The sequence below is a fragment of the Hevea brasiliensis genome, chromosome 9 (assembly GCF_030052815.1).
Source record: "Hevea brasiliensis isolate MT/VB/25A 57/8 chromosome 9, ASM3005281v1, whole genome shotgun sequence".
In the NCBI taxonomy this organism is placed as follows: Eukaryota; Viridiplantae; Streptophyta; class Magnoliopsida; order Malpighiales; family Euphorbiaceae; genus Hevea; species Hevea brasiliensis.
In genome coordinates, this window is record NC_079501.1 from 85,163,279 (window position 1) to 85,235,367 (window position 72,089).

The 72,089-nt window shown below is 33.3% G+C and overlaps 2 protein-coding genes and 1 pseudogene across 3 annotated transcripts in view; 2 read left to right on the forward strand and 1 right to left on the reverse strand.

Annotated features, from left to right (window-relative positions):
• Nucleotides 1-33,041: 33,041 nt before the first annotated feature.
• On the reverse strand, nucleotides 33,042-33,549 carry LOC110658927 (uncharacterized; annotated as a pseudogene).
• Nucleotides 33,550-44,915: 11,366 nt separating this feature from the next.
• LOC110658944 (tyrosine--tRNA ligase 1, cytoplasmic) lies at nucleotides 44,916-49,824 on the forward strand. The gene is made up of 10 exons (XM_021816743.2): nucleotides 44,916-45,134; nucleotides 45,224-45,371; nucleotides 45,684-45,973; nucleotides 46,075-46,171; nucleotides 47,030-47,135; nucleotides 47,242-47,324; nucleotides 47,465-47,610; nucleotides 47,948-48,053; nucleotides 49,157-49,216; nucleotides 49,631-49,824. The coding sequence occupies exons 1-10, from the start codon at nucleotides 45,028-45,030 to the stop codon at nucleotides 49,649-49,651; spliced, it is 1,164 nt and encodes a 387-aa protein (XP_021672435.2). The 5' UTR covers nucleotides 44,916-45,027; the 3' UTR covers nucleotides 49,652-49,824.
• Nucleotides 49,825-67,999: 18,175 nt separating this feature from the next.
• The window catches only part of LOC110658946 (2-oxoglutarate and iron-dependent oxygenase domain-containing protein CP2), a 10,452-nt gene continuing 6,362 nt past the window's right edge, over nucleotides 68,000-72,089 (forward strand). For both annotated transcript variants that reach the window (XM_021816744.2, XM_021816745.2), the window contains exon 1: nucleotides 68,000-68,532. In XM_021816744.2, the coding sequence (XP_021672436.1) occupies nucleotides 68,221-68,532 (312 nt within the window). In that variant the 5' untranslated portion in view covers nucleotides 68,000-68,220. The remainder of the gene's footprint in view (nucleotides 68,533-72,089) is intronic.

Below are 72,089 nucleotides of genomic sequence, written 5' to 3' on the forward strand. Positions count from 1 at the left end.
GAGTAACTACCACCATCCAATATCCTTGCAAGCATACTTGATCGCAACAGTTGACAGACCTAACTGTCTGATTGGCTACGAAATTTGTAACTTGTCATCAACCTTGAACATATAGGATATGTTCTAGATTCAAATGTTCCTGGTCCCTTACCTCCAGAGGCCACACAAGAGGAACATGAAACTTTGGACAAGTGGAAGGAGCATGATATGAGAGCTAAGTGTTACATGCTTGCTTCCATGAGTAATGAGTTACAGAAGCAACATGAGAACATGCAGAGTGCGAGTGAGATCCTCCTTCACCTACAAGAGTTGTATGGTGAGCATAGCAGGAATGCTAGGTATGAGATATCTAGACAGCTATTCCGTATGAGGATGTCTGAGGGACAGAATGTTGGGGATCATGTCCACAAGATGATTCGGCTGATTGAGCAGTTGGAACATCTTGACTTCAACATGGATTTCCAACTACAAACGGATTTGATCCTTCAGTCCCTTCCTGAGTCTTTTGGGAATTTTGTGACAAATTTCCATATGACTAAACAGGAATGCACCTTAGCTGAATTACTCAACATGCTGGTTATTGCCCAAAAGAATATGCCAGGCAATAAAGGAAAAGAGGTAGCTTTGATTGCATCTTCTTCTACTGGAAAGTCCAACAAGAAGAAGCGTAATAAGAAAAAGAAATCTCAGATTCCTGGTCCTTCCAAGAAAATAGCTAAACAGAAAAGGAAGATTAAAGCTGATAAAGGCATAGGAAAGTGTTTCCATTGCCAGTAAGAAAGTGTTTCCACTGGCCAGAGTATAGTAATCTAAATGAATGCAATGCCATGGTGAAAACCAACTCAAGTTCAAAATATATTTGGCACTTAAGGTTATGTCATGTTGCAGAAGATAGGATTGCAAAATTGGAGAAAATGGGGATTCTATCCTCATTGGGCTCTGAGCCTACTCCAACTTGTGAATCTTGCCTTCAAGGCAAAATGACTAGAACACCCTTTGTTGGACAAGGGCTAAGAGCTGAAAATATTTTGGAACTAATACATAGTGATGTATGTGGTCCGTTTAAAGAAATGGTTAGAGGGGGCTTTCATTATTTTATTACCTTTACTGATGATAAATCAAGGTTTGGGTATTTGTATTTGATGAAATACAAACATGAATCCTTTGAAAAGTTTAAGGAATTTAAATCTGAAGTAGAAAATCAAACAGAAAGTATTAAAGCTCTTCGATCGATCGTGGAGGTGAATATTTGAGTAATCGAATTTGATGAATACTTGAGAGAGCATGGCATTGTTTCTCACCGACTCTCCAGAACGCCATACGGTGAATGGTGTATCCGAAAGGAGAAATCGTACTTATTGGATATGATACGTAGTATGATGAGCTATACCGATATTCCAATCTCCTTTGGGGATTTGCATTAGAATCACTTTGTATATTCGAATAGGATTCCATCAAAATCGCTTTCTTCCACACCTTATGAGATATGGCATGGAAGAAAACCAAGTCTTAAGCATGTTAAGATTTGGGGTTGTCCAAATTATATCAAAAAGTCAACACTGATAAATTGGAGACCAGATCAGAAAAAGGTCGATTTGTTGGATATCCAAAAGATAGTTTTGGATATTATTTTTATTTGCCTACTTCACAAAAGGTTGTGATAAGTAGAGATGCCACATTCTTGAACAACAGTTTGTTCAAGAAGGAGGCAAAGGAAGGCAAATAGAGTTAGAAATGGAGAATTCTGACCAACCAACATATCAGATGGATATAGATCCATCTAGTCAACCTATACCCATTGATGAAACATCTACAGCTGTTCCTCGTAGAACAACTGTGGTATCTCACCCACCTGTGAGATATGGTTTTCTTCATGAAGAAGAACAAGAGTTGTCTACTCATGAAGAAGTAGATCATGGAGATGATCCACTTACCTATGAAGAAGCTATATCAGATATAGACTCTTCAAAATGGATTGATGCTATGAAATCTGAGATTGATTCCATGTATAAGAATCAAGTTTGGGATCTTGTTGACCCACCTGAAGGTATTGTACCTATAGGGAACAAATGGGTTTTCAAGAAGAAAATTGGTTCTGATGGAAAGGTAGAGACCTATAAGGCAAGGCTAGTAGCGAAAGGGTTTCGCCAAAGGCAAGGAATAGACTATGATGAGACTTTCTACGCTGCCATGCTTAAATCAATTAGGATTTTATTAGCAATAGCTGCATACTATGATTATGAGATTTGGCGATGGATGTCAAAATGGCTTTTCTCAATGGATACATTGAAGAAAACATTTTCATGGAACAACCTAGGGGATTTGAATCCCAAGATGGTTCCAAGGTATGCAAGCTAAAGCGATCCATTTATGGGTTGAAACAAGCTTCGAGGAGTTGGAACATCCGTTTTGATGAAGCCATTAAATCTTTTGGTTTTATCAAAAATGAGGATGAGCCATGTGTATATAAGAAGGTTAGTGACAGTGCTATCACTTTCCTTGTCTTATATGCGGATGACATACTGTTGATGGGTAATGACACAGGTATGTTGACGACTATAAAGGTATGGTTGTCAAATACATTCTCCATGAAAGACTTAGGGGAGGCAACCTATATTCTTGGGATTCGCATCTATAGAGATAGAGCGAAAAGAATAATTGGTTTATCCCAAAGTCTATACTTGGAAAAGGTGTTAAAGAGGTTTAACATGCTTGATTCCAAGAGAGGATTGTTACTAGTGAGACATGGTATCCACCTTTCTAAAGAGATGTCTCCAAAGACACCAAGAAAGAGATAAGATGGCTGTGATTCCATATGCTTCGGCTATTGGAAGTTTAATGTATGCAATGTTGTGTACTAGGCCTGATATCGCATATGTCGTTAGTTTGACTAGCGGTATCAATCCAATCCAGTTTGGAACATCGATAGTCACAAGAATATCCTTAAGTACTTGAGAAGAACTAAGGTTTTATTATTGTTTTATTGAGGTGGATACTTGCAATTGGATGGTTATACTGATTCTGATTTCCAATCAGATATATTTGATAGAAAGTCTAACTCTTTATATGTGTTCATTTTTAATGGAGATGCAATACTGGAAGAGTTCCAAATAGAGCACGATCGCAGATTCCACCATCGAGGTCGAGTATATTGTCGCATCGATGCCGCAAAGGAAGTCGCTTGGATAAAGAAGTTCGTGATGTAACTTACGAGTTCCTTCTATTGAGTCGCAGTTCCACTACACTGTGACAATAATGGAGCAGTCATACAGGCTAAGGAACTAAGGTCTCACCCAAAATCCAAACACATAGAAAGGCACTACCACATTATCAGAGAAATAGTTGGGCGAGGCGATATAGCCATGCAGAAAAATAACATCAGCTAAAAAATTCAGCTGATCCATTCAGTATGATTTTGTCACTAGTTCAGTTAGACCGACTTCTTGAGAAGATATGTCTAAGGTATTGTAATGAAGGGCTCTAGTGCTAGTGGGAGATTGTTAGTAGTATGCCCTAGAGCATATCATTTAGTATGTATCTTGTACATATTTTTAATAATAAAAGGCATTTCCACTTTTCCGTTTACATAATATATTTATGTGTAATAGAAAAGGTCCATTGATATTTTGTTAGAAATATTATTCTTAAGTTGTTAAGAATATGAGTGACAATATTTCTAGCACAAAGTATCATAAATAGGTTCACAATCGAGGATACTTCATAATAAGGACATGACTTATCCAGAAAGATTGTATTCATGTTTGTTCCCAAGTTATTTATATGAGATATAAATAAGATGGAATGGTGAGTCTCATGCCATATAACAAACTTGATAGGCACTTATAAATGATAAGTAGGTCAACTAGTGACACTTATGACAAGCACATGGAGTTTACTCTTGTCAATGTTTTGTCATAAATCATATCAGTGCATATAATCTTTAGACTGAGATAGCACAGCTTATCTTGTATATAGGTAGTTTGAGTTTGATATCGCTTTCATACTTGTACTATGTATGGGTATATGGGCATGTGTTGGCTCCTCGCTAGTTATATATGGAGGTAGGTGTTGATCAAGATGGAATCTGTTCTCTAAGTAAATAGAGATAAAATCCTATGTTCATTTAATTATTCTTGATGTTTCAAGTTCCTGCCAGACAGATAGATTTATTTAAAAGAGTTTCGATGAGAAAATCTTTTTAATCAAGAACTGGAATTAAAAGAGAACATAATATTCATAGCAAATGGAGTTTGACATAAACCATGACTCACTTGAGTTGGGATTTTGTAATGTAGAGATTCTAGTGCATGGTAACATATGATTATAGGTTCATTTAAGGTAAACCTTATTACTAATTGGGTGGCCATGGCATGCTATGCTAGGTGTTAACCATGGTCTATGAGGTTCATAAAATGATTTAGAGAAATCATTTATGGTAAGAAAGAGTTCTGATGATATTAAGAGTTCATATCATGTCTCATTGCCAATTAGTGATGAGCCTAGTAAGTCACACACATACACAAGTTATCACCTATTTAAATATGATTTAATTAATTAATTAAAGAGTTTAATTGATTAATTAAATAGATTTGGTTTGCAATAAAATTGCAAAGTCCCTAGCATGACTTGAAACCAAATCTAGATTATTGGATGTATAATATAAGTTAAATTTATATTTAAAGTGTTTAAATATGAATTTAATTGATGAGAAATTAATTAATAGAGATTAATTAATTAATTTATATTTGATATAAATTAATTAGAAGAAGAAAATAATTATTTTGGGTTAAGAACTCAAAATTAAGACACAGGGGCATTTTGGTCATTTCACGGTTACAGACAAGTGGCACCATGAGATGGTGACACATGGCATAACACATAAGCTTGACAAATGTTTTTAATCATGTAAGATGATTAAAATCAAGATTAAATATAGGTTTGACACTTGGCACAATGTGATTGGGTCACTTAAACCTAGAGCTAATCAAAAGGTGACATGTGGCTAGGGTTTAATGTGTTAACCTAGCTATTTAAGTGGGGTTATGAAAAGAAAACATAACCAGCAGCCTCTCCTCTCATATGTCACGCCACTTTGAGCCTCTCCAGCTATTTCTCTTTATCTCTCATCAATTCAAAGAGATTAGCCATCAATCTCTTGAATTAAGAACACTAGAAATTGTTTCTAGTGTCCTGTTTGAATCTCTAATCTCTTAAAAGGCATAACTTGAATTTCTAATTAATAGAAAAGTCTTTAGAAGATGTTCAAGGGCTGTCATAGTTGTTCTTGGTGTGGAAAAGCTAGAGGGACAACATCCGTGTCCTCAAGACGATCTCAAAGGCGCAGACACGCTGCAGCACATCAAGAGGTTAGTGTAATCGTTCTTGATTTAATCTAGGGTTCTAAAATTAATCTGATTAATTTTAAAATCTTAAATGGCAAATACAGATCCAAAAACATATTAAAAGAGTTTTAATATGTTGTTTATCATTGAAATCAAATAGATAAAAATAAATCTTGCATGGTGCATGTGACCCTAGGTGAAAATTTTTGAATTCAATGGTATAATCTTGTGTTTTTCACGCTTCCGCTCCTTCATGATCCACCTAGATTCCAACAATATGCAAGAAAGTCCAACATGGCAATTTTGATCCCCCTTGTGCTCACAATGCTCCAACACCAATGCTTGCAGCTCCCTAGCTCTGGCTCTGGTGATGGGTCCTCTAAATAATGGCATAGGCACTGGTGCTTCTTCATCAATTTTTTTCATTACTTAAAAGTAACAAACTTCAAGTTCCATGGCTGCCAAAAATCAAGAGTTCTTTCTTTCAAATTTTCTTTTCGTCATGCAAATTTTCACTTGATTTAGCATGATATTCATGCTTAAAGAGGAAATTAAAAGTTTAAAGCACTAACCTTTTTGGGTGTCTTGCTAAACTTCAATTTTCTTGCTTCTTTTTGGTATCTATAGCTTCCTTAGGGTGTGGGGAGTATTTTTTTGTGAAAAGAGGTTAATGTTTTATGGGGAGAAAGCTTGGGAAATCAAGCTTTGAGGAAGAAGAAAATGGAGGGAGAGAGAGCTTCCATGGTGTCTGCTCAAAGAGAGAGAAGAGGAAGATGAAGAAGACTTGTAGTTGGTGAATTTTTGTCTCTTGTGTCTTATATATATTCTATAATTATTGTACTTTATTTTTTTTTAAATGCCATAAGTCTATTTCCTTTATTTTCTTTTCTTTCCTTTTCTTTTCTTTTCTTTTCTTCTTCTTTCTCTTCTCATTTTCCAAGTTCAAATTCATAAATTTAATTTATGTTAATTATTTTATTTCCTAATTTTAATTTGACATTTAGGTCAAAATTCACATCTAGGGGTGAAATGACCAAAATGCCATTCACGTGCTCATCGGGTTATTTTTATTATTTTATGCCAATTAATAAATTCTCTAAATTTTATTTTATTTCTCAAAAATTTTTTATATTTTTTTATATTTATTTCATTAATTTATGCCTCCTCACTATAGTTTAAGTGTAGTTCCAGACATCCTGACTATCCGAACAGACATTAGTCGTCGAAACAGTAAAATGTACGGACTACCTACGGTGAGGGCGTTACAATAACTGAATAATTATTAACAAGTCAAAAGTTGATAGTTTGAAATGTGAACTTTATATAGATTGATCAAGGAAGAAAAATCTCCAAATATTATTCATTGACTAAGAAAGGACATATGATATAGCATGCATAGAATTTCTTTGATGGGTGCTAGATAAGAAAGGAGTTCATTTTAAATATATAAATGTTTATAAAAATATGTATGAAGAGGTAGTTACAAGTATAAGAATAATGAGAAATGATATAAAAACAGTGGATTTACACTTAGGATAAGCTTTCGTACTTGTTTACCTTAGTTATGAATGAGCCAACTAGTTATATTCAAAATATGATGTCTCGTAGTGCATATTATTTGCATATGATGTTTCTTAATGAATTAAACTAGTAAAGAAGTTATTCAAAATTGAAGTTGTGGAGAAAGACTTTTAAGAATTAGAAATTTAGGCTAAGTGGACGTAAGACTAAATACATGTATTGCAAATTTTGCTCTTGTAGAAGGAGTGGATATGAGGTTCAATTGGATAAAGTTTTAGTGCCAAAATACAACTAATTTAAGTATATATGTTCTATCATCTAAAAGAACGGAGTAATAAATAAGGATGTAATTCATAGGATATCAAAAACATAATGGATAAAATGGAGGAGAGGAGTGTGATGAGTGTTATGCCACTATAAAATCCCTGAGAAAGTGAAGAAATATGATCAAACCAGCTATATTGTATGAAAGTGAATGTTAACATACACCACTACACCAAATTTGCTATATTGAGACTTATAATTTCGTCTCAAATATTCATTTATTTATCTCTATATCTTTTTAGAGACAGATAAACATTTGTTACATTTACTACTGTTTCTAATGTATTGTTTCTAAAAATAACGTATAGGGGCAAAAAATTTATCCCTCTATATATTTTTACAATCTATATTATTTATCCCTGCAGCTATTTTTAAAGAATTTTTTTTGGTTTCTAAAGTTTTAGAATCAAATAAATTTATTTATAATAATATTTTTAATAGTAGATTATTGTCTTCATTTATTAATTTCTTAATATCACTATCATTAACTATTAAAGTATTATTTACAATTAAAATAATTTAATTAGGAAAAATAATCACTGGAGGAGCCATTGAAGGCCCCATTTAATTAAGGGTAATGCTACATGACTCAACTATACATGTCCTACCTCTCTTTATATATACACATATATATAGGGCATCTTTGGTTTAACTGTTGGATACAACTGATAGCTGTTACTTTTAGCTGTTAGCTGATAGTTGGTAGCTGATAATAGTTGATTGATGTTAAGTGTTTGTTAAAACTATGTTTAACTGTTGTTGTTCATATGTAAAATGACTAATAAAGGAATATATCATATAATTATTTTATTGTTGAAATAAATATAATATCATAAATTTATTATATTATATTATTTATTTTATTATTAAATTAAATATTTAATTATTAATTTAATATATTATATCATTTATTATATTATTAAAATAAATATATAATTATTGATTTATTATATTATATCATTTATTTTATTATTGAAATAAAAAATAATTAAATTTTTTAAAAAATAATTAAATAACTTTAAAAGTATAGTTATAAAATAACAAAGTAATTTTATTGTTGGTAAAGGAAAAACTTATAATTAATTTTAAGTTCTTGAATATTAAAAATGTATTTTTTTATAATAAATAAATATTTTATATTTTATGTTATTAATAAAAAAATATTTTAACAAAGTTATAATTCGTTAATTAAAATGTTAAAATTATAAATAAAAGATAAAAGTATTAATAATATTAATTTTTGAGTTAAATAAAAAAGGATAATATAGTCTAAATAAAAAATAAAACCAAATCAGTTATCAGTAGATGAGAAACAGCTCTAAAAATAGAACTGATACAAATTGCAGCTGATGGATAACTGTATAGAACTGATATAAATTGCAGCTGATGGATATCATATCAATTACCCATCAGTTATCCGTTTTACATTTTTAAGTTTACCAAATACTCTAGTTTACCTAAAACTAGTAGTACCCTAAAATCAGTTATTAACTGCACTCAACAAATAAACCAAACACTCCCATGATCTAACACTAAAACTTTAAACCCTAAAATTTCAAAACCTTAAAAACTTATATTAATTTTAAAAATCTAAACCCTAAAGTTTAATATTCTAAATACAAAACCCTAATATTCTAAACATTACCCTAAAAACTTAAATCCCAAATTCTAAGTTAATTCTAAAACCTAAACAATCTAAACGCGAATTTAAAAAAAAAAAATTAAGTGGAACGGAGTTAAAACATATATAGTTAGGCTATTTAGCATTTTCCTTTATTAATATTAAAATGTAGAAGGCTTCCTTTTATAATGAAAGCCACGCCTAACCCTGCTCCTTGAAAAACGATGTGGGATTTTTTTTATTCTTATGTTGTTATCTTTTGAATTTATAATTGGAATTTTTAATTTATATAGATAATTTAAAATTACTGAAATATTTATAATTAAGTAGTATAAGTATTTTCATCTAAGTTTTGAAAATTTTTTTAACACCACAAAAAAACAGTTGTTTCAGAGATGGAATTTGCGATGGAAATAAATCCGTTAGCAAAAATTTCTTTAAGCGACAAACGTTCAACAGATTAATGACGAGTATCAATTTAAGGGAGTAGTGACGGATATTAAACTAATTAGCGACGGGTTATTAACGAAATTTGTGACGGACAATAGTTCCGTTAGAAATCCGTCAGAAAGTTTGGATTTTAAGACTTAAATCCCTAATGTTGACAGCCACATTTTATCTTCTTTCTTTCAAAACGACTCTTCCTCTCTCTTTCTCAACAGTGAGGAGTTGCTCCCTCTTTCCGTTTGTGACAATCCACCACCGTCGTTGCCATCGCAGGTCACCATTATCGATTGTGCACAAAGCCCAACTGTCGTTCTCAATTTCCTGCTTCTGGTTTCAGCGCTCAACACGTAAGTAATTTGATTTTAATTTTGATTTGATTTTAGTTTTAGATTAGACCAGTCTGATTGTGAATTGGATTAAAATTGAATTTATATAGTTTGTATAGGCATTGGAAATTTATAGTTTGTAAATGGCAAAACATCTCTGCAACAATATCTTCCTGCCATTTTCTGCTCGGGGATTCTGATGAGTCTGAGATCCCTATGTTTGAATTCACATTATCTGAGTTCTGTGTGTTATGATTTTGTTTTCCTTTTTAAAATGAGGACCTTTTATATAGCTGAAGCCACGTCTATGCAAATATTCCTTTTTCTGTACTATTTAATAGACTTTTCATTCAGGCCTCTCTGTTAGGGTTTTGAGAATCTCCCCCTTTGGCTTGGTGTCTTATCATATCAATCAATAGAGGAGCTAAAATGTTTAATTTGAGGGCTATAAAATTTTACTTCTATATAATAAAAATTTTACAACTAATAATTTTTTTAAATTTTTATTTTATTTAAAATACATTAATTTATGTATTTGAAATCAACTTTTCATTTGAATTTATGGTAAAATTACAAATTTTTTTTAATATAATGTCAATTCAAATATATTATTTTTTAAAGTCTGCATATATATCCAAATGGAATCCAAAATTTCTGTATGATGAAGCATAAAAAATGCAATTAAAGCAAGTGATGGATTATTGTGGTTACAAAAATATGCTCATTGTGTTAGCCAACAAAGATAATGTTTCAAAAGATTTTCATGGGGGCATTCAGATGGAGAGGTAAGGTACCTATTGTTGATATTTCCAACTTTAGGAGATCCGGAACTTGGAAAGAATTGACTCAGACCTTGAGGATTGCCTGTTCATAGTATCTGATGATCCATTTATTAAATCGCAAAGCTTATGATATGTCACACCCTACTCCTCGTAAGATGAAACATGCTCCCGTAGTACACTTAATGAATTACCGTACTTCACCTACCGGTAACTCATTAAATATACTACAAGGGATTTTAAAACAATTTTCGTTCATTTTTAAATTGGTGGGTAAAATTTTTTTTTAGATATTAAAAACCTTTATTTAAAGTCCAAACATAAATTAAATTTTTAAATATTTAAAATCTCCGTAATTTTTACAAAAATTTCGGTAGAGTGCCGTCTGTATTTTGAGAAAACAGTTCTTCAAAACCTGAAAATAAAGACACTCCCAATATATTTCTCAATCACGACTCCATTAATCAATTTTATTTCACAAATCAATACAAGCAACTCAACACACAGTTTAAATTAAATCAAACATTGAAACCTCTCATTAAGGTAATAAAATTAATATTTACATTCATGGGATCATAAAAAATTTAGTAGTGCAAAACTTTATAAATACATAAAATCTCAAGATAACCTTATAATAATTTGTATTTTATTACAATCCAAAAAATATATTACAAAAGAGTAGGTATAACTGCTCAAAATAAATTTCATACATATAATTATAGAATTACATCAAAATCTAAAGTACAAGGGTATACCTATGATATACTCGAAGATAGTCTCACTATGCCTTTCAGTAATCTTGCTCAGCTGTTTTATATTTTCTTTTACCTGCGACAGCATACAAAGCTATCGCTGAGTGGTGAACTCAGTAGTGCACAAACTAATAATTTAAAACTTAATACAAGTTATAATTGACAATTCATAACAAATAAAAATTTAAAATTTCTAAATTCTTCAAATTTCATAACATTCAGAAATCAATATTTTCATTCATGCAAATTATTCATTTGAATAACATTTTGATCAAATAGTAACTATTTATCTACATTTCTTTTAAATCCCGAAACAATACGAAAATATTTTGAATCATTGACAAATTATTTATTTCAACCACAATTTATCAAACTATGCATAATTTAAAGGGCGTTGCCAACAATTCACATAATTGAACCTATGACCCAAAATTCAAATAGATGTCGTGTTGTACACCACGACATTTCACACTCTCCCAATAACCGAGGCTAAAAGGGAGGAACAAAGACTAGCTAGTATATATGAGTACTCATTCAAACTCTTCCCCAACTGGCAAGTCAGAGAAGAAGGAACTCGCCCTATCTAGTGGAGGAGATATCTCACTAGACAAGCTAATGAGAATTCACAACATATTTTGCCATGTCAACTGTGGTTTCAAATCATATTCAAAACAATTTCTATTTATAAAGTGTTTACAAATCATCAACATATTTAATCATCATAAATTCATGCTCAAGGTTGGCAACACATCAAACTTAAAATTTACAATCCTCAAGACTATGCAATAAATCCATAAATGTATAAGAAAATCTACATTTAATTTATACAATTTCATTCAACAAATTAAAATCCTCAACACAACAAAATTATAAATCATAAAATAAACTTGTTCTAATCAATTTAGAAGTAAAAAGTAACAAAATAGTTAGTTGTGCACAAACTTTATACGAGTCGCCTCTTGGCCTTGACTCGATGTCTCGGGTTCCTTCCCGGTATTCTTTTCCACTGAAACACACAGTTTCACAGTGTTTCAGTATCACCATTTATCATAACTTCAAAAATAAATTCAAATCTACTTATATCTAGCTTTAATATGCTAAACTTAACGTTCTTTAAAATTTGTGTTTCGGGATTATTATTCATGACACTATTCAAGTCAATTTATTGACTTTCTAAGGCTTAATAGGTATGGGAATTCCAACTTCACCCACATACCACATTTTGGTTACTAAATTTGTTGGTTTTCGTTGTTTACTCAAAATCTAAGTCTTTTAGGCAAATTTGCAAATTTTCAGTTTTGGTACCTTATGTTGCACTATTCCATTAGTCATGTTATTGTTAGAATTTGGCTAAGTTTTCTTCATAGAAATTGTTCCTTATTATCTTAACTTTATTCTCCCTTTTGAATCACTCCAATTGGAGTTTTTTAGCTCATGTTATAGCCATTTGAACATGGCTGGTCGGATTGGACTAACCCATATTTTCTGGGCAAATTCTGGTTTTGGCAGTTTTAGGTCACCAAATTTGGATGGCCAAATGACTTGGTTAAGGGCATAATTTGGGTTTGTTTTCTTCATAAAAGTTTTAGGTCTATATCTCAACATTTCACTGGTAAAATTTCAGGTTATTTAGACCTACCTAGCCCAAGTTATGGCCAAATGAACAAACACTGTTCATTTGGTCATTTTTGTACAGGTCAGATTGCCAATTTTGGATTTGGTCAATTTGTTCACTAGGTTTTGGTCACTTTTTGGGTATGATTCCTAAATTAAAAATGTTCCATTTTGTGTCTATTTTCATTCCCAATTGGCCTAAGACCTATTGGACTTGTAAATTTTCAGGTTTGGTCCCTGAAAGGGACCTTGGTCCTACTGCCTGCAGAATGACCATTTTCAATCCGAATTTAAACTCACTTCTAACACTTCCAACACATCTCAATTGGTCACAAATGACCATTTTTCATCTCAAACAATGTCAAACATACCATTTGACCAATTCTCACATTTTTGTCTCCGAAACCCTAGATGCCAAAACCCTAGTTCATGCCATTTGTTGCATTTAACTAATTAAACACCTATACACATGCTTGCTTAACTCATTCAAGCTTACCTACTCTACTAATTCAATCACAACACATATATACACCCATCAACCCTAGCTGGCTGAAATTTCTATTTGGTCCCTCAACCATGTTTTCTTTTCATGCTAAGTTAAAATTTAAGTTAATTAGACTAAATATAATCACTAGACTATAAATTCCAAGTTTAGATGACTAACCTCAATCTTTGATATCCAATTCTTCAATTCTCTTCTTTTTTCCTTTTCTTTGCTTCTTCAATCTTCTTTCCAAGGCTCAAACACAACTTTTAACTAAGGATTCTACAATTTCTATGGCTAAATTTAGGGTTTCTTCAAGCTCAAAATGAGCTTTAATGGAGGTGAAGTGAGGGAGAGAGGAGTGGGGCGGCACACTTGAGTTAAGGAAGAAGAAAATGATTTTTCTTTTCTTTTTTTAGGTATTTTATGTCTTTTAAAATTGCTTTTGACTAGGTCAATTTAGGTAGGAAAATTAAAATTATTTTTGACATCATGATGATGTCATAAAGGTGATGTAATAAACTTTTTCAATTTTCTTTTTCTTTTACATTTATTTTTCTATTAGTTCTTTAATTTAATCCTTGATCCCAAAATTTTCTTTTCTCTGATTTTATTGGACAGTAAGGTCAGGAGTCAGCTCTAAGGGTGAATTGACCAAATTGCCCCTCACTGGTTCGATCCGGTTTGCTAGTAATTTGATATTTCTTCCAGATCTTTGACCTAATTATTTGACCTACTTAATAATTCTTTTTTGTGATTTTCTCTTTTCCACTGTGTTCGCAATGGTCCTAAGGACCGCGGCGTCACATTTTCCTATTCGAAATTTGAGTTACGATTGACCTCGCAGTCATTTCCCGAGAAGGTCACCAATCGCTGTGACTCTCGGCTTATTTAACCTTTTATGTTCTGTTTTTCTTATTTTTACTTTTCTATCTGGTAATCACTATTTATTTTCAATCAGGGCTTTTCTAGGTATCTTAAACATAGTTCTAATCCTCTTAATTGTCCGGACCGATACCGATCACCGGAACAGTAACATATACCAGGCTATGCAAATAGGGGTGTTACAATTCTTCCCCCCTTAAAATAATTTCGTCCTCAAAATTTTATCTGGTATCAGTTTCTGAACAGTTGTGGGTGCTATCTCCTCATGTCCTATTCATGCTCCTAAGTAGCTTCCTGGCCTGAATGATGGTTCCTTAGCACTTTAACCAATACTATTTACTCATCGATTGCTCACCTCGTGTGCCAAGTTTCTTATGAGCTTCTGTCATAAGTTAGATTCAAATTCATTTCAATTTTAGAGGTAAGCAAATCTGTGTGCTAGTGGATCCACTCTTTTTAGGACCTCGTATGATCCTATGGATGAGAACTTAGTTTTACTCTTTTATTATCAAATCTCTTGATCATTTGATGCAACCTTCAGTTTAGTTTAGAATATTTTAGTCTTTTCTTGCTGTTGTTTTAGCAATTATTTTCCTTTGTAGTCTTTTTTTTTTTTAAATGACCTTGTTGGTCATATATGAACTGCTTATCTCTTTCTTAGCCATAGGTCCATAACCATTATCTTACCATCTCCATTTATGACCAAGGCCTATGTGCCATTTTGCACTATCTTGTTTGCTTTTGTTTAACTTATTTCCTTCTTGATAAAATAGTTCGGGATATCGTTACGCGTCTTAAGTAGGTTGTTTGCCCTGGTGGCAATTCCTTATCTAGTGTTTTTCTCATTTCTTACTATTCTTTTTGTTTTTTTTTTTCACAGCTTAACTTTAATTATTTTATTCCTCAATCTTATCTTTTTCCTTAACTTGACAGTCAAGTCATGATTTAGCACCTCTTATCATCCCTAATAAATTCACTATACTTCAATATTACTTTGATTTGGTCTTTTGACCATTCTAGTCAACACTTTAACTAATATTCATAACATTTCTTTATTACATTCGCACTAACTATTCTAATTTTTACTTCCACAACTCTTTTATCTATCAATATTCTATAGCTTATTTTTCGCTGGTTTGCGATCATTACCCTTTTTTTTTTCAACCATAAACAATTCTTTAATCTTAAGAAGGGAGTCTACCGGACTCTCCTGTTTCCCATGCTATTCAAAAGTTTTGCTTGAATTCTAATCTAATCCTTATGATCTGCACAATAAAATTGTGCTCTTCCTAAAGAATACCTGGCCAACTAGTTCCTATCGAATTACTGTTATCAGTAGAATATCATTTCTTAACTGTTTTATAAGTTATAATTGTCATCCATAGCATCATGTCTCTTCTAGGGGAACAAAATTATATTTTGTGTCTTATTGCTACACAAATAGAATATTGTTCCTTACTAAACTTTGAGCAAAAGATCCATTGCAATACCAAAACAACTATAAACCCTATATCAGAGATTGAATGACTTAGCCCTATAGGTGTTATTTTTAAATTTTTACCATGCTAAAATCTCTAGTCCCATAACAATTCTTGATGTACTGTAATTCATGCTAGGGTAACGGAGTCTTTAACTCTCACTACCTTGCAATCATGATCTTTTGATATTCTAATTATAGAGTTTTAAATCCCGAATTAGGATTTTCAAACTCAGTTCTAGTAATAAAACTCTATTCTGGTATATTTGTACCAGAGCGAAAATCATTTATAACTATTCTTATCCTTATGTACTATTGGGTAGTACATAGCTCTACACAATAAATCTCAAGTCAATACTATAATCTGCAACTTACAGCACAAACATCAAGAATATTGCATAGTTACTACGATACATCCCAATAGATCAAACTTTCCTATGTCTTATTTCTTTCAAATCCACTTATGTCTTAAACTTATTTTGATTATGGTACTTACTGACATCTATCAACAGTAATACCTTTACTTCCATCTAGGGCAGATATATTGCTATAACTTACTTTTTGGTCCTCTTGCCTTACCTAATTAGGCTTACTAATTAACTTTATAATTTATCGTAGTCTAGGAGATGTCTCTCACTAAAAACTTTTTCAAAATTAATTCCAATCACGCTTATTATCACAATTCTTATCCTAAAAGACTAATTACTAACACATTAAAATTTATCTCCATGCAAGGGAATAGCAGTAGAACATATAATTTTAGCATTAGCATATAAACAAGTAGAGCCGAAATCAAATAGTACATAATTATTCCTTTCACAAGTTAAGAACATATCGGCAACTACATCTGAAGTCTCTGCTTCTTCCCCTCGATGCATGGCGTTCCCTCTTTCTAATGTATTCCTCTGCTCGGGTTGGTCCATTGTGCGAGGATTACCCGACGTGCCCCTACTAACTATTAATGAGCCTCTAAAATTAGAATCTTGAACTGATTCCTCTGGTGTAGTATGTGGCATAAATCGACATGCGCTAGTATAATCTCAAGCGAAATGTCCAATTCCACCACAATTGAAGCAGGCTCTAGTGACCCTATGGCAAATACCCCCGTGTAATTTTCCACAAACGTCACAGAGACGGATAGGGTAGGAACTTCTGGTTCTTTGACGAAAGGTTTTTGATTGCTTCTACCCTGAAAATCCACCTCTGTCATACTTGGGAGCTCGGGGTCCCTCAAAATCTTTTCTCTTTCCCAAATTACTACTCAAACTTTGACCGATGGGTTTTCCACTTTTCTCTTTTTCATGCTGCTCTTGAGGGGGTTGGGTTTGTACTTGGGCTGGTCGATGTGATTATCACCATTTCTTTGAAAGAACATGGCCATCTGCTGGGCCGTTTGTGCAGTAATTTGTATAGGAGGGACTGGTGTAGTTGGACCTCCAATGCTCTGCGAAACTGGGGCCTCTCCTTGTACGTTAGCTGTATTAGACTGCTCTACCATTTTATCCCCCTTGTCCACATCTATTCACGGAATTTTTTTGTTTTCTATTTTCTGTACAACCAACACAAGGAGATTTCTCCTCGTTAGTTCATATTTATGATGTAAATGTACTATATGTATCAAACATTCGAGCAATTGTACTTATCGAAAAACATTTCAAATTCACAGTTCAAAATTTACTTTAAAACCTTTGCTCTGATACCACTAAAACATGTCACACCCTACTCCTCGTAAGATGTAACATGCTCCCGTAGTACACCTAATGAATTACCGTACTTCACCTACTGGTAACTCATTAAATATACTACAAGGAATTTTAAAATAATTTTCGTTCATTTTTAAATTGGTGGGTAAAATTTTTTTCAGATATTAAAAACCTTTATTTAAAGTCCAAACATAAATTAAATTTTTAGATATTTAAAATCTCCGCAATTTTTACAAAAATTTTGGCAGAGTGCCGTCAGTATTTTGAGAAAATAGTTCTTCAAAACTTGAAAATAAGACACTCCCAATATATTTCTCAATCACAACTCCATTAATTAATTTCATTTCACAAATCAACACAAGCAACTCAACACACAATTTAAATTAAATCAAACATTGAAACCTCTCATTAAGGTAATAAAATTAATATTTACATTCATGGGATCATAAAAAATTTAGTAGTGCAAAACTTTATAAATACATAAAATCTCAAGATAACCTTATAATAATTTGTATTTCATTACAATCCAAAAAATATATTACAAAAGAGTTGGTACAACTGCTCAAAGTAAATTTCATACATATAATTACAGAATTACATCAAAATCTAAAGTACAAGGGTATACCTATGATATACCCGAAAATAGTCTCACTATGCCTTTCAGTAATCTTGCTCAGCTGCTTTATATTTTCTTTTACCTGCGACAGCATACAAAGCTATCGCTGGTGGTGAACTCAATGGTGCACAAACTAATAATTTAAAACTTAATACAAGTTATACTTGACAATTCATAACAAATAAAAATTTAAAATTTCTAAATTCTTCAAATTTCATAACATTCAGAAATCAATATTTTCATTCATGCAAATTATTCATTTGAATAACATTTTGATCAAATAGTAACTATTTATCTACATTTCTTTTAAATCTTGAAACAATACGAAAATATTTTGAATCATTGACAAATTATTTATTTTAACCACAATTTATCAAACTATGCATAATTTAAAGGGCGTTGCCAACAATTCACACAGTTGAATCCATGACCCAAAATTTAAATAGATGCCGTATTGTACACCATGACATTTCACACTCTCCCAATAACCGAGGCTAAAAGGGAGGAACAAAGACTAGCTAGTATATATGAGTACTCATTCAAACTCTTCCCCAACTGGCAAGCTAGAGAGGAAGGAACTCGCCCCATCTAGTGGAGGAGATATCTCACTAGACAAGCTAATGAGAATTCACAACATATTTTGCCATGTCAACTGTGTTTTCAAATCATATTCAAAACAATTTCTATTTATAAAGTGTTTACAAATCATCAACATATTTAATCATCATAAATTCATGCTCAAGGTTGGCAACACATCAAACTTAAAATTTACAATCCTCAAGACCATGCAATAAATCCTTAAATGCATAAGAAAATCTACATTTAATTTATACAATTTCATTCAATAAATTAAAATCCTCAACACAACAAAATTATAAATCATAAAATAAACTTGTTCAAATCAATTTAGAAGTGAAAAGTAACAAAATAGTTAGTTGTGCACAAACCTTATACGAGTTGCCTCTTAGCCTTGACTAGATGTCTCGGGTTCCTTCCCGGTATTCTTTTCCACTGAAACACACAGTTTCACAGTGTTTCAGTATCATTATTTATCATAACTCCAAAAATAAATTCAAATCTACTTATACCTAGTTTTAATATGCTAAACTTGACGTTCTTTAAAATTTGTGTTTCGGGGTTACTATTCATGATACTATTCAAGTCAATTTATTGACTTTCTAAGGCTTAATAGGTATGGGAATTCCAACTTCACCCACATACCACATTTTGGTTACTAAATTTGTTGGTTTTCGTTGTTTACTCAAAATCTAAGTCTTTTAGGCAAATTTGCAAATTTTCAGTGTTGGTGCCTTATGTTGCACTATTCCATTGGTCATGTTGCTGTTAGAATTTAGCTAAGTTTTCTTCATAGAAATTGTTCCTTATTGTCTTAACTTTATTCTCCTTTTTGAATCACTCTAATTGGAGTTTTGTAGCTCAAGTTATAGCCATTTGAACATGGCTGGCTGGATTGGCCTAACCCAGATTTTTTAGGCAAATTCTGGTTCTGGTAGTTTTAGGTCACCAATTTTAGGTGGCCAAATGACTTGGTTAAGGGCATAATTTGGGTTTGTTTTCTTCAAGAAAGTTTTAGGTCTATATCTCAACTTTCCACCAGTAAAATTTCAGGTCATTTAGAAAGCCTAGCCCAAGTTATGGCCAAATGAACAGATACTGTTCATTTGGTCATTTTTGTATAGGTCAGATTGCCAATTTCGGATTTTGTCAATTTGTTCACTAGGTTTTGGTCACTTTTTGGGCATGATTCCTAAATGAAAAATGTTTCATTTTGTGTCTATTTTCATTCCCAATTGGCCTAACACCTATTGGACTTGTAAATTTTCAGTTTTGGTCCCTGAAAGGGACCTTGGTCCTACTGCTTGCAGAATAATCATTTTCAATCCGAATTTAAACTCACTTCTAACACTTCCAACACATCTCAATTGGTCACAAATGACCATTTTTCATCTCAAACAAGGTCAAACACACCATTTGACCAATTCTCACATTTTTGTCTCCAAAACCCTATGTAACACCCTCCCGGTAACAACTCCGTACATTCTGCTGTTCCGGTGACCGGTGTCGGTCCGGACAGCTAGAACGTCCGGAAAAATAATTAAACTTAAGTGAGGAACCATAATTAACTCAAATATTAATAAGAAACATTTAGTAAAAATTTTAGAAATAAAATACAACCAAGTCAAACGAGCCGGTGCCCAAGCGATGGGTAACCGGAGGGAAGTTGCGGTTCTCGCAACTAGGAGCCCTAAACCCGGGGGAAAAATTATAAATTAATTTTTGGGACTCCAGAGAAGGGTCATTGAGGTTCCTATGGCATTAGAATGCCAAGAAAATACCTAGAAAAATTTTTCAATCGGTACAGACAATTTTGACCCGTTAAGCCAAACGGAGGGCATTTTGGTCATTTCGCCTTCAGAGGTGATTTTTGGCCGACTTGTCCAGTCGAGTAAATAAATATTGTGACATAAAATATGAATTAATGTTGATGAAAAATTAATTTGAAGTGAGTAGTGATGAAAAGAAAGGAAAAATAAAAAAAAGGCTCATTTATGACATTTTGATGATGTCATTTACAAGCTATAGCCAATTACAATTAAACAAACCATTAACCAACAAATAAAAGAGATAAATAAGACCAAATAAAGACCAAAGGAAACAAAAAACGTGAGCAGCCTTCTTCCTCCCCAAAAATCAGCCATTTCCTTTGCCTTGCCCAACCTCCATTGACAACTTCAAGCAAGCTCACTTTCTTACTTTGTTTCACCACAAAACCCTAACCTCTCTTCATTAAAATTTTACCCCACACCTTAAACAAGCTTTTGGCAGCCTAGAAAGTGAAGGAAAGTGAAGATTTAACTTGGGAAAATTCTGCCCCATTCAAGGTTAGTGCACATATATACTTAAATCTCCTTTATTCCATGTTAAAGCCTTAAAGTGAGCAAGAATTTGTAACTTAAATGAATGAAATTTATATTTATGCATGCCTTGAATTTCGGCAGCCCTAAGGAAGGAACAATAATGGAGTGTTTTGATGGTTTTAATGGACTTAGAATGAATTGGAGATTATGTTTAAGCTATATATCTACATAGATAGTGAATTAGTAGCTAACTAAGGTAAATTGTATAAATCATGACTTTGAACTAGGGTTTTGGGAGTAAAATGTGAACTTGGTTTATGCAATTGTTAAAGAATATTCTAATGGTCAATTAGTGACCATTTGAGGAGATTTGACCATAATATGGACTAAAAAATAGCATGGTAAAGTGAATGACTATGCTGCCTAGGGACAGCAGCAATGGACTGAAATTTCAGTCCAATTACACAGCCATAACTTTGGCTGTGTTAGTCCAATTGGTGTTTGGCCAATTGGACATGAAACTAGGCTTATAATGGCACATTTTTACTGAAGAAACCATGCCCAAAAGACCAAAGCAAGAGGACCAAAACTTGGCCCCAATCCAGATACCCTGCAACTGATTCTGCAGAATGACCAAATGAACAGTAAGCCATAACTCACTGTAGATTTGGTCAATTGACCTGTAATTTTTACAGCAACAAGTTAAGACATAGACAAACAACTTTCATGAAGGAACCTACCCCAAATTATGGCCAGAACCTAACCCAAATGGCAGTGGCAGTCACTGTTCATGTTACTGTAGATATGGTAATTTCTGCAGAATGCAAATCCGGCCAGCTGTGGTTTTTGGACCATATCTGGAGCTACATCACTCCAAATGGAGTGATTCAAAAAAGGAAATTCAACTAGACAAAATAAGGAACAACTTTCATGTTTGTCATTTCTTCAAATTCCCACTGCAACAGGGCCCAATGGAACAGTAAATTTGGGTCTCCAAAACTGAAATTTCTGCCCTCTTAGATTTAAGTTGAGAAATGGAAATGGCAATCAATTCCAACAAGTTTTAAATACAAAATGTGGTATGTTTGGGGTGTTAAAACTAATACACCTATTTTCTATCCAAAAGTCAACATTTTTGTTGACCAATGAGGTGAATAGTAACACCAAAACTTGAAATTTACAAATTGAAGAATTTAAAAGTTTTAAATGCCCTAGTATACCTAACAAGATTGGTTTGGATAGTTTGGCTTGCCAATAGGGTTCAGTTAGCAGTACTGCACATGGCAATTTGCCATTCTGTGATTTCATGGCTTTTAGCCAATCTGACTTTGTATTGAGACTTGGCCTTGTGCCTGAGATTATTTACAGCTTGGTAGCTGTTCTGTTGCACACCGGGAGATGCATATGTGACCGATGGTGTGACGGCCCGAGGTACTAGATACCCAGTGCCAGTTTACCAGTTATCCAGTCCAGTCGTCTAGTGTAGGTTACTTGGGCAACCAAATGAATAAAAGTGAACAAAGTTAATGAAATAATGGATATACCAATACCAAACAAAGAAAGCATACACACTCTATACATACTTACTTTCTGCTATTTGCTTTTGTTATATTATTGCACCACTAAGCATTATTGCTTAGCGCGTTGCTTTTGCCACGCGTAGGTACTGGAGATACAGATCGTGAGCCCAGTAGACCACGCATCGGTGAGTCCATCCTGCAGATTACGCACGATGTCCGTGTCACCTCAACTTGCAGTGCATTGGTAGGACACTAGGTGTCATTTTGATATTTTGTAGCTAATTTTACTTTCTCATATGTATTTGAACTTATGTAATGTATTCTGACGTTCATGTAAATAATGAAAGTTATGACTATGAATGCAAAATTTGAGCATTTATTTATTGTTTGTATATGAGAAATGGATGTTTGAGAAATGAAAAGGCTATTGAGAACTGAAATTGAGAAATATTGTTGAGATTTTGGATATTGGAGTTTGAGATGATTGAATATAAATATTGGAAGTGTTTTTAACAGGTTCCGAAGAACTGTTTTCTCCATTTTTAGCCGGTACTCCGCCGGATTTTCTTTAAAATTTTCGGAACCTCAAATAAATAATAATTTTGATTAATGGCTTAAATAAAGTATATTTCACAAATTATATTCAAAAGCATGATATAAAATAATTAAGGTATATTAGAGTGTGCCGGTACACCGTGTGGTATTACTTACTCGCATATCTGCATACGGTAAGGGGTGTCACATTTAGTGGTATCGAGCACGGTTTAGGCGTTCGGGCCTAGATTGAGTCCATACCATGCATTGCATTTGTAAGAGTCGAGGTGACACTAATGCAGATCTGTTTGTCTTTGTTATTTTGAATAGGATATGGACCCTTCATCTCAGAGAGCCGTTGAGGAGGAAGTGGAGAGTCATGCTCCACCTGCAGCAGCTGAGACTGGGGGCATGAGAGAATCTGCTCCGCCAGCTCAAGCAGAGCCTGCTCAGCCTCCACAGGCCATGTTTCAGCAAATGGCCGATTTCTTTAGACAAATGGCCGGGGTAATGCCAGCACCACCACCACCACCAGCTCCACAGCAGAAATCACACTTGGAAAGACTAAGAAAGTTTGGGGCAGTGGATTTTTATGGCAAGAGAGAAGATGACTCATGCGGTAGAGAATTGGTTGAACAGGCAGAGTCCTAAAACAACTCCACTGCACTCCAGAGCAAAACCTGGAAGCTGCCATATCTTTGCTGCAAGACGATGCATATGAGTGGTGGGACACTGTGTCCAGTGAAGTGCAGCCAGAAGCTGTAACTTGGGACTTCTTCCTCTCTGAATTCAAGAAGAAATATGTGGGTACTGTATACCTGGAAGAGAGAAGAAGAGAGTTTATTAACCTGAGGCAGAGACAGCTGTCAGTGGCCGAATATGAGAAGGAATTCGTAAGATTGAGCCGCTATGGAAGGGAGATAGTCCCTAATGAAGCTGAAAGGTGCAAGAGATTTGAAGAGGGACTAAATGACAACATCAAGATCCAGCTCACTGCCTTGGGAATCACAGAATTTACCAAGTTAGTGGAAGCTGCAATAAAGGTGGAAAAAGTAAGAATCAGTGAGCAGACCAGAAGGGATAGACAGCAGAAGAGGGGCCCGGGTCAGTCTAGTTCAGCCCCTGCATTTGGGAAGAAGTTCAAAGGTCCACCTGCATAGAGTTCGGGTCAACCACAAGGTCAGGGTCACTCTCAGGGGCCCAGGCCACAGTTCACCCCTAGGAGAGGTCAGTCCACACCATCAGTGGGCAGCTCTCCAGGGATGGGGTTCAGGGACCAGCAAAGAACTCGCATGTCCACACCGCTGAAATGGCATAAGGGGAGTGTTGGAGAGTGACTGTGCTCGCTTGAGGTGTGGGTCAACAGAGCATCGGTTGAAGAACTGCCCACGCAGAACTACTAATTTGCTCCAACACAAGCGCATGCACTGCTCCTGCACCACAAAGGGGTAGAAGGTCTGGTAAATCCGAAGCTGTGGGACCATATCAGAGGCCTGCATCTAAGCCAGCAGAGAGGCCAGATAACAGACTACCTGCCAAAGCCTATGCCTTGAGAGCTTAGGAGGAGCAAGATGCCCCGGACGTCATCAGGGGTACGTTCTCCCTCTACACTACTCCTGTGCATGCATTGGTGGATCCAGGATCCACTCATTCATACATCTGCATCAACCTACCCGTAGAAAGGGGGATACTAGTAGGGGAAAGTGACCAAGATATTCTGGTCACTAATCCATTGGGTCACAGTGTGGTAGTGAACAAAGTATACAAGGGTTGCCCGTTAAGGATTCAGGGATATGAATTCTTGGCAGACCTGATTGAGTTGCCCTTCCATGAGTTTGACGTGATTTTGGGAATGGACTGGTTGTCACGTCATCAGGCAATGGTTGATTGCAAATTGAAGAGAATTTCTTTGAAAACCCTTGAGGGTAATGAGATCACAGTTGTGGGGGAAAGGGCAGATTTCTTGTCCAATGTCATCTCAGCCACAGTTGCAAGAAGAATGATGAGAAAAGGCTGTGAAGCCTACCTAGCACATGTGGTGGATACTAGGCAGGCTAAGCCAAATCTGAGTGACATACCCACAGTAAAAGACTTCCCAGATGTGTTCCCTGAAGAATTACCTGGTTTGCCACCAGAAAGGGAACTTGAATTTGCTATTAAGACACTGCCGAGTATAGCACCCATTTCCATTGCTCCTTATAGAATGGCACCCACTGAATTGAGGGAGTTGAAAACTCAGTTGCAAGAGTTGCTTGATAAGGGGTTCATACGCCCCAGTGTGTCACCATGGGGAGCTCCAGTGTTGTTTGTGTAAAAGAAGGATGGGACTTTGAGGCTATGCATTGATTACCGGCAGTTGAATAAAGTGACAGTGAAGAACAAATATCCGTTGCCTAGAATTGATGATCTGTTTGATCAGTTGAAGGGAGCAGGAGTATTTTCTAAAATTGATCTCAGATCAGGGTATCATCAGTTGAGGGTAAAGGATGCAGATGTGCCAAAGACTGCATTCAGGACCCAATATGGGCATTATGAGTTTCTAGTGATGCCCTTTGGCCTAACAAATGCACCAGCGGCATTCATGGACCTTATGAACCGTATCTTCCATCCATACCTAGATCGGTTCGTAGTGGTCTTTATTGATGATATTTTGGTGTATTCCAAGACCAGGGAAGAACATGATGAGCATTTGAGGATTGTTCTGCAAACCCTGAGAGAAAAGGAACTGTATGCTAAGTTGTCCAAGTGTGACTTTTGGTTGAATGAGATTGCATTCCTTGGACACATAGTGTCAGCTGATGGGATTAGGGTGGATCCCAAGAAAATAGAAGCAGTGATGGAATGGAAGCCTCCCAGGAATACAACTGAGGTCAGAAGCTTCTTGGGGCTAGCTGGGTATTACAGGAGATTCGTGAAGGGATTTTCCTTAATAGCTGCTCCAATGACCAAGTTGTTACACAAGAATGTCAGATTTGACTGGAATGACAAGTGTCAGACCAGTTTTGAGAAGTTGAAGGCTATGTTGACAGAGGCACCAGTGTTAACACAGCCAGTGTCAGGAAAGGACTTCATGGTCTACAGTGATGCCTCTCATAATGGGTTAGGGTGTGTATTGATGCAAGAGGGAAAGGTTGTCGCTTATGCTTCCAGGCAGCTAAGGCCACATGAACAGAATTACCCTACCCATGATCTAGAGCTTGCAGCAATTATCTTCGCACTGAAGATATGGAGGCATTACTTGTATGGTGAAAAGTGCTACATTTACACAGACCACAAAAGCCTGAAATATTTGCCAACTCAGAGGGAGCTCAGCCTTAGACAGAGGCGATGGATTGAGTTCCTGAAGGATTATGATTGTGTGATTGACTACCATCCTGGGAAGGCAAATGTAGTTGCTGATGCTTTGAGCAGAAAATCCATGACAGCTTTGAGATCATTGAATGCCCGTCTAACTTTGATTCGAGATGGAGCTATTTTGGCTGAGTTGCAAGTGAGGCCAAACCTGCTACAGCAGATTTTAGATGAGCAAAAGGCAGATGAGAAGCTAATGGCTGTTATGAGCAAAATCTCATAAGGAAAAGCAACTGACTATGAGATGAAAGCAGATGGGTGTCTGTATTACAAGGGAAGACTGTGTGTACCAGATAACGGGGAATTGAAGGCCAGTATTCTAAAAGAGACACACACCAGTGTATATGCTATGCACCCAGGAAGTACAAAGATGTATCATGATCTGAAGCTTCAGTATTGGTGGCCTGGTATGAAGAAGGACATAGCTGACTATGTGACTAAATGCTTGACATGTCAGCAAGTTAAGGCAGAACATCAAATTCCATAAGGTTTGCTACAGCCTATACGCATACCTGAATGGAAATGGGATCGGGTCACCATGGATTTTATAAGTGGTCTACCTCTCACCCGGAAGAAACATGATGCAGTATGGGTGATAGTTGATAGATTGACAAAGTCAGCACACTTTCTCGATTAGACCGACTACTCACTGGAGAAGTTAGCAGAATTGTATATCAGTGAAATAGTTAGACTGCATGGAATTCCACTTTCCATCATATCTGACCGAGACCCAAGGTTCACATCGAGATTTTGGAAGAAGTTGCATGAGTCCTTGGGTACACAACTCCATTTCAGCACAGCTTTCCATCCTCAGACGGATGGGCAATCAGAAAGATTAATCCAGGTAAACAATTGAAACCAATGGAATTGATACAAATGTTGAACTGAAATGATAATAATAACATGAAATATTTGTCAGGTCCTTGAGGATATGCTGAGGAGTTGTGTCATTGAGTTTGAGGGAAGCTGGGATAGATACCTCCCACTGGCAGAATTTGCATACAACAATAGCTACCAAGCTAGTATCCAAATGGCCCCATATGAAGCACTGTATGGGAGAAAATGTAGAACTCCAGTGTGCTGGACTGAATTGGGCGAAGACAAACTGGTAGGGCCAGACCTGGTGAAACAGACTGAGGAGAAAGTGAAACTAATCAAAGCAAATCTGAAGGTTGCCTCGCATGCATGTAAATCTTATGCCGACCTGAAGAGAAAAGAAATAGAATATGTGGTTAGCGACAAAGTGTTCCTCAAGGTGTCACCATGGAAGAAAGTGTTGAGGTTTGGAAGAAAAGGTAAGTTGAGCCCTAGGTTCATTGGCCCATATGAAGTCATTGAACGTGTGGGTCCAGTGGCCTATAGGCTAGCTTTACCACCAGAGCTGGACAAGATCCACAATGTGTTCCACGTGTCCATGCTCGTAAGATACCGCTGCACCCTTCACATGTCATCTCCGGGAAGAAATTGAAATACAATGGATTTGACATATGAAGAAGAACCTCTACGATCCTCGGCTCTGAAGTAAAAGAATTGAGGAACAAGCAAATTCCATTGGTGAAAGTGCTTTGGAGGCACCACAACACCGAGGAGGCAACTTGGGAAAGTGAAGAGACGATGAGGCAATAGTTCCCTCAACTGTTTGCATCAGGTAAATTTCAATGACGAAATTTAAATTAGAGGGGAAGAGTTGTAACACCCTCCCGGTAACAACTCCGTACATTCTGCTGTTCCGGTGACCGGTGTTGGTCCGGACAGCTAGAACGCCCGGAAAAATAATTAAACTTAAGTGAGAAACCATAATTAACTCAAATATTAATAAGAAACATTTAGTAAAAATTTTAGAAATAAAATACAACCAAGTCAAACGAGCCGATGCCCAAGCAATGGGTAACCGGAGGGAAGTTGCGGTTCTCGCAACTAGGAGCCCTAGACCCGGGGGAAAAATTATAAATTAATTTTTGGGACTCCAGAGAAGGGTCATTGAGGTTCTTATGGCATTAGAATGCCAAGAAAATACCTAGAAAAATTTTTCAATCGGTGCAGACAATTTTGACCCGTTAAGCCAAACGGAGGGCATTTTGGTCATTTCGCCTTCAGAGGTGATTTTTGGCCGACTTGTCCAGTCGAGTAAATAAATATTGTGACATAAAATATGAATTAATGTTGATGAAAAATTAATTTGAAGTGAGTAGTGATGAAAAGAAAGGAAAAATAAAAAAAAAGGCTCATTTATGACATCTTGATGATGTCATTTACAAGCTATAGCCAATTACAATTAAACAAACCATTAACCAACAAATAAAAGAGATAAATAAGACCAAATAAAGACCAAAGGAAACAAAAAACGTGAGCAGCCTTCTTCCTCCCCAAAAATCAGCCATTTCCTTTGCCTTGCCCAACCTCCATTGACAACTTCAAGCAAGCTCACTTTCTTACTTTGTTTCACCACAAAACCCTAACCTCTCTTCATTAAAATTTTACCCCACACCTTAAACAAGCTTTTGGCAACCTAGAAAGTGAAGGAAAGTGAAGATTTAACTTGGGAAAATTCTGCCCCATTCAAGGTTAGTGCACATATATACTTAAATCTCCTTTATTCCATGTTAAAGCCTTAAAGTGAGCAAGAATTTGTAACTTAAATGAATGAAATTTATATTTATGCATGCCTTGAATTTCGGCAGCCCTAAGGAAGGAACAATAATGGAGTGTTTTGATGGTTTTAATGGACTTAGAATGAATTGGAGATTATGTTTAAGCTATATATCTACATAGATAGTGAATTAGTAGCTAACTAAGGTAAATTGTATAAATCATGACTTTGAACTAGGGTTTTGGGAGTAAAATGTGAACTTGGTTTATGCAATTGTTAAAGAATATTCTAATGGTCAATTAGTGACCATTTGAGGAGATTTGACCATAATATGGACTAAAAAATAGCATGGCAAAGTGAATGACTATGCTGCCTAGGGACAGCAGCAATGGACTGAAATTTCAGTCCAATTACACAGCCATAACTTTGGCTGTGTTAGTCCAATTGGTGTTTGGCCAATTGGACATGAAACTAGGCTTATAATGGCACATTTTTTCTGAAGAAACCATGCCCAAAAGACCAAAGCAAGAGGACCAAAACTTGGCCCCAATCCGGATACCCTGCAACTGATTCTGCAGAATGACCAAATGAACAGTAAGCCATAACTCACTGTAGATTTGGTCAATTGACCTGTAATTTTTACAGCAACAAGTTAAGACATAGACAAACAACTTTCATGAAGGAACCTACCCCAAATTATGGCCAGAACCTAACCCAAATGGCAGTGGAAATCACTGTTCATGTTATTGTAGATATGGTAATTTCTGCAGAATGCAAATCCGGCCAGCTGTGGTTTTTGGACCATATCTGGAGCTACATCACTCCAAATGGAGTGATTCAAAAAAGGAAATTCAACTAGAAAAAATAAGGAACAACTTTCATGTTTGTCATTTCTTCAAATTCCCACTGCAACAGGGCCCAATGGAACAGTAAATTTGGGTCTCCAAAACTGAAATTTCTGCCCTCTTAGATTTAAGTTGAGAAATGGAAATGGCAATCAATTCCAACAAGTTTTAAATACAAAATGTGGTATGTTTGGGGTGTTAAAACTAATACACCTATTTTCTATCCAAAAGTCAACATTTTTGTTGACCAATGAGGTGAATAGTAACACCAAAACTTGAAATTTACAAATTGAAGAATTTAAAAGTTTTAAATGCCCTAGTATACCTAACAAGATTGGTTTGGATAGTTTGGCATGCCAATAGGGTTCAGTTAGCAGTACTGCACATGGCAATTTGCCATTCTGTGATTTCATGGCTTTTAGCCATCTGACTTTGTATTGAGACTTGGCCTTGTGCCTGAGATTATTTACAGCTTGGTAGCTGTTCTGTTGCACACCGGGAGATGCATATGTGACCGATGGTGTGACGGCCCGAGGTACTAGATACCCAGTGCCAGTTTACCCGTTATCCAGTCCAGTCGTCTAGTGTAGGTTACTTGGGCAACCAAATGAATAAAAGTGAACAAAGTTAATGAAATAATGGATATACCAATACCAAACAAAGAAAGCATACACACTCTATACATACTTACTTTCTGCTATTTGCTTTTGTTATATTATTGCACCACTAAGCATTATTGCTTAGCGCGTTGCTTTTGCCACGCGTAGGTACTGGAGATACAGATCGTGAGCCCAGTAGACCACAGACTGGGTGAGTCCATCCTGCAGTTCTGCACAGTGTCCGTGTCACCTCAACTTCTGCAGTGCATTGGTAGGACACTAGGTGTCATTTTGATATTTTGTAGCTAATTTTACTTTCTCATATGTATTTGAACTTATGTAATGTATTCTGACGTTCATGTAAATAATGAAAGTTATGACTATGAATGCAAAATTTGAGCATTTATTTATTGTTTGTATATGAGAAATGGATGTTTGAGAAATGAAAAGGCTATTGAGAACTGAAATTGAGAAATATTGTTGAGATTTTGGATATTGGAGTTTGAGATGATTGAATATAAATATTGGAAGTGTTTTTAACAGGTTCCGAAGAACTGTTTTCTCCATTTTTAGCCGGTACTCCGCTGGATTTTCTTTAAAATTTTCGGAACCTCAAATAAATAATAATTTTGATTAATGGCTTAAATAAAGTATATTTCACAAATTATATTCAAAAGCATGATATAAAATAATTAAGGTATATTAGAGTGTGCCGGTACACCGTGTGGTATTACTTACTCGGGTATACTGTACACGGGTAAGGGGTGTCACACCCTAGATGCCAAAACCCTAGTTCATGCCATTTGTTGCATTTAACTAATTAAACACCTATACACATGCTTGCTTAACTCATTTAAGCTTACCTACTCTACTAATTCAATCAAAACACATATATACACCCATCAACCCTAGCTGGCTGAAATTTCTATTTGGTCCCTCAACCATGTTTTCTTTTCATGTTAAGTTAAAATTTAAGTTAATTAGACTAAACATAATCACTAGACTATAAATTCCAAGTTTAGATGACTAACCTCAATCTTTGATATCCAATTCTTCAATTCTCTTCTTTTTTCCTTTTCTTTGCTTCTTCAATCTTCTTTCCAAGGCTCAAACACAACTTTTAACTAAGGAGTCTACAATTTCTATAGCTAAATTTAGGGTTTCTTCAAGCTCAAAATGAGCTTTAATGGAGGTGAAGTGAGGTAGAGAGGAGTGGGGTGGCACACTTTAGTTAAGGAAGAAGAAAATGATTTTTCTTTTCTTTTTTTAGGTATTTTATGTCTTTTAAAATTGCTTTTGACTTGGTCAATTTAGGTAGGAAAATTAAAATTATTTTTGACATCATGATGATGTCATAAAGGTGATGTAATAAACTTTTTCAATTTTCTTTTTCTTTTACATTTATTTTTCCATTAGTTCTTTAATTTAATCCTTGATCCCAAAATTTTCTTTTCTCCAATTTTATTGAACAGTTAGGTCAGGAGTTAGCTCTAGGGGTGAATTGACCAAATTGCCCCTCGCTGGTTCGATCCGGTTTGCTAGTAATTTGATATTTCTTCCGGATCTCTGACCTAATTATTTGACCTGCTTAACAATTCTTTTTTGTGGTTTTCTCTTTTCTACTGTGTTCTCAATAGTCCTAAGGACCGCGGCGTCACATTTTCCGGTTCAAAATTTGAGTTACGATTGACCTCGCAGTCATTTCTCGAGAAGGTCACCCATTGCTATGACTCTCGGCTCATTTAACCTTTTATGTTATGTTTTTCTTATTTTTACTTTTCTATCTGGTAATCACTATTTATTTTCAATTAGGGCTTTTCTAGGTATCTTAAACATATTTCTAATCCTCTTAATTGTCTGGACCGATACCGGTCACCGAAACAGTAACATATACCAAGCTATGCAAATAGGGGTGTTACATGATATCTCATTTTTCTTTATAATGCTCTCTAATTTCTCTCTGCCTGTTCTTTAATAACCTTTTTTTTTCTCTTTTCTGGCTATTAATAAGAATTTGCTATTGTTTCATTGTGAAGAATTAGAAAATTTCAGCACTGAACTTGTGATGATAAATCATATGGATTGCTAACTGCATGTTACTGCTGCTGCTCTTACTCAATCTGGCCTGGAGTCTTCTAATCTCATTGTTGGGATTGTTGGGAGTCTTTTATATCTGAGTTCATGTGCTAATTCAAAAATTTTAGAATATTTTGAAGTTTTATAAATTATAAAAGAATTTTAGAACTGCTTATAAATTATTGACCACAAAAACAACAACACAGAATGTAGAAATTAAAGATGTGCTATGTACTGGCTAACCAGAAAATTTCAATCATTGACAGCTCATTTTTCCTTTTTTATTACCAAATTCATTCTTTTTACTCATATAGCTCAAATTCATTCATTCATTCAGCCTTCTCTTGTCCTCTAAAACACTGATTATCTCCTAAAATGCTATGAACAAATCATTAAACATTCAATCAGCAACCTAATTGCTAAAAAGTCATATTAGCAAGTATATTGCATTTGGTCCACAAAAATCCAAAAATGTCAAAATACTGTAGCATTTCCATGCCACCCATACTGTAATCGTTGTCATTCTTAACAATCTTGAAAGCTCCATTTCATCAAAACACATTTGAACCTATAGGTGCAATAAAAGTGGGAACTTCCATATGGGTGATAACAAATTATAGCATTGTTAATGTCCCAGGCAAAGCCCATAAGATTAGTCTCCATGTGTTTTCTGCAACACTCATGAAGCATCGAACAGATGCTTATTTTATTTATTAGACGGATTAGTAAGAGTAAGTAATAGTAAATTCCAAATTGTCAAGGTAACCACCCAATACTTACATCCAACTTTCTGTTCCTAAATACAGACAAGAATGCCACAAAGTCCTTAAAGTTCAAACCATCCACCATTTTAAGTAGCCTCTGCAAGAAACACAAATCAGTGCTCTCAACTTATCATAAGCATGAATCGTTCAGAATTACACAATGAATACAACACTCAGGTTCTCAACCAAAAGATTACTTGGGAGAGCGGATTCATTGCAAACTCAGGCACTGATAAGAACTCATCAATTGAGATAAATCCTTTCGCATTACGATCAAGCTGGCAAAAATCTTTCATACAAGGACACTATCTCTAGCTGGGAAACTGAGTTTGACAACCCAAAACCATGGAATTCAGTACTCAAAACAAAATAACAAGAAAGAAAGGCAATACCATAGACAGGGAAGAGGATAAGGACAATTTACATAGGTTATTAGAGTGTCGTTGAACCTCTTCTATATCATATTGAATAAGCATTGAAAAGGTGTTCCCCATTGAACAAAATCTAAATTTGAATGGAAAAAATCATACCCGTTAATCATTTGCTCAAAATAACCAACGCCCATCAATCAAAACACACACTAAAGAAAGTTTCGCGCAAAAAATTTGAACAAATAACTAATGTTAATAATTGACCCAAAATAAACAATAACACCGAACAAAACCGAACACGCAGATTGAAAAGAAAAACATAGTTACACTTTGTTTAATTCCCAAGAAACAAAAGGAATGTAAAGAAGCTGAAATCACTTCCAATATTTATGATAGCAACATTGTGAATTCAACACAACTAAAACACACATCCAATAACTTTGGCACAGCTACTACTACACTACCGAGCTCAACCTAAATCAAAGTGATTCATTTTTTTTACAACAGTCAAGCATAAAACAGAAGAATAAAAAAGTATTGACTTTACCTTCCCTTTCATGAATTTATCGAGAGCCAAACAGACAGATAGAAAATCAGAAAGAGAAACCTGAAACTTTAGAGCTGATTAGAAGATGAAGCGAGGATATGATGATTGTGGAGAAGGAAATATAAGATGAAGGGCTTTTCCTTGATAAATAGAAAATTATTAATAATTCCTTCCTTAACTATTCAAAATGATAGAGCAGTGCGCCATCTACTTATCTGATGTGCCTTCACATTATATACTATCCTTTTAACTATTTCTTTGCAATGAGCTTTCTCTGATATAAGCAAGGAGTCATGTCATAATGCCATATTGCATTTGTTAATTAATTTTGTGATTTGTTCTTCACACACTACAAAGTAAATTTAATTGTATATAAATGTCATAAAGACAGATTTTACAACTTAATATATTTTTTCCTTTTAGTTAAATTGTCTTGTCTTCAATTTCCTACTTCACCAAAAGTTCCTAATTCACCAAACACACACATATATAAATATGAATGCTCAATTTGTGTTAATCCAAATATTAGATAGATGGCATTATAAAATTTTGAGATAAAAAGAAATATGTTTTATAAATTATAAATTCACACAATCTAGGACCAAACTGGATGAAAGCAGAGGTGTGGAATGAGCTTGTTACTTATTGGAGTTCTGCAGAGTGGCGAAAGAAGTCACAATCTGCTAAGATTAATAGAATGACAGTAAAAGATGGGTCAATTACAAAACATGCTGATGATTTAATCAAAATTGAGATTCATGAGGATCGATTAGTATAATTTTTTAATTTAAGTTATTTTTTATTTATAGTTATGTATTTTATTGGTTGTAAAATTATTTAATTTGTATTTTGTTGATTACACAATATGATAATTTTGATTTTGTAGACAAAGAAGTTAGGTAGGCCACCAAATAAGATTGAAGTATTTCGAGCAACTCAAACCAAAAAGGGTACTGCTGGTGTATTCATTGATGACAAATCACGACGGGTCGATGTAAGTTTCTTTGAAAATATTAATTTTACCACAATATTTTTCCAATTTAATTTCATTGTCATTGAGTTGAATTGGACTATAATGTAAGGTTATGTGTGTTGGCTATTCATTTAATAAGATATTACTGTATTTCATTTGTTTAGGAAGATTATGCAAGTGCAATTGTGGAGAAATATAATTCTAATTCTGAATCCCCGCAAATATTTGATATGGATAAGTGGATAGAAGTATCTGGAGGCTTTAATAAAGAAAGGGTGTATGGTTTTGGGTCTTCTGCAAAATCTCAAACAAGTGGATCATCTACCTCCCAAGCATGCACATCTACTTATCCTGGGTCATCTTCTCAGCCTGTGATGACACAAGAGGAAATTCAACAACTTATAGATGAAAAAGCATCACAAATGAGGGCAGGGATAATACTTGATCAGGTGCGAAAGGAGTTAAAGACCACAGGTGGTACTCAGTTTGCAACATCTTCACATCCAACCACTCAGACTCCACAAATCCATAGGATAATCTAGATAATTGACTATGCTATTTATGTTTATGTTTAAATACATTATTATGTGTGGAATATTAATAGTATTTTTTCTGAATATGATTGTATTTTAACTTACATTTTGTTAATATTAGCTACTTTGGATGGATTATTTTACAACTTTATTAATATATGCATTTTAATTATGCTGATTAAGAAAATCATAATTAATATATTGTATTTATTTATAGATTTTTTTATTAATTTATTCTATAGGAATAATAGAATAATTAAAAAATAATAAATTTAATAATAAATAATGTTACTTTTTTTGACATATTTGAGACGAATTAGCGACGAAATTTTAAAATTATTTAAAATTTTAAAAATTTTTTATGCAATATCGACGACCAAATAACTTTAGCGGCGGATTTAGTGACAAAATTAGACACAGATTTGTGACGAATTAGCGACGGCATTTTTCTGACGACACTAGCAACTGAAAATTAATTCAGTTTTATTTATATTAGTGACGGCATATTACGTCGCTAAGTCCGTCGCTAAATATTAGCGAAGACTAAAAATTTTGGTTGCAAAATTTTCTGACGAGTGTTCTAGAGATGAAAACTTATCCGTCATAAATCAGTCGTTAAAATCTTTTACGACGGAAACTAGCCCATCTACGACGGATTTTTTTTCCGTGGCAGATGGCCTGTTTTTTGTGGTATAAATTATTAAAAATTAAGAATATAATATTGATTAGAACCTTTATTCATATATTAATTAATTAAATTGTATGAAAAATATAATTTTTTTATTTTAACACCAACAAATATAATACAACAGAAGTGTGCATGTATATGTGTATTATATGTTTATTTTTTTTTTAAATTGCTTTCTTTATTTAACTCTTTATAATCTATACACGCTTAATTAACACTTTATACAATTTATTCATACATAGTTTAATTATTTATTAAAAATATTAGTTTAATTATTTATTAAAAATATTTTTTTGACATGAGAAAAAAAAATTTTAGTGACAAATTAAAAAGAAAATCCTTAAAACTTTTTAAGTGAATAAAATTAACCTTAAAAATTAAAAGAAAATAATATAATATTTAAAAACTAATAAGTTTTTGTTTTGAAAAAGTTCATTATTAGAAGCAGATAATATAATATTTATAGAGACTAATAAGTCTTTACCTCTAAAACTTCATTATTAGAAACAAATAATATAACATTTAAATACTAATAAAATTTTGCTTTAAATAATAGTTATTAATAATTTGTCTTTAAAAGACAATACTGTTGCAGTGCATACAAGATGAGTGTGGGAAAAATATGGATGTTAAGATATATATTTGGTAATATGATAATAGATAAGATTAGAAAACCACATTCACTATAGAGTGCATGTAACATATGCGGATAAAGAAACGATGGCCGATTAAGATGGTTTGATTATGTTCAATATAGAGTATCTAATATCTCAGTGTAAAAATATGATAAGTTAGTGGTGGAAATAGTAAAAAGGGAAAAAGGGAGACTTAAAATGGAGCGGAGAGAATAAACTCATATATGTTTTTCCAATAACAAATTTGCTTTTGTTCTTTTACTTCTCCAATTCTATGGACGTTTTTGTTTTCTTTTCTCTATTCATGTAAAGTTGATTTCTTTATGTGGTTTTCTTTTTCTCCTTTGTGGATATTGTTTCCATATTTTCTATAAAAATGTATCTATTGGTTTAAGATTATTGTCGATGATCAGTTTTTCCAAATAAATGTGACCTCTCAAAAGAGTATAACAATTGTGATAGAGAGCTCTACTCAAAAAGATGTTGAGACACCAAAATAATTCTCAGAAGTCATTAGCTTTTAAAAAAATATTGGATAAAAACATTTTCTGTTATATATGCATAAAAAAATAGCTTTTAAAAAATTATTAAAAAATAAAAATAAAAATAAAATCATACAGCAAAATCCTACAGATAGAAGACTTGTGATGCTACATTAAAGACCCTTGGATAAATGGCCTAATTTCTACAGTACACTATGTATTTGACTAACAACATAAAAAAGATTATCTTTGGGAAAGAAAATTATAGTGAGAGAATTGGGTATATTGGCATACTAAAATCAAAATTACTGTTAAAATTAGAATTAAGCGAAATTAGAAACAGAACGATAAATTTTTATTTATATTTAGTTTATTATGAAGTCGGAGTCAGATTTTTTTTTTTAAGTGTTTGATTTACATATATAAACTATAGAATTAGAATAAACTTATTTTATACTTAATGAAAATCAACTTAAAATTACTTTTTTATATTTTTATTTTTGAATTATAATTTTTATATGAGAATATAAAAATAATGTATTTTTATATTTTTTAATTTAAATTAACTATAATTATAGTTATAATTATAAGTTTTCAATTTTATTTAATTATAAGTAAAAATAAAAATAAAATATTTTATCTTTTTACTTTAAATAATTAAAGTAAATTACATTCAATTTATTTAGTTAATTAATTATATGAAAATATAAAAATTATATTACTATGTTTCATTCTAATTAGCTATAGTTAATTATAATTATAATTTTAGTTTTAATTATTTATACGAAAATGTAAAAATAATAGTTTTATATTTTAATTATTATTATGATTATTTTAATTATTATAATTACTTTAATTATTATAATTTTTATAATTATAATCATAATTTTTAAATAAGTATTTTAAATATAAAAATATTATTATTATAATTACAATTATATTCATTATTATAATTATTATAGTTTTATTTTAATTAATTATTTAAAATATAAAATGTTTAATTACTATAATTATTTTGATTATTATAATTGTAATTTTTATTTTTTTAATTAATTATTTGAAATATAAAAATATTATTTTCTTTATATTTTTATTTTAGTTAATAATACAAAATATAAAAATTGAAGCATCCCAATAAATGTATGGGTTACATTGAGCTTGTAGAAAAGATAACATTCACATTTTTGTGTTTTGATTTCCATGTTGAAAAGGAGAATGAGAATAGTGATTCCCTTAATTGTATGAATCAGATTCTCTAGTTTGTATGAATGGTAATGAAAAAAATAAATTTTCAAAAACTTATAAAGATAATCATTTCCATTCATTCTCATTCTTGGATCAGTTTTTGATAAATCAAATGGACCTAAGACTTTGCTTTATATAAATAAATACTATGAGTTTTTAATTATTTAAAATTATTTATCCTTTTGGATTAAATAAAGAGATAATGGATTAAATACTAACCGATGAATTATATAATTACAGTTTGTTATCTCTGTGTGAATAATTTTAAAAAGATAAATAGAGAAACTCGCATTCGAAAGTTTCATTTCCCACACCTCAACTAATTTTGATTGGCATTTGAAATTGTACTTATTATCTTTTGCTATGATTTGATTCACCATGTATATATCTTGTGACGCCCCTTACCCGTCTACTGTATACCAGAGCAAGAAATGACACATTCGGTGCTGAAGCACCCTATCTTGTTTTATCATATCTATTGCAAACTTTTGATATCATTTAAAAGTAGTAATCTGTCACGACCCAGGGATGGGGTTGGGACGTGCTTGTTCAACCAGCTACGCACTGGGTTGGAAACTTCGTGTCCCACATCGGAAATGGGAAGAAAAGATTTGGGCCATATATGTGGGAGTCTTCTTCACCTGGTCAGCGCGCTTTTGGGAATGAAACCTCCCAAGGGACAAATCCGTGAGGCCCATGGGCCAAAGCGGACAATACTAACTGGAGAAGGATCGGGCTGTTACAATTTGGTTTGGTATCAGAGCTGGACTCCCTCTAGTACGATGTGTGGTGCGAGGACGCACCAAGCGGAAGCTGGTGGGCTTATCACGACCCAGGGATGGGGTTGGGACGTGCTTGTTCAACCAGCTACGCACTGGGGTGGAAACTTCGTGTCCCACATCGGAAATCGGAAGAAAAGATTTGGGCCATATATGTGGGAGTCTTCCTCACCTGGTCAGCGCGCTTTTGGGAATGAAACCTCCCAAGGGACAAATCCGTGAGGCCCATGGGTCAAAGCGGACAATACTAACTGGAGAAGGATCGGGCTGTTACATAATCCATGTGTAGAATTTTTTTTTATAACTTATTTTTGTGGAGACCCCGACAGAGTCTCCTCTGTTTTATTAGCATCTGGTGGGTTCCATGAATCACCTGTTAACATATTCATAGTCATCTCACACATTTCTATATCATATTCTCTTTTATCATATCATTCACAACTATTTATGAGATCTCAAAATGAAATATCATCTATTGCATTCATATGGAAATTCATAAATAATAAATTACAAGTTTTTATTTCAATCTCAAGTTTAATTTCAAGTCCAAAATGAAATACATCATAAACTAGTAATTAAATCATGACTAAACATAATGAACCAAAATACTAGTCTAAACATGGGCTCTACCAAAATACAACTGTAGAGGTGACTAGTAAACACTGACACATCTGATCGGTCTCTGTGTGAGCACTACTGCTATGGCTACTAGGACTGATCTCCAGTACCTACGAGATGGAAAACCAATGTACTAAGCATAATGCTTAGTGGTGCATATTTTATAATAATAATAATTTAACAATTGAAATAATAACTGAAATTCATTATTTCTGCGTCTTTTACATTTTTAGTGCACTTTGGAAACAATAAAAATTATTGGGATCTTTTCTATTTACTTATTGTGTATTCAGTATTAATTAATCATTATCAATACCCAAGAAACCTATAACAATTTATAAAAGCTGGATGCACGGGAGTATATGGGTTAGAGAGCCATATCTCTACCCTGTATACATCTGTCAGGCACGAGGCCACCTGTCGGGCACAAGACCCACTGTCAGGCTTGTAAAGTCAGAAATAAAGTAGGCACAAAGGCTAGTAAATAGGCATATAGCCTGTAGAACAATCATACTAGACATATATTGTCAGTTTATGATTTTCTCGATAGGCAGTACTATTATCTATAGCCCCTAATTGGTATATAATTTATCCAAACTAAATAAATAAGTCTAGATATACTATGGGCAATTAAATATTTTTTATTATTTTAGTACTATTCACTGTCACTATTTTCTAGTACTGTTCAGTGGTACCATTAATTTTATATTAATAGGTCATTAGTGCCAATTTACATATTCATAGCATTTTTAATATTTAATTAGCCGTATGAGTATTTTAATTACCATGTATAGCATTTTTCCCATAAACCTTTCTTTAGGTTCATTTTGATGTATTATCTTTATATAGGAATTTGGCTAGGTTAGAATGTCTATTTGGTCACACTTCTTTCATAACAATTGCTCCTCTATGTTTAAACTTAAATTTCAGTTTTTGAATCACTCAATTTGGGGTTATAGAACTCAAGTTGTGGTCAAAATACCATAACTGGTCTCTTTGCCTCTAAGTTGTCCAGAATTGACAATTCCTAGTCAATAAATTTTGACCAGTCATTTGATCATTTTATGGTCATTTTTAGACTTAGGTTCCTCCACAAGATATGTTTCTCTATGTCTTAGGGACTCCCAGGTATAATTTCATAATTTTTCAAGCTTGGTATAGTGAGTTATGGTCAATGTATTGACCTGGACTCTTAATCCTATAAAGGTAATAGTCAAACTTCAGGACAGTATATTTGACCCTCTTTTTAGGTTCTTTACACTTAGAATTTGACAAAGGTGTCTAAATCAATATTGTAGCCCTAAGTATCATGTTTCCAGATCATATTGGCACATCTCAAATGGAATTTCCTAGTAGGAGTTTATGACCAAATGAACACATGGGTATCAAATGGCATTTTGGGTTCAACTTAACATTTTTCAGATTTCAATTCCTAACTTTGGCTAATATTTTAATGCAATGGGTTTAGGAGCTTGGTCAAAACATAAAAATTGTTGAGCTATGTCTTATAAAACTTTTGGCACTAGTTTCACTCAATTTGCAACTTTGGAGACCAAGTTATGGCATTTTTGCCAAAGCTGGTCAAGCATACCAAAGGAACAGTGTTTTTGTAATTTTCTGGGTTGGCAGTTTTAGTGACCCAACTTGTGCTAATAATTTGACTTGGTTAAAGGCAAAACCGGGTCAAGTGGTCTTCATGCAAAGTGTAGCCCTATGTCTAAGCTTTCTATTGATATAAATTTTAGGTCATTTGAACCAGTATAGAGAGAGTTGTGACTAAATGAACACGTACTGTTTATTTGGTCATTTTCTGGGTTTCAGTGTTTGGTCATCCGGGTTTGGGCAGAGAATTGGTCATGATTTTGACAAAATTTGGCATGGTGTCTACATGCAAAATAGGCTATTTTGAGTCTAATTTCACCTCCAATTGGCCTCATACTAATTGGAGTCACACATTTTCAGTTATGGGTCAATAAACCCACTGGACTCATTAAATCCAAACCTGCAGAAAATTGAACACTCCCAACATCTCAATTCCTCCAACTTCTTTACTTCAATTTGCATGCAATACACTTCTATAAGCAACAATCTCAACTTAATAGGTTAATTTTAATATTTTACACAAAGTCCTCAATATTTACATAAACCCTAGTTTTCAAAGTTTTAAATTTATACAAACATTACACAATCAATCTCCCAATATTTCAACTCATCATACATTCTCATGGAACCATTTTTCATCACTTAAAAGTAACAAACTTCAAGTTCTATGGCTGCCAAAAATCAAGAGTTCTTTCCTTCAAATTTTTCTTTCCAATTTCATGCAAATTTTCACTTGATTTAGCATGATATTCATGCTTAAAGGAGAGATTAAAAGTTTAAAGCACTAACCTTTGTGGTGACCCAACTTCAAGCTTCCTAAACTTCAACTTTTCTCCTCTTTATGGGTATCTATAGCTTCCTTAGGGTGTGGGGAGTATTTTTTATGAAGTGGGCTATGGGTTTTGGGTGGATTAAGCTTGAGAAATCAAGCTTGGAAGCTTGACATCAATGGAGGAAAGAAGGAGCAAAGGTGCATACTCCAAGGGGGAAGGAGAGAGAGAAGAAATGGAGGAAGAAGATGGAAGTGGGTGAGAGTTTGTCCTCTAGTGCCTATTTATAATTTTTGTACTTTAAATTTTTTAATTTTCCTAAACTTTTTCTTTTCTTTTCTTTTCTCTTCTCTTCTCATTTTCCTAATCTATTTCATAAATTTTAATTAATGTTAATTATTTTATTCTCTAATTTTTTATTTTAACATTTAGATCAAAATTCACCTCTGGAAGTGAAATGACTGAAATGCCCTTCATAATGCATATCGGGTCATTTTTATTATTTTTGTACCAATTTATAAATCCTCTAAATTTTAATTTATTTTTCTCTAAATTTTTCCTATATTTTCTTAACATTTATTTTTTCAATTTATGCCTCCTCACTATAGTTTAGGTGTAGTTCTAGACATTTTCACTATCCGAATAGATATTAGTAATCGGAACAGTAAAATGTACAGACTACCTATATTGAGGGCATTACATATCTTGTCATGCTTGGATTATGATAAATTTAAATTTCAAAACTTTGTGAAATTGTCATTATCTTTTTTCTTTAATTTTATAAATAATTAAATAATAAATTAAAAAAATATAAGTGTCATTTGTTGGACATAGAAAATGTTAAATATAGAAATGTCTCTCAACTTCAACATTATTATAGTACTAGTCGTTTTTCCTGTTATTAATATAATTTAACAATTATTTTTTAAATTTTATTAAAAAATTATATTAATGATAAAGTTTTTAATTAATTATAATTTTATTTTAAGTGAATAAATGCAGTTTTTTAATAATAATTAATTAATATAATTTTATATTTAATAAAAGATAAAAAAATATATATATTATTTACCTTTAAAATTTTAAAATAAATTTATTTGTTGATTATTTTTTATTATTTTTAAATTATTTGATATATATTAATAAAAGATAAGCAAAGCATAAAAAAAACATATATATCACGTGATAATTTTTAAAGTATCATTATTAAACTTCTTAAATTTTAAATATAAGAAATGTTTTTATAAATATTTAAATTTTATAAATAATTTTCTATTAAATAAGTATTTAAATATATATATATATTAAAAATAATTTATTTAAAAACAAAATATATTTGAATTTATTATGAATAATGGTAAAACCTGGGAATTTTAGAGTAATTTTTTATTTTTCTAATTTAATAAAAAAAATTAATTAAAAAATGATATATATATATATATATATAATTTTTAATAGATGCGGTAAAAAGAATTTTTGATAATTATTAATTTTTTTATATGAGATAAAATTTTAATCACTGAAATTTAAAAACACTTAGATTAAAAAAGAGTGTATTTTGTTAAGAAAATATATTAAAATTTTCATATTTAATATCATAAACTAATTTTTAAATGAAAAAATAAAATTAAAAAAAATTATGCTACACGGTGAATTTTTAATCATTATTATTAAAAAAAATGATTTACTCTAGTAAAGTTGAAATTTAATATATATATATACATAAACAAAAATCATATATACTAAGTATAAATTTAATAATGAAAATAAAAAGAAATGTACTAATTAAGATTGAATTAATTAATAAGGCACCAAAAATTACAGGTGAAATCACCTATGTTGCAGAAAAATGATAATAAAATCAGATAAAATAAATTGTAAAAAGTCACATATCATCTATTTATTGAGTCATTCCAACTAAATAATTTATTTATTTATAGTTAAAATTAAATTAATTAAAAATTATATAATTAAAATAAAATAATAAATAATTCAGCTAAAAGATTCACCTTGTGCTGCGGGACTCCTAATGGTCTCCCATTGGTTTTCTAATTTTCTTTGCATGCTCTGCCTTCAGTTCTTCTCACTCTCACTTAAACAGAGAAATGGCTAATAGGTGGGTGTCTCGTTGCTTCAGCTTTAAGAACTGTGCAGTGGTGATTAGAATCCAATTTAAAATCAAATTGATTGAATTTAATTCAGAAAATTTAGTTATTTTTTATAATTTAATTTGATTTAATTTTTTATTTTCAAAAATTTTGATAAATTTAATTTGATTTAATTTTTTAAAAAGAATTTATAAAATCCAATTCAATCAAATAATTTAATTTTTAATTAATTATTATTATATTTAAAAATTTAGAAAATAATTTTTTAAAAAGATAAAGTTATTTTAAAAAAATAATTAATTTTTAAAAAATATTTTCTTTTAATTATTTTTGAGTGATATAAACATTAAAATTATAAAAAAATATTATTTATGAAAATATTTGACACAAAATAAACAGAGCATTTGGTTCGATTTTCTTTTTAATTTGAATCGGCTCGATTTGATTTACTAAAGATTTTGATATATTCAATTTTTTAAATCAAACTGAGCAATGCCTATAAATTGCACAGTGGATTTGGGCCGACTCAACAGCCTCAAAGAAACTATCTTCCAAAACCTAGTTCAAATCCCATATATCTTTCTCCCCTTCATTTCTTTTCTGCCTCCATTTCATCTCTGTTGAACCATGTCAATGGAAGAGGAACAAATTCCACCATGCCAAGACATGCAGTCTCTCTCGGTCAATGCCTCCGATTCAAATTCTACACCTGCGTCCTCCTCCTCTTCTTCCCAGTAAGCTCACTCGCTCTAATCTAATTATGATTCACTCTAATGGGTAGTTTTGCATTAGGGATAATGGTTTGTTGGTTATTGAAAGTCAGGTTGAGTGCAGAGGAGAGATTTCGGATCGTAAGGAGCGTTGGAGAAGAGTGTATACAAGAGGATGAACTCTTCAATCTTCTTTCCAAAAAGCCTCAACCCATTTGCTATGATGGGTTCGAGCCTTCTGGGAGAATGCACATTGCCCAGGTACTCACTTCTTTCCTCCACTCTTCTTTATGGGTCTGAATTGTGTGCTACTTGAGTTAATCATATTCAAGCTGTTCTGATAGAACTGGCCTTGTAGATGCTCACCAGTTTGCTATTGAACACTGTTTAAATACATTACAATTGTGATTTTCATTTCACAATCTTCCCATAGTTATATCTAGTATTTAACACACAAGATTGGGAATTTGGAGATTACTGATCAGCTACATATGCTTAATTTTGTTTTTTTTTTTTTTTTTTCATACCCAGTACTGATTTTGTTTTCTTTTTTGGGACTTGAATGTCAAACAGGGAGTTATGAAGACGATAAATGTGAATAAACTGACTTCTGCTGGTTGCAAAGTGAAAATTTGGATTGCTGATTGGTTTGCCCAGCTAAACAACAAAATGGGAGGAGACTTGAAGAAAATTCAAACGGTAGGACGTTATTTGATTGAGATATGGAAGGCAGTTGGGATGGATCTTGAAGGAGATAAAGTTGAATTTCTATGGTCTTCAGAGGAAATTAACTCTCGGGCATCTGAGTACTGGCCTCTTGTAATGGATATAGCTCGCAGGAACAAGCTTCCCAGGATAATGAGGTACCAGAGTAGAGATTGAAATTTTCCTCCCTTTTTTTTTTCCTCTCTGAAATCACCATGATCATTAGTGAACTAATTTTTTTTTTTTTTCTCTTTATTAGGTGTGTTCAAATAATGGGTCGTAGTGAGCAAGACGAGCTGACAGCAGCCCAGATTCTTTATCCATGCATGCAGTGTGCTGACATATTTTTTCTCAAGGTACTTGCATCATTGCGAACTACTTGTTCAAAATAAAGCAGGAACTAATTTCTTACATGGGCCATAATAAATAAATAAATAAATAAATATATATATATATATATATATATATATATATATATATATATATATATATATATATATATAATTTTTTTTTTTTGAAAGTAGGAACTACATTGAATTTATAAAAGGTTTTAGCGTTCTCTAACTTTTTCATGAGTCATACGATTTTGGATTAAATCAAATAGGTGCCCAATTTCATCTGCCTCAATTGTAAGCTTAAACATTTTGAGTGGATAGCATTCTGCATCTGTGTTATTGATCACTCACTTTGGCTTGTCCCCAACAAACTTCTTTAATTATTTCCTTAAAAGAGGATATCAGTTTAGCTCAAGTTGAAGTTGAATACAAATCAGACCAAAATTTTGTTTAAGTTGACTTCAACTTCTGAACTGCCTACACTCTGACCATGAAATTAGCTTATTATGTAATATAATTTTGAAAGACGTTAACACACCTTTTATCTCAATAATGTATGTTAATGACAACTAACTCTGGTCCATCTCTCTCTCTCTCTCTCGCTCTCATATATATATATATATATATACACACACACACACACACACACACACACACACACACACATACATATATGCTAGTGGAGTGGAATGTGTAGACTTAATGTGACCATGAAATCTATTTGTTACCATGCTACTGGTGTAGGTTGCGTAGAAGAGTGTGTTCATATTGTATAATTGCCTAAAACTCAATTTTCTGATATATCTGTTTATATTACATCACTATATATGCTGTTTTAATAATAGCTTACGTCTTTCTCCAATGTTTTCCATTCAACAGGCTGACATTTGTCAGTTGGGCATGGATCAACGGAAAGTGAATGTACTTGCAAGAGAATACTGTGATGACATCAAGAGGAAAAACAAGCCTATCATTTTATCTCATTGTATTTTTCTAATTCCTTTATTTTAAAGTTCAAACTGATGTAATGAGCTTCTATTATCATTATTATTTTCTGGGTTAATCCTTCACTCTGATTGCTGTGAATGCAGACATGCTCCCCGGTTTACAGCAAGGTCAAGAAAAGATGTCTAAAAGTGATCCATCTTCTTCCATCTTCATGGAGGATGAAGAGGTATATTTTTCTCTTATATAGAAAACAATAAATAATGAAAAAATGTCTGGGGACGAAATGCTCTTACATAAGCTTTGTTGTGCTACATCATTATAACATAAGCTTTGTGTGTTAATTATTCTTTTGAATTGTTGTCATAGGCAGAAGTAAATGTGAAGATCAAGAAGGCATACTGTCCTCCAAAAATTGTTGATGGGAATCCTTGTTTGGACTACATCAAATGTATTATCTTTCCTTGGTTTAATGAATTTAAGGTGGAGCGCAGTGTTGAAAATGGTGGAGAAAAGTAAGTTTACTTTCCAGTTACTTTAGCTTTTCCTGTTTTGCATTTAGCTTAGGGAATGATTTAAGACTGAGTAAAGGGGAGAAACAAAAAGTAAGTTCTGTTATGCTCTGGTTACTTCAACTTTTCCTGTTTTTTTGCCCCCTTTTTATCAGTCTAAAATTAGCCTATGCTTTCTGAAGATTGGCATTTCATCTTAATCGCTTCAGTCTTATCATGTTAATCTTATTCATCATGAATTCTTGCTTTTGAATTGATGATTGTAACAACTTTTTGATTATTGTGTAGTTAAACTTCAATAAGTTGTATCTTGATGGCTTTACATTCTTTATTAATATAGGACTTTTAAAAACTTTGAAGAAGTTGTTGCTGAATATGAAAGTGGTGAATTGCATCCTGGTGACCTGAAACCTTCTCTGGCTAGAGCATTGAATAAGATATTGCAGGTAACCTGTTTCTATCCCTTCTTATACTAGACCTATATATTGCTAACTTGAATCTATTAAGAATTAAAATTTGTCAAATGTGGCTTGGCATGAACTTATCATAATTCAAATGGAAATTTATGTTAAGTTGAAGGGAAAGATATGGTGGCAGTTATATAACTAGGAAAGTTATTTACGATTGATTTCCCAAGAATGCATTTGCATTTTTGGAGAATCTGTTTACATAAATGAATTCTATATTTTGTTCATTTGGAAATTGAATGAATTACTTCATCATTCTGCTGCAAACATGTTATTGAGATTGTTTTGACTGCCATCCTTAGTGTTGAGATTAATGCCCTGTCGTCCTCCAGTTTAGTAACATGATTTGATATTATTATTGTTGTTGATGTTGTAGCTGTTGTATTTTTAATAATAATTATATGGTTTACATGATTGATTGTCAATATTGCTTTAAAAAAAATTAAAGAAAACAGTTTCTAATTCTGATAGAGTTAGGGACCTGTGTAAATAAAGAGATGAAGAATATAGGAGAAAATGTAATACTCTTGTATTGAATAAAATGGCAGAATGCCTTTGTTCTCAAATTCAAATACTGTAATCTACTACTCTCAACCTCAACAAGAAACAACAAGAATAAAATTCCTTGGAGACCACCTCCCAAACTAGCCGAGGGCTAGCCCTAGCTACTCAGCTGAAATTTAAGATAAAACATCACACTCTTTTCTGTTAATCCAGCTCATACTTATACAGGTCTCAGGTCCCTCAATTCTATTTGCATCTCCAAGTGGCAGCACTCTTGTAATTCCCTCTAAAAGTAACTTCCCCAATAACAACCTCCAGCTGCATACTTCTAGAATCTTGCCTCTTAACTCCATGTTCCTCCATTCTTCTTCCCCTACGTAGCATACCCTCAATTGTCTTGGGCCTGGATCTCCATTTTCTGGACTTCTATCAAATTCACTACTCTATCAAATCATTAGATGCATCTGTTGCTTGCAAGGCTATTATTGTTATATTATTAAATTATTATGATGATGTGATGCGTGGTGCACTCTCTCTTAAATTTGGCAAGCTAATTATTTCCTTGATATATTCTGCAGCCTGTACGTGACCATTTCAAAAATGATGCTGATGCTAAGGATCTGTTGAAACGGGTTAAGGTTTGTGTGCTTGCTATGCTTTCTTATTTTGTAAGATAACTGTTGACTGAGTCGAGCTAGGCTTGACGCCTAGTTTGTTCAACTTGAAAAATTCAGGTTAATCTTAATGGTAACTCAGACTGGATTAATCATGGTTTAGGAAATAGGAATCTATAACAATTTGGCCAAGCTTGGGGTGAATTGGGGTAGGTTGAGAAAAATAAGTATGATTGGATGTGGCACAAGCCTCGATCAAATCAACCTGATAATGAGTTCTTCTTCTTCTTCTTCTAATTTTTTGTGAAAAATTAAAATAAAATGAGAAAAGGGCATGCATGAGATGTGTTCATAAATGTTGATCTTTTTTTTTTTATTCTTTATTTATTTATTTTTATCTTATCTTTGAACTGGTGGTTGCTATTCTCTAATCTGTAGGCTTACAGAGTAACAAGGTGATGTGGAAGAACATAGCTACTTTGGTTTGTCATGCAAAGGAAGAGGTTATGACGCTGCCATTATTAAACTTATACAAAATTTGAATTATATTGTTTATTTTAATGTGTTTTTACTGTTTGTGTTAGAATATGAAGCCAACAATTCAAACTTATACAAAACAATTCCTCTCCCCATTTTCTTTTTTTTTTTTAATTATATTTTTCATAATTATTTAAAAACCATCTCTCTTTTATTTGGCAGTCATAACTACAATAAAACACGCATTTCAAAGGCTTGTTTCACTCATGCCCTAACATGTTATTCAATAACAAGCTTGTGAAAATAACAATATAGGAGTTTAATATGACACAACAAAAATATATGCACTCAATTGACAAAAATCATTACCTTTATCAATGTAACGAACAAAGTTAATTTATATTTTATTTTAATTATTTTTAACACTTAGCTCACTGAATGATGCATTGTGATTGGAGGGTCCAAATTGCTTTTTAGAAAAAAAAAAAAGGTTATAATTTTTAAATTAAAAAAAAAACTTAGGAAAAGTTTTTTTTTTAATTTTATTTTATGATTAAAATTTATTAAATTTATTAATAACTTCAATAACAATGCTAAATGCTAAATAGACTGTTAATTCTTAATTGTAAAAGTTTTCCCTCATTTAGACACTCATTTGAAATAAGTTAAAAAATTATTAAAAAAAAAAATTGCAGCCAAAAAGTCATTATCTTCTCTCTTTTTTTTTTTTAATTCTAAAAAGAAAATACAAAATAAAGATTAGAATTGAAAATAAAACTTTTAAAGTTTGGGGTCCATTTTACAATAACCCAAAAAATAAAGGTATTTGGAAATAAAAAAAAACTCAGCTAAGCTGAGAGACAACTCTTTTCGTCAGTGTTATTAAACTCGTGAATCTCGCCAATATCCCAAAAACAAACAAGTTACAATCGACGAACTATTGACATGACTAACAGTCGCTCTACTCTTTTGACAACTCTTAAGAAGACCATCATAGAATGTAGCCAATTCGATGGTGGCTGTCAATGGGTATATGATGGAGATCACCAAGGAATACAATCAATTCAATGCTATGGGTTGGGAGGCATTTGGGGATTGAGAGCGAACTAGGTTTGTGTTTGTGTCTGTAGATCAAGAAAGAGCTAGGTATGTGTTTGTGAATTGAAAGAGGGAGGCATCGAGAGGGAGGGACAAAAGGGAGCTCGAGCATATTTGAAATTGAGAATGATATTAAAAAAAATATTTTAGATACGGTTGAAAATAATAGTTTGAAAAAAAATTATTTTATTATTTTAGTGTTTCCATAATTAAAACATATCAAATTTAATGTTTAGCAAAAGGCCTATTTTGTCTTTTAAAGTTATATCAACTGGTCATATAAGCACTTAAAATGTTTTGGAGTCTAATTAAACATTCAACTATTTTAAACACACACTTACCTCCAAAATTAACAGAAATTAATTATCATTTAATCAAAAAGTGAGTCACTTAATTACATGACTCAAATCATCTATTTAGTCTCAACTGTTTACCATCATCTTCTCATTTCCATGAAAGAAGATGAAAAATTTCAGAGAGCAGCGGGTTGATTAGTTTAATTGCTAAAACATTCCATGCTGTATCACTATGAGACAGGTAAATGAAACATTCAAAATTTTCCCTTCGAACATGCTCCTTTAAAATTTCATTAGCTAGTAATTAACATGTGCAAAGAACTTCAGCAGATATAGATAAAATCTAAGCACCATTGCTAAACATTTCAAAGAGATTGAGAAATTAAAAATAAATAAATAAATGGAAAGTTGGAGAGGCTATGGAAACTCACTATAAAGCAAACCCCAATTTGAGTAATTTGAATTTTATTCTCAAAAAGGCTGTAATACCCACCATTTTTTGGTGCCAAAATTTCTGTCGTTGATAGAATATTCTAGAGCAATTCAAGATTCTATAGGTAGGGAATGGTGGTGGAAAAAGTGTGTGTGTATGTGTGTGTGTGTGTATATTTAAGAGTGAAAATGTTTCAATTTATTTGACCAAGAAAAGTTTTTAAGTGCTATTTTGGGCAGAAGAAACTTCGAGAGCCAAAGAATGGACTTGAGACAGCTGAAGTCCATTTTATTGTTCAAATGTCCTTTTGGACAGAATGAAGCTGAAAGTCCCCTCGACAATAGGGGTGTAAATAGCTCATTTCAGTTCAAATTTTAAAGAAAAGGTTTTTTTTTTTTTTTTTCCTCTCTCTTTCTTCCAAAGCATGATTGCATGTAAGGTTTCCACTAGAAATTTTCCTTGATTTAGAGTTTTTTGAGAGCTTGAATACTTGAATTGGTTGGGGAGCACAAGAATTCAAGGGATCTTGAAGATTTCCTACAATCTCTCTCTATCTTGTTTCCAAGGGAAGAAAAGTAATTCTTTCTCTCAAATTTTCTACATGTTTTTAGTATTTGTTCCTGATTAGGAGAATGAGGCTTGAATTGCATGTGACTTTGTTTAGTTTTTAAGTTTTTGTTTTGGGAAAATAGTTGCATGTTGGAGGTTTGTAATGTAGATGGCAAGGATATGTCTTGAGCTTGTTCTTGATAGGTCTAAGAAGGCTATAAGCATGTTTTAGTTAGTTTTTTAAGGAGATTATGCTTTTTGAGTTCAAATAGATGTTCTGTTGAAGTTGAGAAAGATGGTGTTTTTCCTTTTTTGATGGATGCATGTAGCATCTAAACATGTATTCAAGTTATTTTATGCCCCAGATTTGTGTTTTGATAGTTGGATCATATCTTGGAACCGAAAGATGAGTTTTGAGAGTTTTTGGGTTTGAGTTGCTGCAGGTTTTTGACTTGTGAATTATAGAAATTCCTAGGTTCAACTTCTAAAAATTATTTTTTCGGTAGCGGAAGTTATGCAATTTCTCAATAAAATTTAGAAAATTTTCAGGTTTGGCAGCTGAAGTCCAAGACTTTAGTAGCAGTAGTTGCTACTGGACTATAAAGACATTTAAGACTTAAGACTTTGGCACGAAAAGGGTAGTCTATGTTCAAGATTTTGGCTGTTGAAGTTTAAGACTTTGATAGCCAATGTTAGTTCTGCTAGCCTTATTTATCCTTTAGTTTTAAGGCTTCAAAACATGATTTTGCAATCCAAAAGGACCTAAAATTTACTGCTTGATGTATGTATAGAGTTTTAGAGTTTCAAATAACTCTTTAGGTTTAATGTTTATAGGATTGGACTTGAGAGATTCAGGACGCTAAGGATCCAAGGCTAGCAACCGTTCGAGTGAGGTGTTTGATAGGCTTCAAGAGGTGAGGACGCTAACCTTGATGAATGTAATTTGTTTAAATTGAATTCATGATCATTCGTATGCATCATTTTATTGTTATTAAGGTGTATGTATTTAGATTGCATTTTTGCATATTTGTTGTTAATACTTGATGGACCTTGGATGACCCACTGGCCTCCGCCATGTTATGGATATGTTATGTACTATGATATGTTATGTGAAATGTTTATGATGTGAAAACTCATTTGGATGTTACATTGTATATGTATGAAAAGAGAAAGATAATTCATGTATGTTTGGTTAGTTTGTTCACTGAGCTTTTAGAAGCTTACTCCTTTCCCCTAATCCCAAATGTAGGGTTATAGGAATAGAAATGATTTTGAGAAGCTAGCAACAAGAAGAGCCTTAGACTTGTTATGTATATTTGATGAGGCTAGATTGGACATGTAAAATGTTAATGGATAGATACTATGCTTGGTTGTAAAAGTATTGTATTGAGATTTTTTTTTTTTAAGTAAAGTATGTATGTATGTTACCATAATTTTAAGCATACTTGTGTTTCCAAAGTATAAATGTAAAAGTCACACTTTGTTTCTTTTTGGAAGGTTCAAGTTCATAACCATTTTCTAAAGATTATGTAACATGTTATTATGTAAGTTTCAAAGTGTGCATGACATGGGTTGCTTAAATTTTGGTTATTATGAAAAAGTTTTATGTTTACTAGGTTTTAAAGCTTACTACGTGTTCTGGCAGTCTTAAGCTGAGTAGGGGTTCTCATATTGTGAGCAAGCTCGAAGCAGTAGCTCTTACCTTACCAAGTCCCTTGACGGCTATCCACCGCATGGGGTTTGCATGGTCGAGAGGCTAGTGGTAAAACTTGTAATGGGTTGAAAAGTAAGGCATTACAAAGTTGGTATCAGAGCTCTAGGTTAGATGAGTGAACCTAGATGCTAGTAAAGAGTTAAGATAAGAAAAAAAGAAAGTATGTCAACCAGCACAGTTAAAAAAATACATGTCAATTAGGGTTATGTTCCTATATGTTATGTGATGTATATATGTTTTATTTTATGTTGATGATATGTTTTGTGTTCATGTGACTCCACATGAATTTTTTTTTTAATATGTGCTTAACACTTCTTATTTGCTTTTAGAAAATGCGAGGTTCTAGACAATTCATAAGGTTGATTAGTGCCCCATCCATGAATGAGAGTATTGGAGCATTACCCACTAACCCTATTGCTAGGGAGAGAGCAGACAGAAGCAGAAGGGGGAAATCCTCAAGAGGCCCTAAAAGGTCTTTCGAGGTCAGCAGACAAACCTCCAGTGCACCTATAATGTCGGTAGATGCATGAAGGGGTTCTCATAGCTTTCCACAATAACATGAGACCGCTGAGCCTTCCAATATGGGAAGGATGAGAAAAGACAGATTTGTGGGGGGAGGAGACGAGTCAGAGTTTGTATCTCCTCCTTAGCAAGGACCAGAGTATGGGTTTGGGTATTATTATCCACAATAGGGTAGTTTTGGAAACCCTAAGTGTATGGGCTACCCCTAATATCTTTCTTTCATGGCCTACCCACTTTACTTCCCACCATTTAACCCATATCCCATGTATCCTCCCTAACAATACCTTCAAAGTTTTTCAACCACCATGGGAACTCAGATCCCCATGGAGGGAGTTACAGGAGAGCAAGCACCACCACCACCCCCTGCAACCCTGTAGTTTTAATGCAAAAAACTAAGAAAAGTAGTGGAGGTAAGGCAAAGATGACATATTACTTAAAGTTAGATGCACCTAAATACAAAGAAGGAGATGACCCTTTCGAGTATATTAAGGCGGACAAGATGATAGCCGAGGAATTAGGTGCCAGTGACAGTAGAGCCATTTAGATGGCTGGCTTTACCTTGAAATGTAAAAAGATGAAGGAATGGTACAAGGCCTATGTTGCTAACAGGGTTAACAGCGTGACAATCTCAAGTTGTGACGTAATTTACCAATTGAGCTTTTTTAGAAAGCTCTAAAGAGTTGAAAGTGGTGAGTTTGAATAGTTAAGGTAAAGTGCCAATATGAGTGTAAATGAATACACAGATAAGTTTGTGGATTTCCTTAGTATGAGGGGTAAGAGTATAATATTGACAAGAAGAAAGCCAAGAGGTACACCTAGAGCTGTACTCTAGATACTCTTCTCTGATTTTGGCTATTGAAACTCATAGCTTCCATTCAATAATGGATGATGTAAGGAAGATGGAAGCGGGAGCTATATTTGAAAGGAGTTTAGATCTGAAAAGTGCAAAAGTTGAACAGTCCACCATTCCAAAGGTTACAGATGCTAGGAGGTTCAGTTACATGACCAAGTTATGAAGAAGATGGATCCTTAAGACTGAGTATCAACTATAGGCAGTTGAATAAAGTAACCACAAAGAAAAAGTACCATTTGCCTCGTATTGATGATTTATTTGATCAGCTAGCTGGAGCTAGTTGTTTTTCTAAGATAGACTTGAGGGTTGGATACCACGAGTTGAGGATTAAGGAGTCAGACATTCTGAAGATTACTTTTCAAACCAGATACAAACATTATGAGTTTCTTTTAATGCCATTAGGCTTAACCAATGCCCCAGTTGCATTCATGAATCTCATGAATAGGGTATTTAGACCTTATCTAGATCACTTTGTGATCGTCTTCATTGATAACATATTAGTGTATTCCAAAAGCCTAAAAAAACATGTATAGCATCTAAGAGTAGTCCTTTAGACCTTAAGAGAGCATTAATTGTATGCTAAGTTTTTGAAGCGTGAGTTCTGGATAAAAAGTATATTTTTCTTAGGCCATATGGTGTCTGAAAATGGTATTAAAGTGGACCCTAAAAAGGTGAAAGCTATAATAGATTGATCAAGACCAACCACAGTGATGGAGATCAAGAGTTTCCTAGGCTTGGTTGGTTATTATAGGAGATTTGTGCCTAATTTTATTGCTCCAATGACTAGGTTAACTAGGTTGGTATTAAATGGAATGATTAGTGTGAGGAGAGCTTTCAGAAGTTTAAAGAGTGTTTAATTACAGCACCTGTGCTAGCTTTACTTTCAGGTAATGAAGATTTTACCATTTACTGCGATACCTCCAGTGTGGGTTTAAGGTGTGTTCTCATATAGAATGACAGAGTAATAGCTTATGCTTTGAGGCAGTTAAAGAAGCATGAAGCTAATTATCCCACTCATGACTTAGAAATAGTGGTTGTAGTTTCGCCCTAAAGATGTGCAGACACTATCTATATAGGGCTAAATGTGAAATCTTCACAGACCATAAGAGTATCCAATACATTTTCAATAAGAAAAAGTTGAATATCAGATAGAGGAGATGGGTAGAACTACTCAGTAATTATGATTGTATCATCCAGTTCTCTTGGGGAAGGAAAATGTTGTTGCAAATGCCCTCAATCGGAAGTTATTTGGCAGTTTGGCTCATATATATGTAGAAAGGTGACCTATCTTGAAGGATTTACGCCAGCTGATTGGACAGGGGGTTACAACTAGAGTTATCAGCTAAGGTTACTTAGATAGCTCAGACGAAAGTCGCCTAGTGTTCTTAAGACAAATGGCAGAGAGGTAGCCTGAAAACCCTGAGTTGGTGAAGATAGCTGAAGTAGTGCAGAAGGATAAGAACCCTGAGCTTTGATTTGATGGGAAAGGAGTATTGACATATGGCAGCAAGTTATGTATACCAAATGATATCGGGCTCAAGGGAGACATTATGAGAGAAGCTCATAATGCTAGGTATAACATACACTCTAGGGCCACCAAAGCATACCAAGATCTAAAAAAGGTGTATTGGTGGCCTTCCATAAAGAAAGATATTGCATAATTTGTGTCTGCTTGGGAGGTCTATCAGAGAATGAAGTTGGAACATCAGAAACCAATAGGAATGCTTAACCCACTACCCATTCTAGAGTGGAAATGAGAAAATATAGCAATGACTTTGTTGTAGGGTTACCAGTAGCCTCCAACAGACACGATTCAATATGGGTTATAATGGACAGGTTAACCAAGACTGCTCACTTCATTTCTGTTAGAGTTAACTATTTTATAGATAAGTTGGTTTAGGTGTATGTGGCAGAGATAATAAGGTTACATGGAGCTTTAGTGACTATAATCTCTGACAAAGGACCGCAATTCATGTCAAGGTTTTGACACTATCTCAGAATGAGTTAAGCACCTAGTTAGATTTTAGCACAGCTTTCCATCCTCAAATAGATGGCTAGTCAGAAATGACCATATAGACCTTAGAGGATATGCTAAGAATGTGTGTCATTAACTTTTGAGGGTCATGAAAAAAGTACCTTCCTGTAATTGAGTTCATATACAACAACAACTATTATTCTAGCATCGGAATAGCACCATATGAAGCTCTGTATGGAAAGAAGTGTAGGTCTCTTGTGCGTTGGGAAGAAGTAGGTGAAAAGGCCTTATTAAGGACAGAGTTGGTGGAAATCACCAATTAAGCTATGCCTCTAATCAAGGTAAGGTTAAAGATTACAGCCAGTAGATAGAAGAGCTGTGTAGATCTCCATAGAAGAGAAGTAGTTTTCTAGGAAGGGGATATGGTACTTATAAAGGTATCTCCAATGAAAGGTGTTATCCGATTTGGGACAAGAGGCAAACTGGCTCTGAGATATATTGGATCATATGAAGTATTGCAAAGAGTAAAAAATGTATCTTATAAGTTAGCTTTGCCACTAGAAATGGAGAAAATCCATTCGTTTTTTCATGTTTCTATGCTATGGCAGTTCGTGGCAAATCGAAACAAGGTTATAAGTGAACCAGACATAGAAATTTCAGAGGATCTTTCCTATGTCAAACAACCTATTAGGATTGTAGACACACAAATAAGGAAGCTGAGGAATAAGGAAATACCTATGGTCAAATTTCTGTGGAATCACCATAACATGAAAAAATGCATGTGAGAGACTCATGATTCCATGTTACAATAATATCCTCACCTATTTTAGGTATGTTTTGCTATATTTGTCTATGTTATGCTATATGTGTTCATGTTTGCTATGTTTGTTTTAACATTTGAGAATGAATGTTCCTAAGAAGGGGAGAATGTAACACCCACCATTTTTCAGTGTTGGAATTTCTGTCATTGATGGAATATTCTAGCCGAATTTAAGATTCCACAAGTAGGGAAATGTGATGGAAAGTGTATGTATATGCATATATATGTATGTATGATGTGTTAAAAGTATATTTAAGAATGAAAATATTTTAATTGATTTAACCAAGAAAAGTTTTTAAGTGCTGTTTTGGGTAGAAGAAACTTCAACAGTCGAAAAATGGACTTTCGGCAGTAGAAATCCATTTTATTGTTCAATTTTCCCTTTGGACTGAATGAACTCCAATAGCTGAAAGTCCCCTCAACAGCAGGGGTATTAATAGCTCATTTTAATTCAAATTTTAAAGAAAAGTGATTTTTTCCTCTCTCTTTCAAAGCTTGATTGCATGCAAAGTTTTCACTTCAAAATTTCCTTAATTTAGAGTTTTTTAAGAGCTTGAATACTTGAATTGGATGGGAAGCTCAAGAATTCAAGGGATCTTGAAGATTTCCTCCAATCTCTCTCTATCTTGTTTCCAAGGGCAGAAAGATAATTCTTCCTCTCTTAAACTGAATTTTCTACATGTTTTTAGTATTTGTTCTTGATTAGGAGAATAAGGCTTGAATTGCAAGTGATTTTGTTTAGTTTTTAAGTTTTTATTTTGGGAAAGTAGTTGCATGTAGGAGGCTTGTAATGTGGATGGCAAATATTTGTCTTGAGCTTGTTCTTGATAGGTCTAAGAAGCCTATAAGCATGTTTTAGTTAGTTTTTGAAGAAGATTTTGTTTTTTAAGTTTAAATAGATGTTTTGTTTGAAGTTGAGAAAGATAGTGTTTTTCCCATTTTGAGGGATGCCTGTAGCATCTAAACATGTATTCAAGTTGCTTTATGCCTCAAATATGTGTTTTGATAGTTGGATCATGTCTTGGAACCTAAAGATGAGTATTGAGAATTTTTAGGGTATGAGTTTTGCAGATTTTCGACTTGAGAATTTGGGAAATTTCTAGGTTTGACTGTCGAAAACCATCATTTCGACAACCAAAGTCATGCAATTTCTCGAGAAAATCTAGAAAATTTCTAGGTTTAGCAACCAAAGTCCAAGACTTTGGCGGCCGTAGTTGCTACTAGACTAAAAGGACATTTAAGGAGGCTGAAGACTTCAATAGCCGTAGTAGCTACTACCCGAAAAAGTTAGTCGATGTTCAAGATTTCAATAGCTGAAGTCTGGTAATCGAAGTTAGTTCTGTCAGCCTTATTTCTCCTTTAGTTCTAAGGCTCTAAAATATGATTTTGCTATCCCAAATGACCTAGAATTTACTATTTAATGTATGAATAGAGTTTTAGAGTTTCAAATAACTCCTAGGTTCCGATATTTATAGGATTGGACTTGAGGGATTTGGAAAGCTAAGAATCCAATGCTAGCTACCATTCAAGTGAGGTGTTTGATGGGCTATAAGAGGTCAATAACACTAACCTTAATGAATATAATTTATTTAAATTGAATTCATGATCATCCACATGCATCATTTCAATGTTATTAGGGTGTATGTATCTAGAATACGAATATATTGCATTTTTGCATATTTGTTGTTGATACTTGATGGACCTTGGATGACCCATTGGCCTCCTCCATATTATGTATGTAGAATACGAATATATTGCATTTTTGCATATTTATTATTGATACTTGATAGACCTTGGATGACCCATTGGACTCCTCCATGTTATGGATATATTATGTACTATGATATGATTATGCATGATATGTAGTGATAAGGCCAGCTGAGGCCTAATAAGCCCCTAGCTCATTAATTATTTGAGCGAAAGTCCTGAGGAGCCTCTATATGAGTTGGGCACATTGGATATATTACTGTTTTAATCAAAAGTTCTGAGAAGCCTCTGTATGAGCGGGGCACATTGGATCTGGGGGACCACTAGTGACAAGTCCATCTTATGTGAAATATTTATAATGTGAAAACTCATTTGGATGTTGTATTACATATGTATGAAAAGAGAAAGATAATTCATATATGTTTGGTTAGTTTACTCACTGAACTTTTATAAGCTTATCCCTTTCTCCTAACCCTAGATGCAGGGTCACAGGAATAGAGATGATTTTGAGAAGCTAGCGACAGGAGCCTTAGACTTGTTATGTATATTTGATGATGCTAGATTAGACACATAAAATGTTAATGGATAGATACTATACTTGGTTGTAAAAATATTGTATTAAGATTTGTTTAAGTAGAGTATGTATGTATGTTACCATAATTTCAAGCATACTTATGTTTCCAAAGTATGAATGTAAAAGTCACACTTTGTTTCTTTTTGAAAGGTTCAAGTTCAGAGGCATTTTCCAAAGATTATGTAACATGTTATGATGTAAGTTTCAAAGAGTGCACGACATGGGTTGTTTAAATTATGGTTATTATAAAAAAAGTTTTACGTTTAACTCTGCCTAAGTAGTTTGCGCTTAGTCGGTCCCAAGCCCAGATGAAGGAGGAGGGTTGCGGTAGGTGATAACCAACGTAAAAATTTCGTCACACCTTATGATATGGATTCAAATGATATAAACGTTGGGGCATCCTCTACTTACGACGCGCTACATTGGAGCTTGGGTGTAGTAAGAAATATAAAAGGGTGTAGGACGTTCACCGAAAGCGACGCGCCATGCCGGCGCCCGGGTGTGGTGTTAAGTGAGCAAGGGTTCCCACATCATGGATGGGTGTGGGTAAAGAAGTTAGTCTATAAGACAAATAGTAGAACAAATAGTGGAATAGAACACAAGATAGACATAGAAAACAATAGAAGATATCATAAAAGGAGACCAATTAGGAAGGAGCAGGATAATAGGAGGATCAAGGTTGGTACTTGGAATGTTGGATCACTTACAGGAGAATTAATGGAGCTTGTGGATACCTTGGAAAGGAGAAGGGTGAATATTGCTTGCATTCAAGAGACTAAATGGGTAGGAGAGAAAAGTAAGGAAGTGGGTAATTCAGGATACAAACTGTGATTTACCGGAAAGGAGAGAAACAAGAACGGAGTGGGCATAATCATAGACAGGACATTAAAAGACGCAGTAATAGTTGTGAAAAGAGTAGGAGATAGAATTATACTAGTAAAGCTAGTACTAGAAGGAGAAACAATAAATATAGTTAGTGCTTATGCCCCACAAATAGGACTAGACAGTGAGAGTAAATAAAGGTTTTGGAAAGATATGGATGATTTAATGCAAAGCATATCGAATGAAGAGAATGTTTTCATTGGTGGAGATTTGAATGGACATGTAGGAAGTGATAGACAAGGTTATGAGAATGTTCATGGAGGTTTTGGTTTTGGCAGTCGAAATGAGGAGGGAAAAAGCATTCTGGATTTTGCTATGGCATACGACCTAATACTAGCAAATACCTACTTTATAAAAAGAGAGTCACATTTAGTGACTTTCAAAAGTGGGCAACATAGAAGCTAAATCGACTTCCTCTTAACCAGAAAGATAAATAGAGCTCTATGCAAGGATTGCAGGATCATTCCAGGAGACGCTTTAACAAGTCAACATCGGTTGGTGGTCTTGGATGTCAAGTTTATGAACAATTCAAGTAAGGTCAAAAGGAATAGTATAGCTCGAACAAAGTGGTGGAAGTTCAAATGAGTAAAGCAAGTGAAGATAAAAAATGAGCTTCTCAAGTCCGAAGTATGAAAGCTGGATATGGAGGCCAATGATATGTGGATACAGATGGCATCAAAGATTAGAGAAGTAGCTAGAAAAGTACTTGGAGAGTCTAAAGGATATGGACCACCCTCAAAAGAGAGATGGTGATGGAATGAGGAAGTGCAAAAGGCAGTGAAGAGAAAAAGGGAATGGTATAAGAAATTACCTAAATATGATAATAATGAGGTATATGAACAGTACAAGATAGCAAATAAAGAGGCAAAAAAGGCAATTAGTCAAGCAAGAGCACAGGCCTTTGAAAAGTTATATGAGAAACTTGGAACTAAAGAAGGGGAGAAAGATATTTATAGATTAGCAAGGAGGAAAGAAAGGAAATGTCAAGATTTAAATCAAGTTAGGTGCATTAAGGATAAAGAAGGAAAAATATTGGTGAAAGATGAGGACATTAAAGAAAAATAGAGAAATTATTTTAATGATCTCTTTAATAATAGTTAAAATGGTAATAGCGTGAATATAGACTATAGAACAATAGAAAAGAATGTGAATTATACTAGAATGATTAGATCTTTAGAAGTAAAGGAAGCACTTAAGAGAATGAAAGTGTGTAAAGCCTGTGGACCTGATGAAATACCAATTGAAGTGAGGAAGTGTTTGGGAGATATGGGAGTGGTATAGTTAACTAAATTATTTAATAAGATTCTAAATTCAAAGAAAATGCCTGATGAATAGAGGATGAGTATTTTAGTACCTATTTTTAAAAATAAGGAAAACATACAGAGTTGCTCAAACTATAGGGGAATTAAACTCATGAGTCATACTATGAAGTTGTGAGAGAGAGTTGTGGAGCATCGACTACGTCATCATACTTCTATCTCTCTCAATCAATTTGGTTTCATGCCCTGGTCATTCAACTATGGAAGCGGTCCTTCTCATTAGAAGCTTAATGGAGAAATATAGAGATGTGAAGAAAGATCTACACATAATTTTTATTGATTTGGAGAAGGCTTATGATAGTGTTCCAAGAGATGTCTTATGGAATGTGTTAGAACAAAAGAGGGTATTTATTAGGTACATACAAGTGTTGAAAGATATGTATGAAGGAGCAACTACTATTGTGCGCACAGTGGGAGGGGACACAAGAGATTTTCCAATCTTAATTAGATTACACCAAGGATCAGCCATAAGCCCTTACCTTTTTACATTAGTTTAAGATGAATTGATGAAACATATACAAGAGAGTATTCCTTGGTGCATGATATTTGCGGATGATATTATTCTGATAGATAAGACACGAGAAGGAGTCAATAGAAAGCTAGTGCTTTGGAGAAGTATTCTAGAGTCAAGGGTTTTAAGTTAAGTAGAACGAAGACATAATACATGCATTGCAAGTTCAGTGAAGGCCAAACTGGTGATAGGGAAGGAGTTAGTTTGAATGGAGTGGTACTGTCCCAAAGTAATCACTTTAAATATCTAGGCTCAGTCCTTCAAGTAGATGGAGAATGTGAGGAGGATGTTAGTCATAGGATTAAAGCCGAATGGTTGAAGTGGAGACGTGCCACGGGAGTTTTATGTGATCGTAAGATTCCCAATAAGTTGAAAGAAAAATTTTACCATACAGCCATACAACCGGCTATATTATATGGTAGTAAGTGTTGGGCATTGAAAGAGTCATATGCGTCTAAGATAAGAGTTGTAGAGATGAGAATGTTAAGGTGGATGAGTGGCCATACTAGACTAGATAAAGTCCATAATGAGAGTATTAGAGAAAAGGTAGGAGTGGTGCCAATTGAAGATAAGTTGTGAGAAGGAAGATTGAGGTGGTTTGGTCATGTGAAGCATAGACATACGGAGGCTCTAGTTAGACAAGCAGAGTACATTAGGTTAGAGGATATAAAGAAAAAAATGGGTAGCCCTAAATTGACTTGGAGGAGAGTAGTACAACATGACCTAGAAGCATTATACATTTCTAAGGATTTAACCCAAAATCGTTTAGAGTGGAGAAAGTGAATCCATATAGCCGACCCCAAATTTTTGGGATAAAAGCTTAGTTGAGTTGAGTTGAGTGTAAAAAAAGTTTTTACGTTTAACAGGTTTTTAGGTTTGCTGCGAGTTCCGGCAGCCTTAAGCTGTCTCATTCCCTAGCGCTGGTAACGGCCTCTAGTTTGGGTCGTTACAAAGGCATTCACCTCTTACAATCAAAACATTCTTACTCAATTTCATTGGACCCAAAATGATTTTGTAGCGAAGAACAAACATCCAGAAGATTCACCACACGCAAAGCTATGCCAGACTTATTGACTCCAATTAGGGATGTGCAATTTTTAGTTCGGTTTGATGTTTACCCAGAAATCGGAACTGACTTAAAATTTTAATATGGTTTCGATTTTGTTCTTCGTTGTTTCAGTTTTGGTTATGTACAATTATCGATTCTTCAATTTTGGTTTAGTTCGGTACAGTTCCGGTTCGATTTTTTGTTCTTAAAATAATTTTATGTAATTATTTTCTTAAAAAGTCATACTTGAATTAATATTTATATTTTCAATAGGGTTATCAATACATAATATATCATATTATATATCTTTAACTATTTTTAAATTATATAATCCTTAACTATAAAGTACATATAATATAATTTAGAATTAAGTATGTTATATAATATGGTAGTATAAGCATATCATATAATACACATTTTAACTATTTATTAATTATGTAATATTTAACTATAAAATACATATATATATATATATATATATATATATATATATATATATATATATATATATATATATAGCACATTTATAATTAAAAATAATAAGATAATTTAACATTTTTATAACTAAAATTATTAAGAAAATATAGAGAAATGAAATATAATATTAGTTTCTATTTAATTCATGATTATATATACATATATAAATATATAATTATATTAAAGTATATAATTCATATAAAAAAATTATAGAAAAATATATGTAAAAATTCAGTTCTTGATTCGGTTCCAGTTCAGTACAGTTCTGTTTCAATTTCAATACAGTTCCAGTACGATTCTTAGTGATGAACTAAAACCAAATCAAAGTATCAAAATAACTTTGGTTCGGTACAATTCCTGTCAGTTTTATACAGTTTTTCGGTTTGGTTTGGGACCCTTAAGAACATTGCACAACCCTAATTCCAACAGCTAAATAAAGAAAAAATTAAAAAATAAAATAAAATAAAAGACAACAATAATTTCAATTCCAATTTTCATTTTTCTTGTGTTTTCCAACATTTTTTTAGCAGCCAAATAGCTGAAAAGCTTAATTGAAATCCTTAGAACCTCCATTGTTTTCCCTCTCATTTCTTCCCTTACATATTTAACTGTCCTTTCGAAATCCTCTCGTAGCACCCACAAAAAGTGTCTTCTATTAGCCAAAACAGAAAACTTCTTTGCATAAAAACTTCTCCAAAATGTCACGTTCCCTAATTCTCAATCTTTCCTTGAGGATTTTCTCTTCCTCTTACAACGCAAGAGACAAACGCGTTATCAATGATTGAGCTTGATGATTTGACTGGAGCTTGGTTATTTTTAGGAGAAAGCTAATGAAATTTGGGGATTTTACTTGCAACTAGGACTGTGCATGATTTTTGAGGGTCTCGAACTAAAATGAGGAACTATATAGAATTGACAAAATTCATATTGAACCGAAATTATTTTGATATTTTGATTCGATTTTGATTTTTCACTAAGAATTGAACCGAGAATTGAATTTATACATGTGTTTTTCTATTTTTTTAGATATATTATATACTTTTAATATAATTATATATATATGTATGTTTAATTATGAACTAAATACAACTTAATATTATATTTTATTTCTTTATATTTTCTTAATAATTTTAGTTATAATTATATTGAATTACCTTATGATTTTTAATTATAAATGTAATATTATACTATATTAATTATATTGGTATTTTATAGTTAAATATTATATAATTAATAAATAGTTAAAATATATATCATATAATATACTTATACTATTATATTATATATATACTTTATAGTTAAAGATTGTATAATTTAGAAATAACTAAAAAATATATTATATGATATATTATGTATTCATAACCTAATTCAAAACTTACATGTTAATTCAAATATTACTTTTTAAGGAAATCATTATATAAATTTTTTCAAGAACTGAGAATCAAACTGGAACTGTATCAAACTAAACTGGAATCGAAGAATTGATAACTATATTGAATCAGAATCGAAAAAAAAAAAGAACCAAAACCATACTAAAATTTCAGTTTGATTCTGGTTCTTAAGCAGACCTTAAACCGAATTAGAATTGCACACCCTACTTGTGACTTTTGGTTTTAGTGTGTTGCAGTTGGTAACCACGAAAATAAATACTGATTTATTAACATGTGGGCCATTGTATCAATTATCTACCAAATGTCATTTACATGTGTTAAGTTTGGACTTAAGCATGTTGTTTCAAATAGTTAAGGTTTAATTAGATCTTGAAACACTGTAAGAATTTATATGACCATTAAACATAACTTTAAGGCTAAAATAAGCCTTTTGTCTTAATTTTAAATCATTTTTAATACTTTTTAACTAATGTATTTTTAAAAACTATTTTCCCAATAGTAACTCCAACAATAATGCCAGGAATCAAGCCAGCTGAGTTTTAAAGAGTTCAGCCTTAGTTCATCAAAATTTTTTCAAACTCGAGTTGAGCTTGAGCCGAATATCCATAAGTTCAAGCTTGGCTCGTTTAGAAAATAAACTCTAAACGAGTTGAGTCAAACCGAATTTTTTATCAAATCGACTCTTCAATAGTTTGCAAATATCTCAACTCATTTACAGAGTGAGTTTTATATTTAAGGGTATGAAGTTTAAACTATATAATTTTGATTAGCTCTCATTAATTTTTGTAAAAAATTAAATTTAAATTACAAATAACCATATTTAATAAATAAATTTTAAATATTTTTATAAATAAACTTGTCAACGAGCCTATTTAACGAATTTACTCTCAAGCTAACTCGCGAGCCTGAAATGACTTAGTTCCCAAGCCTTAATGAGTCGAATAAAATAGAGCTCAAGTTTGGCTCATTTTCTAAATGAGTAGAATCAAATTGAGTCGAACTTTTATCAAGCTAAACCTCAAGTAGCTCACAAGCGACTTGACTCATTTACACCTCCAGCCAAACATACCAATAGAAGAGAAGATGAATAATTTCTTGAAATGGTGGGCTGGGCTATACTTATGGAGATAGGAGACATGGGTTATTGAATTTATGTCTAAAAGTTTAATTGAAAAAACTTATCTTCATTGATTTGATTTATTTCAATGTTTGGTGAAATTAAATGAATTAGAAATTGAAGTTTCTTAAACTTATTAAATCTAAGGCATATCGCTTTATCTAAAAACCAAACAAAAATAAAATAAAATAAATTTATTTTATATTCAACTCAACTCAATTAAACCTTTTTGGGAACGATTTTGGGTTAAATCCTCAGAAATGTGTATCCATATCATAGGGTATGACGAAATTTTTACGCTGGTTGTCACCTACCGCAACCCTCCTCCTTTATCCGGGCTTGGACCAGCTAAGCGCAAACTACTTAGGCAGAGTTAAAATTATTTAATAATTATTTTTTTAATATAATACTTTTTTATTTTTTTTTATTTCAAAAAATAAGATTCTCCAAATATGACGATCATAACCCCCTTAGGATCGAGACTCGGAATCACTGATTGATCTCAATTTAACCCAATCTTACAGGAAGGGATATATTATTAAATTGAAGGAACACCCAATAAGGTGAATTATTAAATAATCTATCACCATCTTTTATTGTATGTCTAAATAGAGATAATATTTAATAATTATATTAATATAAAAAAATTAAATTGATATAGAACAAAATCCTATTACTAAGTTAACCACTCAACTATTGCCTTTGGAGATTTTTTTAATATAATATGACGATTCAAAGCGTGAATACCAGCTCCCTAAAGTTCAATTTAATAATACTAATATTGATTTTAGAAATAATAGGAAAATTATTTATAATTTCTTTCCATTTATTTCTATTATCCAGTTATAGATATCGATTAAATAGTTTTGTACCATATAGCCAGAAGAAAACTCTCAAACTCTCACACGAAAATCCAAATACTCTCCACTGTAATGGCTAAATCCAAAGTGGGCCCTAAGCAACACCCAATCGAAAACCTGCGTTAAATTCACGAGCCAAACAAACGCGTATAAAAAAAATGCTTCTATAAGGCACCTGCATAAACTACCAAATTTTGCCAAACCCTAACTGAAACGGGCAACAAACTCCTCACTTCACGTTCAACAGCAATAACCTCTTAGCTTAGCTTAGCTTAGCTTAGTTAGCTCAACCACAAAAAACCCTAATTCTCTCCCAAAATTCCCATTTTATCCTCAGCCATTTCCATTCACTACCAATGCTTTAAGCGTAGCCTTTGCTTTACCACACATATTGTGACCTTCATCATGTCTGGCGATCGCCGGGATGTGCCTACGGTCGCCGGAGATGGAAACGGTATGGTGGCAGCTGGGAACTCCGGGAAGCCGGCAACTCCGGCTGTTGTTTCAGTGACGCCGAGCCAGAGGCTTAGGCTGAACCCTAATAAGGATCATAAGCCGGAGAGCTATGAGGATCTGCAATTGGATTTTAGTCCTTCGGTTTTTAGCTCGCTGGAGCGTTACTTGCCGCCGAGTATGCTTGGTATGAGTAGAGATGATAAGATGAAGTTCATGAGGGAAATTTTATTGAAGTACTTGCCTCATGGAGAGGGAACCAGGGTATGTTCAAAATTGATTTTTTTTCTTTTATTTTTTTAATTTAATTGTTTATAATGTATGAGAATTTGGCGAAAATAAAGGAAAATTAGTTGAATTTGCTATCTTTTTCTTTTTCAAAGGAAAAAAAAAAAAATTCTCTCTCAGTCTCTTTCCCATGAATTTTGGTTGCCCTTTTTCGTCTTGTGTTTGGGTAACAACCAAAACGGAGCGAATAATGATGGAGTATTGCGAATTTCTCCCGTTTAGGGTTTTGTTAATGCTGGTTTTATGCTCCAACGGATACGTGGTTTTTTGGTTAAAAACTGAAATGACAAAAATGTCCTTAGGCTCTGCTTTCTGTTTTGAGCGGTTGTGATCTTCTTGTTGCTTATTGTAACATAGAGCCCAAGTCTTAACTCGTTGAATTTCTCAATTCTTTATTATTATTATTATTATTATTATTATTATTATTATTATTATTATTATTATTAGGTCTGCAGTACGGCCACACTAATTTGTTGTTGAGAGGGGGAGTATAGGAAAACGCAAAGGTGGTGTTGATAGGTGTGTGCAAAAGGCATGGGTAGAACTTAGAAGAGTTAAAGGGTGTGGAGCAACCTTTGATTAAAGCTCAAATTCTTTTCTTAACAGTCTCTTTCCCACATGAATCGTTATCCACCTAAACTTTGATTTCTTTTGTATTTTATAACCTTCAGGCATTTTTTTTTGGATAAACTAAATTTCACGTCATTTTATGCTTTTAGTTTAGTTAGGGGCTTCTTCTCTATATACCCCTTGCAAGTTACAACCTAGACAAGTTAAAATCTAAATACCAGCTGATCATCAGTTTCACACACCCAGTAATTATTTGGGTATCAGTTGATTGAGGCAATTGACCAAAGAGAGAAAAAGATGAATTATATTAGTGGGACATTGAGAAATAAAAGTGAGATGAATATGGATGTTAGTTACCATGATGGAAAAGTTTGCCAGCTAGGATGCTAAAAGTTTCAGTTAACAGATCTCTTTGTCTATATGTCTGAATTGTTTAATGTTTGAGAAAGTTTAGTTTAGTCAGGCATATATTTTTGGACATTTGAGCAGGAAAACTAAGATGGGTTAATTATGTTACTATAATTGCTGTAGGATGGTTGCAGTGTCCCTTTGGCTACTTTCTGGTGGGGTTCTAAAGGTCAAACAGTTCATAAATATGTGCTTGGTTAGTTATGGAGTTTCAAATGTCAAAGAGTTCATAAATATGTGTTTAGTTAGTTATAGTTTGTGAACAACATCTTGGGTTTTTTCTTGTGCTTTTTGAAATGCATGGCTAGATGGACGAATTAGGGTTTGGACATAATCTAACCAAGACTTAAAATTGTTAATGGGTCCAAGTTAAGACCTACAAGCGACTTCCATAAATATTTTCCAGAAAATCCTGAAATTACCTAAATACCCTTAGTTACAGGATTGAAGAAAACTTAGTAAGAATTAGAACTAGCAAGATAGCAATTGAGACAAATATAATAATAAGACTACTTATTTTGCAAGAATTGGATTGTCCCAAGTGACCTTACATTAAATGGCCTTGCATTAATGTTTGAGCATAAGTTTTGACTAGTTTGATATTTAATCTTGCTTTTCTAAGGGCCTCGTGTGTTCCACCACATCACTTTCTCATGGTTGGAGAATACTTGCTGTTGAAAATTGAAACACCATAAAGAGCCTCAAGCCCTCAATCAGATATTTCCATGCTTGAGTTGGAATTAAAAGGTTCCTTGATTCCATTTTATCCTTTTTGATGACAGCATCAATGAGATCTTATAATATTGATATTTCCAATATGACCAGATATTATTGAATAATAATATAATGCATTGAAGCAATATATGCGGAAGATTGAGCTTTCCTTTGGTTCGTAATCGTATGCAGAAGACTCAGCTTTCCTTTGATTTGTATGTTGAGCAATGGCACCAGAATCTCTCTTATTGTTCTGTTTGCTTTCACTTTCCAGGAGAGGCTTTAACAAGTCAATATCGGTTAGTGGTCTTGGATGTCAAGTTTAGGAACAATTCAAGTAAGGTTAGAAGAAATAGTGTAGCTCGAACAAAGTGGTGGGAGTTCAAAGGAGTAAAGCAAGTGAAGTTCAAAAATGAGCTTCTCGAGTCCGAAGCATGGAGGCTGGATATGGAGGCCAATGATATGTGGATACAGATGGCATCAAAGATTAGAGAAGTAACTAAAAAAGTACTTAGAGAGTTTAAAGGACATGGACCACTCTCAAAAGAGAGATGGTGGTGGAATGAGGAAGTACAAAAGGCAGTGAAGAGAAAAAAGGGAATGGTATAAGAAATTACCTAAATGTGATAATAATGAGGCATATGAACAGTACAAGATAGCAAAAAAAGAGGCAAAAAAGGCAGTTAGTCAAGCAAGAGCACAGACATTTGAAAAGTTATATGAGAAACTTGGAACTAAAGAAGGGGAGAAAGATTTTTATAGATTAGTAAGGAGATGAGAAAGGAAATGTCAAGATCTCAATCAAGTTAGGTGCATTAAGGATAAAGAAGGAAAAGTGTTGGTGAAATATGAGGACATTAAAGAAAGATGGAGAAATTATTTTAATGATCTCTTTAACAATAGTCAAAATGATAATAGCGTAAATATAGACTTTAGAACAATAGAAAAGAATGTGAATTATACTAGAGTGATTAGATCTTTAGAAGTAAAGGAACCACTTAAGAGAATGAAAGGGGGTAAAGCCTGTGGACCCGATGGAATACTAATTGAAGTGTGGAAGTGTTTGGGAGATATGGGAGTGGCATGGTTAACTAAATTATTTAATAAGATTCTAAACTCAAAGAAAATGCCTGATGAATGGAAGAGTATTTTAGTACCTATTTTTAAAATAAGGGAGACATACAAAGTTGCTTAAATTATAGAGAGATTAAACTCATGAGCCATACTATGAAGTTGTGGGAGAGAGTTGTAGAGCATCGACTACGTCATGATACTTCTATCTCTCTCAATCAATTTGGCTTCATGCCCTGTGGTTCAACTATGGAATCGATCTTTCTCATTAGAAGCTTGTTGGAGAAATATAGAGATGTGAAGAAAGATCTACACATGGTTTTTATTGATTTGGAGAAGACTTATGATAGTGTTTCAAGAAATGTCTTATGGAGTGTGTTAGAACAAAAGAGGGTATCTATTAGGTACATACAAGTGTTGAAAGATATGTATGAAGGAGCAACTAATATCATGAGTAGAGTGGGAGGGAACACAAGAGATTTTCCAATCTCAAATAGATTACACTAATGATCAGTTATAAGCTCTTACCTTTTTACATTAGTTTTAGATGAATTGACGAAACATATACAAGAGAGTATTCCTTGGTGCATGATGTTTGCGGATGATATTGTTCTGATAGATGAGACACGGGAAGGAGGCAATAGAAAGCTAGAGCTTTGGAGAAGTACTCTAGAGTCAAAGGGCTTTAAGTTAAGTAGAATGAAGACAGAATATATGCATTGCAAGTTCAGTGAAGGCCAAACTGGTGATAGGGAAGGAGTTAGTTTGGA

What these genes read in the sequence shown, in the direction of transcription:
- LOC110658944 (XM_021816743.2), top strand. Translation starts at nt 45,028, where the DNA reads ATGTCAATGGAAGAGGAACAAATTCCACCATGCCAAGACATGCAGTCT. An exon ending in AAGCTTCCCAGGATAATGAG is followed by an intron (nt 45,974 to 46,074) that starts GTACCAGAGTAG and finishes TCTCTTTATTAG; the next exon opens with GTGTGTTCAAATAATGGGTC. An exon ending in CATTGAATAAGATATTGCAG is followed by an intron (nt 48,054 to 49,156) that starts GTAACCTGTTTC and finishes TATATTCTGCAG; the next exon opens with CCTGTACGTGACCATTTCAA.